We start from the raw sequence: 64,504 nt of genomic DNA, 5'->3' as shown, positions 1-64,504 counted from the left end.
TGGGCTCAATGCATTAAGAGGGGGAGGTGCAGCGATCACGCTCTTTATTGCGATTTCAGGCTGGCAACCATCACCCTAACCCCGACTCCCCACTAGCCTTCTGCCACTCCCACTCGCCTTCTCTGCAGGGCTTCCATCGGATCCCACTCTCTCTGCCCCCAGGGCTGCAACTGGCTCCACCTCTTTCACACAGCAAACAAGAGCCTCTAAAAACCCATTTCGATTTGCCGTGCGAAAAAGGCAAAGCTAGTTGCAGCCCCCCGGGGGCCCGTAGTATGAAATCCAACAGAAGCCCCGCGGAGAAGAGGAGCGTGAGAGCCGCAGAAGGCTAGTGGGGAATCGGTCTGAGACTGCTGTACTGCGCCAACAGTACACACCGAGGTTCCCGTGCTGGAATGTCATTGGGTCATTCGAGTCAGCAGGATCCCCTTCCCATTGTTCTCAGCCCCCAAGCTAAGTCCTACAGGCTCCAATGAGCCAAGCAGGAATTACCTGCCTGGCTTGAGAGTCAGTTTGGTGTAGTGGTTAAGTGTGCGGACTCTTATCTGGGAGAACCGGGTTTGATTCCCCACTCTTCCTCTTGCACCTGCTGGAGTGGCATTGGGTCAGCCGTAGCCCTCACGTTGTCCTTGAAAGGGCAGCTTCTGTGAGAGAAAGTTTGGTGTAGTGGTTAAGTGTGTGGACTCTTATCTGGGAGAAATTGGGTTTGATTCCCCACTCCTCCACTTGCAGCTGCTGGGAATGGCCTTGGGTCAGCCATCGCTCTCGCAGAGTTGTCCTTGAAAGGGCAGCTGCTGTAAGAGCTCTCTCAGCCCCACCCACTTCACAGGGTGTCTGTTGTGGCGGGGAGAAGGTATAGGAGATTGTGAGCCGCTCTGAGTCTCTGATTCAGAGAGAAGGGCGGGGTAGAAATCTGCAGTCTCCTTCTTTTATCTAAAACATGCAGGCACACACACAACAGAGAGGGAGAAAAAGTTCTCTTGGTCAGCTTTCTCCACCCTGTGCATCATTTTACAAACCTCTCTCATGTTTCCTTCCCACCCACCCCCATCCCCCACCAGTCATCTCTTTCCTAAACTGCAAAGTCCCCATCAGCCTTTTCAGACTTTCCTCTTCCTCTTGGTTGGCCTCCTCTGTACATTGTCGAACTCTGCAATAGCTTTTTTTAGGTGCCTTGACCAGATCTGGACACAGTAGATACCAAATGAGGCCGCACCATGGATCTATACGGGGGCACTGCAATGTTAGCCATTCTATTCTCAGCCCCAGCATAAAGTTTAACCTTTTCACCACTGAATTTGACATTTTCATTGAACTCTCCACTACGACCCCGAGATCTTTTTCCCTCTCAGCCTCAGCAAGTTCAGACCCCATCAGCCGATACTTGAAGTTGGGATTCCTTTGTCCCAGGGTGCATCTCCTTTCGCTTACCTGTGTGGAGCTTCCTCTGCCACACTCTCACCTGCTCATCCAATTTGGGGTGATCCCCCTGGGGTCAGCCTTGGGTTTTACTACACTGAATTATTTTGTGTCATCTGCAAACCTGTCTTCTCCCCTATTCCTCTCCCCCACCTTTGCTACTGCCCTTTGGAGAAGCCGGAACGACTCAATGAGGGCGCCTGCCAGGTTGTCAGTTCGGTCCCTAAAAATGAATGGCAGCACCTGAAAGTCCTGCACTCCCCCCTCAGAAGCAGAGCCAAAGCCCAGACACCAGCAACAAAGGCCTCCAGCAGACCCTCTGCCCACGTTTTTCCCACCCATCCTCTATGCCCATCTACCTCCCTTCCTCCCCATCTTCCTACCTCCCAACCTTCCTCCCTCCCTCTTTCCCTCCCTCTTCCCTTGCTCCCCATCTTCCTCCTTCCCTCCCCATCTTCCTACCTCCCAACCTCCTCCCTCCCCCCTTCCTTTTTCCCTCCCTCCCCATCCTCCTACCTTCCTTCCTCCTTCCCTCCCTCCCTCCCTTCCTTCCTTCCTCCTCTCCCTCCCTCCCTCCCTCCTCCCTCCCTCCTCCCTCCCTCCCTCTCTCCATCTCCCTCCCCATCTCCTCCTCCCTTCCCTCCCTCCCAGCTCCTACCTTCCTACCTCCCCATCTTCCTCCCTTCCACCCCATCTTCCTACCTCCTTCCCGCCCTCCCTCTCTTCCTCCTTTCCTCCCTCCCTCCTTCCTTTCTCCCTCTCCCTCCCTTCCTCCCCCCTCCCTCCCTATCTTCCTACCTCCAAACCTCCCTCCCTTCCTCCCTCCTTCCTTCCTCCCTCTCTCACTCCCTACCCATCTTCCTCCCTCCCTCCCTTCCACCCCATCTTCCTCCCTCCCTCCCCATCTTCCTCCCTCCCTCCCTTCCTTCCTCCTTCCCTCCCTCTCCCCTCCCTCCCTTCCTCCCCATCTTCCTCCCTCCCTCCCTTCCTCCCCATCTTCCTCCCTCCCTCCCTTCCCTCCCATCTTCCTCCCTTCCTACCTCCCAACCTCCCTCCCTTCCTTCCACCCCATCTTCCTACCTCCCTCCCTTCCTCCCAATCTTCCTCCCTTCCCTCCTCCCTCCCTTCCTCCCCATCTTCCTACCTCCCAACCTCCCTCCCTCCCTTCTTCCCTTCCTCCCTCCCAACCTCCCTCCCTCCCTCCCATCTTCCTCCCTTCCTACCTCCCAACCTCCCTCCCTTCCTTCCTCCCCATCTTCCTTCCTTCCTTTCCTCCCTCCCCATCTCCCTCCCTTCCTCCCCTCCTTCCTCCCTCCCTCCCCATCTTCCTTCCTCCCTCCCTCCCTCCCTCCTTCCCTCCTCCTGGTAGGATGGGCCTGTGGGGCAGATCTCAGTGGGGATGGAGGTATTAGGGGCTCAGACAGTTTGTAGCTTCAGTGGTCTTTACAACGCCCCTGTGTGATCCCACAGGTGGGGAGGGGACCTCAGGCGACCCTGCTGTAGTCTGTTGCAGAGGCAGGATTTGAACCAAGGGCTTGAGCGTTCCACAGCTTCCCTGTGAGACGCCTGCCTCTCACAGCCTCAACCAATCTGGTGCGTCTTCTCTCACTTGGCAAAGGCTGTGTCCCTCCTGCCAGGGACACCGAATTTGATGCCACCGAGATTCCATCTCTCCCAGTCTGCCCCTCCCCTCCCCACAAGCGCCGCCACCTCCTCTGCCCCCACGGTCGAGGTGTTTTGTCCCATTGATCGCGCTTCCCCCCTTTTTAATGCCTTAATATATATTCATGGTGTGCTTGAGTTACCGTTGCTGTGGGGGCCGTAATTCTGCTCCGTCTGACTTCAGTGCCTCATAAAAACTGCAGGGAGAGGGGGCCCCCCAGTCACGGGGGGGGGGCGGGTGGAGAGAATCCCTGCTCAGCCCCCCCCCCCCCCCCAGCAGCAGGATAAGGTGGAACAAAAGGTAGATCAACAGAAAAGGAGGCCGGGAGACTCAGCCGCAGAGATCTGGCGAGCAGGTGCGCGTGGGAGTAGTCCTGCCCCCCAGTTCTGCCATGGCGTTCTGAGCCTGGGTTTCCCATGTCTAAGAAGAGCCTTTTTAGATGAACTTTTGAGAGAGGCTTCCAGGCCTCGTCTTGCAGAGGCAGCGGCTTTTTTGGGGGGGGGGGGATGAGTCCCACAAATGCCAAGCCCGCCCCCTTGCCCACCCCCTTCCCCCATCAGCCTCCTTAGAGGCTGTGCCTCCAGTGGGGTTGTTGTCATGGGAGTGACAGACTTCAGCCTGCAGTGAACGGTCCGTGCTGACGCAGGAACTTCCTGCGCCGTGCCCAAGAGGCTGGTGCTCGGGGAAATGGAGCTGAGGTCCATCAGCGGCTATTAGCCACAGCTTATCGTTGGAACTCTCTGTCTAGGGCAGGGATGCTCTGTGTTCTGGTGCTTGGGGGGGGGAACAGTGGAAGGGCTCCTGGCCCCACTGGTGGACCTCCTGATGGCACCTGGTTTTTTAGCCACTGTGTGACACGGAGTATTGGACTGGAGGGGCCATTGGCCTGACCCAACAGGGCTTCTCTTATGTTCCTATGAAATCAGCTGCCCTTAGTTCCATTGAGTTACTAAGAACATAAGAGAAGCCATGTTGGATCAGGCCAATGGCCCATCCAGTCCAACACTCTGTGTCACACAATGGCCACACACACACACACTGTGGCTAATAGCCACTGATGGACCTCTGCTCCATATTTTTATCCAATCCCCTCTTGAAGGTGGCCATGCTTGTGGCTGCCACCACCTCCTGTGGCAGTGAATTCTGCATGTTAATCACCCTTTGGGTGAAGAAGGACTTCCTTTTACCCGTTTTAACCTGCTTGCTCAGCAATTTCATCAAATGCCCATGAGTTCTTGTATTGTGAGAAAGGGAGAAAAGTACTTCTTTCTCTACTTTCTCCATTCCATGCATTATCTTGTAAACCTCTATCATGTCACTCCACAGTCGACGTTTCTCCAAGCTTAAGAGCCCCAACCGTTTTAACCGTTCTTCATAGCGAAAGTGTTCCAACCCTTTAATCATTTTAGTTGCCCTTTTCTGAACTTTCTCCAATGCTATAATATCCTTTTTGAGTTGCAGCGACCAGAACTGCACACAGTACTCCAAATGAGACCACACCATCGATTTATACAGGGGCATTATGATACTGGCTGATTTGTTATCAATTCCCTTCCTAATAATTCCCAGCATGGCGTTGGACTTCTTCATTGCAATCGCACGCTGTCTTGACATTTTCAGTGAGTTACCTATCACGACCCCAAGATCTCTCTCTTGGTCAGTCTCTGCCAGTTCACACCCCATCAACTTGTATTTGTAGCTGGGATTCTTGGCCCCAATGTGCATTATTTTGCACTTGGCCACATTGAACCTCATCTGCCACGTTGACGCCCACTCACCCAGCCTCAACAGATCCCTTTGGAGTGCCTCACAATCCTGTCTGGTTCTCACCACCCTGAACAATTTAGTGTCATCTGCAAACTTGGCCACTTCACTGCTCACTCCCAACTCCAAATCATTTATGAATAAGTTAAAGAGCATGGGACCCAGTACCGAGCCCTGCGGCACCCCACTGCTTACTGTCCTCCATTGTGAAGACTGCCCGTTTATACTCACTCTCTGCTTCCTATTACTCAGCCAGTTTTTGATCCACAAGAGGACCTGTCCTTTTACTCCATGACTCTTGAGCTTTCTAAGGAGCCTTTGATGAGGAACTTTATCAAAAGCTTTCTGGAAGTCAAGGTAAACAACATCTATCGGGTCTCCTTTGTCCACCTGTTTGTTCACCCCCTCAAAGAACTGTAACAGGTTAGTGAGGCAAGATCTTCCCTTGCAGAACCCATGCTGAGTCTTCCTCAATACTCTTGAGGAGACTCCTTCCCAAGACACAACCTTTGCAGCTGCCCCTCCTCACCCACTCCCCTTCTGAGAGCCCCTCTGCCCAGGGCCAGCGCTAGGGTTTTGGCAAAGTAGGCCATCGTCTAGAGCGCCATCTGGTCCCAGGGGAGGCTCCTGCAGGCACACAGAAGTATTCCGTGCCACCGCTCCCCAGAAGCTTGCAGCTCTGCCACCTTGGGAGTAGAAGGGTTAAGAAGGCATGGAATGGGCGGAGGCGGGGCAAGGCGCCCTGGCAGCCTCCTGATAGGCCAGCTCCTCTTCCTGGGCTGCCGGGCCCTGCAGCCAATTGGGAGCGTGCTCCTGGCATGCCAGAGTGGCAGTGGCAGTGGCCAATGGCAGAAGCTGACCCACCCAGGTGAGGCTGCCTTTTCTTCCCCCTAGTTGGCAAAGGCGGGGCACGCCCAAATGGATGGGCCAGCAGGTGAGGCAGACAAGTAGGCAGGGGCATGGCAGGTGGGGAGGCAAAGGGGCCGGGCAGACACAGAAAGCCTCCCGATAGGCCAGCACTTCCTCCAGCCGCACTGGGCCCTGCCTGAGCCTGAGGACATGAGCTGGAGTGCAGAGTGGGGAGCAGGGGGGCAGCTGGGGTTTCTGGGTCAGTAGCAGGGGGCAGGCCAAGCCACTCCAAGAGCCACTTCCATGAGCAGGGAGGTGGGGGGGGAGCTGGCAGTTGCATCCAGCATCAGCGCCCCCCCCCCCTCCAAACTCCTTGGCAAAGGAAGGCCTGAGAGGTGGGAACAGTTTCCTCTCCGCATCCGGTGTCAGCCTCTTCCTCTAAGCAAAAGAGAGAGAAGTGTGGGGGGAGGGAGGGGTTCCGAGCGGGGTGTGTGTGTCGATAATACAGCCCCCCCCCTTCCTGGCGTGCCCATCTCTCTCTTTGCCACTGATCTGCAAACATGTTCAGTCCTCAAAAGGGTACCAGGAAAGAGCGTGCCCACCTCTTGTTCCCAGCTCAGGAACGGGCTACGGAGAAAGGCAGTGCCTTCTGCATTCTATCCCAACGTCCCACGGAGGTGAAGAGCATGAGCTGCGAGCTCCCCTCACTCCCCGTGCGCGAGACCCTTTCCTGCACCCCACAGTCTTCCCCGGGCTTGAGCCTCCATGCAGAGACGGGGCTCTTCTTTCCGATGAAAGGCTAATCAATCGCAAGTGGCCTCCCTGGGTGTCAGACAGAGGGGTCCCCGCCGCCACCTCCCTGAGGCCCGCTTTCATCTTCCCGTGTGACAATCGCTTGTCGTCCCGTCTGCCATTGTTATATTTTGACGCACGTGGGCCCTCCCCCCTCCCTTTCCTCCTTCCCTGCATTGAGGCTTCATCAATATTTCAGAATTCTGCTTCCTCCCCCTTTTCTCTTTTTGATGAGGTTTGAAGGGCGGGCGCTCGCTTACAGGGAACAAAAGTGTAAAAATCAGACTGCTGTAAAGAAGAACCCCCCCCCCCCAAAAAAAAACCCCTTCTCATCCTTCCAGAAGCTCCACAGGTGATGTCAGAGTTCCTCACTCTCTCACTTGAAAGCTTCCTCATCCAAAGAGAGGGAGGGGTGGAGATTTCCTCGCTGAGCAGCTCCGAGCCTGCAGCTGCCGATTCGACGGCCCCTCCCTCACAGCCGGTGCTGGAGAGACAGCAGCCCCCATGGGAGGCAAAAACTGAGTGGGCCCTGCCAGTTTGGAGCCCTTCGTTGTGGCAGCAAGATTAAGAATGGATTTCCTTGGCCTTATAGACCCCTGAAGCTGCCTTACTGAATCAAAGGTCCTGGGACAGTATTGTCTACTCAGACTGGCAGCTGCCCTCTCCAGGTGTTCAGGCTGAGGTCTCTCATATCACCTGGTCCTTTTGATGATGATGATGAACATCTGAAGCTGTCTCCCATTGAATCAGACCCTCTTGGGTTCATCAAAGTTAGTATTGTCTACTCAGACTGGCAGCAGCTCTCCAGGGTCTTAAGCTGAGGTTTTTCACGCCTACTTGCCTGGACCCTTTTGAGTTGGAGATGCCGGGGATTGAACCTGGGACCTTCTGCTCACCAAGCAGATGCTCTACCATTGAGTCACCATACCTTCCTTAACTGGCAGCAGCTCTCCAGGGTCTCAAGTGGAGGTTTTTCACGCCTATTTGCCTGGACCCTTTTTAGTTGGAGATGCCAGGGATTGAACCTGGGACCTCCTGCTTATCAAGCAGATGCTCTACCACTGAGCCACCATCCCTCCCTAACACTTATGAAGCTGCCTTCTACTGAATCAGACCTTCTATGGTCCAACAAAGTCAGTGTTGTCTCCTCAGACTGGCAGTGGCTCTCCAGGGTCTCAAGCTGAGGTTTTTCACGCCTATTTGCCTGGATCCTTTTTAGTTGGAGATGCTGGGGATTGAACCTGGGAACTTCTACTCACCAAGAAGATGCTCTGCCACTGAGCCACCATCCCTCCCCAATGAGTGGAGATTTATATCCTACCCATTATGATGATGAGGAGGATTTATATCCTACCCTCCACTCTGAGTCTCAGAGGGGTTCACAATCTCCTTTCCCTTCCTGCCCCACAACAGACACCCTGTGAGGTGGGTGGGAATGAGAGAGCTCTGACAGAAACTGCCTTTTCAAGGACAGCTCTGCAAGAGCCATGGCTGACCCAAAGCCATTCCAGCAGCTGCAAGTGAAAGAGTGGGGAATCAAACCCGGTTCTCCCAGAGAAGAGTCTGCACACTTAACCACTGCGCCAAACTGGCTGTCCAGTTATAACTGAAGCTGCTGCTGGGGACAGAACCAGGGGCCTTCTGTATGCCAAGCAGGTGCTCTGCCCCTGAGCCACGACCCTTCCCCTTTCATTTCTAGGGCTGTTAAGTTCTGGACGCCAGAGGGGGGACCAAGCTCTTCCACCAAGTGATAAACGTAGAAAGGTGTGTGGAGGAAGGGTCTGTAAGGGGCTAAACAAAACCCCTCTCTTCTGGGCATCTTCACACCAGCGTTCTTTCATGAGAGCCAGCTTGGTGTAATGGTTAAGTCATATCCAGGAGAGCCAGGTTTGATTCCCCACTCCTGCACATGCACCTGCCAATGTGACCTTGAGTCAGCCACAAGTTCTTACAAAGTTGTTCCTCTCCAGAGCAGTTCTCTCCGAGGTCTCTCAGCTCCAACTACATTACAGGGTGTCTGTTGTGGAATTCACTGCCACAGGAGGTGGCAGCGGCTACAAGCATAGCCAGCTTCAAGAGGCGATTGGCTAAGCATATGGAGCAGAGGTCCATCAGTGGCTCTTAGCCACAGCTTATGGTTGCAACTCTCTTTCTGGGGCAGTGATGCTCTGTATTCTTGGTGTTTGGGGGGGGGACAGTGGGAGGGCTTCTAGTGTCCTGCCCCAACTGGTGGACCTCCTGAGGGCACCTGGGTTTTTTGCCCCCTGTGTGACACAGAGTCTTGGACTGGATGGACCACTGGCCTGATCCAACATAGCTCCTCTTATGTGACACAGAGTGCTGGACTGAATGGGCAATTGGCCTGATCCAATAGGGCTTCTTTTATGTTCTTATGAGACACAGAGTGTTGGACTGGATGGTCCACTGGCCTGATCTAACATGGCTTCTCTTATGTTCTTATGTGACACAGAGTGTTGGACTGGAGGGGCCATTGGCCTGATCCAACATGGCTTCTCTTATGTTCTTATGTGACACAGAGTGTTGGACTGGAGGGGCCACTGGCCTGATCCAACAGGGCTTCTCCTATGTTCTTATGTGACACAGAGTGTTGGACTGGAGGGGCCACTGGCCTGATCTAACATGGCTTCTCTTATGTTCTTATGTGACACAGAGTGTTGGACTGGAGGGGCCACTGGCCTGATCCAACAGGGCTTCTCTTATGTGACACAGAGTGTTGGACTGGATGGGCCACTGGCCTGATCCAACAGGGCTTCTCTTATGCTCTTATGTGACACAGAGTGTTGGACTGGAGGGGCCATTGGCCTGATCCAACATGGCTTCTCTTATGTTCTTATGTGACACGGAGTGTTGGACATGAGGGGCCACTGGCCTGATCCAACAGGGCTTCTCTTATGTTCTTATGTGACACAGAGTGTTGGACTGGAGGGGCCATTGGCTTGATCCAACAGGGCTTCTCTTATGTTCTTATGTGACACAGAGTGCTGGACTGGAGGGGCCATTGGCCTGATCCAACAGGGCTTCTCTTATGTTCTTATGTGACACAGAGTGCTGGACTGGAGGGGCCACTGGCCTGATCCAACAGGGCTTCTCTTATGTTCTTATGTGACACAGAGTGTTGGACTGGAGGGGCCACTGGCCTGATCCAAAAGGGCTTCTCTTATGTTCTTATGTGACACAGAGTGTTGGACTGGAGGGGCCACTGGCCTGATCCAACAGGCCTTCTCTTCTGTTCTTATGTGACACAGAGTGTTGGACTGGAGGGGCCACTGGCCTGATCTAACATGGCTTCTCTTATGTTCTTATGTGACACAGAGTGTTGGACTGGAGGGGCCACTGGCCTGATCCAACAGGGCTTCTCTTATGTGACACAGAGTGTTGGACTGGATGGGCCACTGGCCTGATCCAACAGGGCTTCTCTTATGTTCTTATGTGACACAGAGTGTTGGACTGCAGGGGCCATTGGCCTGATCCAACATGGCTTCTCTTATGTTCTTATGAGACACAGAGTGTTGGACTGGAGGGGCCACTGGCCTGATCCAACAGGCCTTCTCTTCTGTTCTTATGTGACACAGAGTGTTGGACTGGAGGGGCCACTGGCCTGATCTAACATGGCTTCTCTTATGTTCTTATGTGACACAGAGTGTTGGACTGGAGGGGCCACTGGCCTGATCCAACAGGGCTTCTCTTATGTGACACAGAGTGTTGGACTGGATGGGCCACTGGCCTGATCCAACAGGGCTTCTCTTATGTTCTTATGTGACACAGAGTGTTGGACTGGAGGGGCCATTGGCCTGATCCAACATGGCTTCTCTTATGTTCTTATGTGACACAGAGTGTTGGACTGGAGGGGCCACTGGCCTGATCCAACAGGGCTTCTCTTATGTTCTTATGTGACACAGAGTGTTGGACTGGAGGCGCCACTGGCCTGATCTAACATGGCTTCTCTTATGTTCTTATGTGACACAGAGTGTTGGACTGGAGGGGCCACTGGCCTGATCCAACAGGGCTTCTCTTATGTTCTTATGTGACACAGAGTGTTGGACTGGAGGGGCCATTGGCCTGATCCAACATGGCTTCTCTTATGTTCTTATGTGACACGGAGTGTTGGACTGGAGGGGCCACTGGCCTGATCCAACAGGCCTTCTCTTCTGTTCTTATGTGACACAGAGTGTTGGACTGGAGGGGCCACTGGCCTGATCTAACATGGCTTCTCTTATGTTCTTATGTGACACAGAGTGTTGGACTGGAGGGGCCACTGGCCTGATCCAACAGGGCTTCTCTTATGTGACACAGAGTGTTGGACTGGATGGGCCACTGGCCTGATCCAACAGGGCTTCTCTTATGTTCTTATGTGACACAGAGTGTTGGACTGGAGGGGCCATTGGCCTGATCCAACATGGCTTCTCTTATGTTCTTATGAGACACAGAGTGTTGGACTGGAGGGGCCACTGGCCTGATCCAACAGGCCTTCTCTTCTGTTCTTATGTGACACAGAGTGTTGGACTGCAGGGGCCACTGGCCTGATCTAACATGGCTTCTCTTATGTTCTTATGTGACACAGAGTGTTGGACTGGAGGGGCCACTGGCCTGATCCAACAGGGCTTCTCTTATGTGACACAGAGTGTTGGACTGGATGGGCCACTGGCCTGATCCAACAGGGCTTCTCTTATGTTCTTATGTGACACAGAGTGTTGGACTGGAGGGGCCATTGGCCTGATCCAACATGGCTTCTCTTATGTTCTTATGTGACACAGAGTGTTGGACTGGAGGGGCCACTGGCCTGATCCAACAGGGCTTCTCTTATGTTCTTATGTGACACAGAGTGTTGGACTGGAGGCGCCACTGGCCTGATCTAACATGGCTTCTCTTATGTTCTTATGTGACACAGAGTGTTGGACTGGAGGGGCCACTGGCCTGATCCAACAGGGCTTCTCTTATGTTCTTATGTGACACAGAGTGTTGGACTGGAGGGGCCACTAGCCTGATCCAACAGGGCTTCTCTTATGTTCTTATGTGACACAGAGTGCTGGACTGGAGGGGCCATTGGCCTGATCCAACATGGCTTCTCTTATGTTCTTATGTGACACAGAGTGTTGGACTGGAGGGGCCACTGGCCTGATCCAACAGGGCTTCTCTTATGTTCTTATGTGACACAGGTGTTGGACTGGAGGCGCCACTGGCCTGATCTAACATGGCTTCTCTTATGTTCTTATGTGACACAGAGTGTTGGACTGGAGGGGCCACTGGCCTGATCCAACAGGGCTTCTCTTATTTTCTTATGTGACACAGAGTGTTGGACTGGAGGGGCCACTGGCCTGATCTAACAGGGCTTCTCTTATGTTCTTATGTGACACAGAGTGCTGGACTGGAGGGGCCATTGGCCTGATCCAACAGGGCTTCTCTTATGTTCTTATGTGACACAGAGTGCTGGAATGGAGGGGCCACTGGCCTGATCCAACAGGGCTTCTCTTATGTTCTTATGTGACATAGAGTGTTGGACTGGAGGGGCCACTGGCCTGATCCAACAGGGCTTCTCTTATGTTCTTATGTGACACAGAGTGTTGGACTGGAGGGGCCACTGGCCTGATCCAACAGGGCTTCTCTTATGTTCTTATGAGACACAGAGTGTTGGACTGGAGGGGCCACTGGCCTGATCCAACAGGGCTTCTCTTCTGTTCTTATGTGACACAGAGTGTTGGACCTGAGGGGCCACTGGCCTGATCCAACATGGCTCCTCTTATGTTCTTATGTGACACAGAGTGTTGGACTGGAGGGGCCATTGGCCTGATCCAACAGGGCTTCTCTGATGTTCTTACGTGACACAGAGTGTTGGACTGGAGGGGCCATTGGCCTGATCCAACATGGCTCCTCTTATGTTCTTACGGGAGGGAAAGGAGACTGCAAGCTTCTCTGAGACTCTTTTAGGTAGTGAAGGGCAGGATATGAATCCATTCTCCTCCTCCTCCTTCTTCCAAGCTACCTGGCATAGGGTTGCCATTTCCCAGGTGGGGGACTGGAGATCTCTCAGAATTACAGCAGATCTGCAGGAGACAGAGATCCAGTCCCCCTGGAGGAAACAACTGCTTTGGAGCGTGGACTCTGTGGCCCTTCCCTAAGCCTCTGGCCTTCCTCAGGCTGTGCCTCCCAAATCGCTGGAATTTCCCGAGCCAGAGATGGGAACTCTTGAGGTCCCTCCCCATTTTACCCTCCTTGCAGGACAGGTAAGGCGGAGCCAGAGGCCCTGGCCTAAGGACTCCCAGCAAGCGGGGCAGAAAAGGCATGATTTGAATCAGCATAGTTTCTCATCTGACTCTCTGACCACTGGGCTTTTATGGCTAGTTTGGTGTCATGGTTAAGTGCACACACTCTTATCTGGAAGAACGGGGTTTGATTTCCCACTCCTCCACTTGCAGCTGCTGGAATGGCCTTGGGTCAGCCGTAGCTCTCGCAGAGCTGTCCTTCTATCACAGCTCTCTCAGCCTCACCCACCTTGCAGGGTGTCTGTTGTGGGAGAAGAAGGGAAAGGAGACTGTAGGCTGCTCTGAGACTGTCTCCTTGAAAGGGCAGCTGCTGTCTGAGCTCTCTCAGCCCCACCTACCTCACAGGGTGTCTGTTGTGGGGGAAGAAGATAAAAGAGATTGGGAGCCACTCTGAGATTCAGAGTGGAGGGTGGGATATAAATCATAAGAACATAAGAGAAGCCATGTTAGATCAGGCCAATGGCCCATCCAGTCCAACACTCTGTCACACAGTGGCAAAAATTTTTTATATATATATATACACACACACACACACACACACACTGTGGCTAATAGCCACTGATGGACCTCTGCTCCATATTTTTATCTAAACCCCTCTTGAAGGTGGCTGTGCTTGTAGCCCCCACCACCTCCTGTGGCAGTGAATTCCACATGTTAATCACCCTTTGGGTGAAGAAGTACTTCCTTTTATCCGTTTTAACCTGTCTGCTCAGCAATTTCATCGAATGCCCACGAGTTCCTGTATTGTGAGAAAGGGAGAAAAGTACTTCTTTCTCTACTTTCTCCATCCCATGCATTATCTTGTAAACCTCTATCATGTCACCCCGCAGTCGACGTTTCTCCAAGCTAAAGAGTCCCAAGTGTTTCAACCTTTCTTCATAGGAAAAGTGTTCCAGCCCTTTAATCATTCTAGTTGCCCTTTTCTGGACTTTCTCCAATGCTATAATATTCTTTTTGAGGTGCGGCGACCAGAACTGCACACAGTACTCCAAATGAGACCGCACCATCGATTTATACAGGGGCTTTATGATACTGGCTGATTTGTTTTCAATTCCCTTCCTAATAATTCCCAGCATGGCGTTGGCCTTTTTTTTTGCAAACGCACACTGTCTTGACATTTTCAGTGAGTTATCTACCACGACCCCAAGATCTTTCTCTTGGTCAGTCTCTGCCAGTTCACACCCCATCAACTTGTATTTGTAGCTGGGATTCTTGGCCCCAATGTGCATTACTTTGCACTTGGCCACATTGAACCTCATCTGCCACGTTGACGCCCACTCACCCAGCCTCAACAGATCCCTTTGGAGTTCCTCACAATCCTCTCTGGTTCTCACCACCCTGAACAATTTAGTGTCTTCTGCAAACTTGGCCACTTCACTGCTCACTCCCAACTCTAAATCATTTATGAACAAGTTAAAGAGGTTGGGACCCAGTACCGAGCCCTGCGGCACCCCACTGCTTACCGTCCTCCACTGCGAAGACTGCCCATTTATACTCACTCTCTGCTTCCTATTACTCAGCCAGTTTTTGATCCACAAGAGGACCTGTCCTTTTACTCCATGACTCTCAAGCTTTCTAAGGAGCCTTTGATGAGGAACTTTATCAAAAGCTTTCTGGAAGTCAAGGTAAACAACATCTATCGGGTCTCCTTTGTCCACATGTTTGTTCACCCCCTCAAAGAAATGTAACAGGTTAGTGAGGCAAGATCTTCCCTTACAGAACCCATGCTGAGTCTTCCTCAATAACCCGTTTCCATCAATGTGCCTACTCATTCTATCCTTGATAATGCTTTCTACCAACTTTCCCGGTATTGAAGTCAGACTGACTGGCCTGTAATTTCCCGGATCTCCTCTGGAAACCTTTTTAAAGATGGGGGTGACATTTGCTACCTTCCAGTCTTCAGGAACGGAGGCAGATTTCAATGAAAGATTACAGATTTTTGTTAGAAGATCCACAAGTTCATCTTTGAGTTCTTTCAGAACTCTCAGATGTATGCCATCCGGCCCTGGTGACTTTTTAGTTTTTAATTTGTCTATCAGTTCTAGGACCTCCTCTTTTGTCACCTCAATCTGACTCAGGTCTTTCAACACCCCTTCCAAAATTAGTGGTTCTGGGGCAGGCAAAAAGTTTTCATCTTCCACAGTGAAGACGGAGGCAAAAAATTCATTCAGCTTCTCAGCCATTTCCCTACCCTCCTTCAGTAATCCTTTTACCCCATGGGCATCCAAGGGCCCCACTGCTTCCCTGGCTGGTTTCCTACTTCTAATATATTTGAAGAATTTTTTTATTGTTGGTCTTTATGTTTTTTGTAATATGCTCCTCATAGTCCCTTTTTGCCTGCCTGATCACAGTGTTGCATTTGATTTGCCACAGCCTGTGTTCCCTTTTACTAATCTCACTTGGACTGGTTTTCCACCGCTTAAAGGAGTCCTTCTTTCCTTTTACAGCTTCCATTACTTTGTTTGTTAACCATGCAGGCCTTTTCTTATGCCTGTTTGTGCCTTTCCTAACTTGTGGTATGTATTTTATCTGAGCTTCTAGGATTATAGTTTTAAATAGTCTCCAAGCTTCCCCAAGGGTTTTGACCGTATTTACCTTTCCTTTCAGTTTCCTCCTCACATGCCTCCTCATCTCATTGAATTTACCCCTTTTAAAGTTAAACGTGGTTGTGGCGGTCTTTTTGGGCAACTCCCTATTTATACAAACGGTGAAATCAATAACATTATGGTCACTGCTCCAGTTTCTTCTTGTTGTTCTTTTTCTGTTGCTACTGACAGAATCACACAGTGACCAGTGTTCCCGCTAAGCTGAGTTAGTTTAAAATTGGGACGGTGGCTCAGTGGTAGAGCATCTGCTTGGGAAGCAGAAGGTCCCAGGTTCAATCCCTGGCATCTCCAAAAAAGGGTCCAGGCAAATAGGTGTGAAAAACTTCAGCTTTAGACCCTGGAGAGCCACTGCCAGTCTGAGAAGACAACACTGACTTTGATGGACCAAGGGTCTGGTTCAGTATAAGGCAGCTTCATATGTCCATAGTGTGAGCTAGCTCAGTTTTTTATCCTCCAGCTCACACATTTTTGTCTTGGCTCAGGAAAAATGGCCCCAGAGCAAACTAATTGATGCAGGAGCTCACAGCTTTAATGCCAGGAGCTCATGAGGTAGAATCTTTGCTCACAGGGCTCCACAGCTTAGAGGGAACATTGATATCGGTGACCCATGTTTCAAAGAGATGCGGCCCCCGACTCTGGAGGGCTTAGCCCTATTAGACCGATCCATGAAGGAGTTGGACCAGCTTTGGGAGTCATCCGAGCAGCCGTCGCTGCCTCTCGGGGAGTGTCACACGCTTGAGCACGCACACACGCGCACACACAATGTCTGTGCAGATCCTCGGAGGGAAACCCCACGTTGTGTTGCAGCTCGTTTTTGCAAAAGAAAAAAACTTCTCTGGTCCTCTCGATGAATTAATTCATACCTTGTTCCTTTCCGCACCAAAATGAAACTTGTGCTTGTCAAAACGAAAGCCCACGGATGGCTTTTAAAATGAAATGGAACAGCAAAATGTTGTGTTGTTCCTCTCAGAGTTCCAAGTGGGGAGGTTCACCTGCCGGCTGATTGTAACAGAGAGTGGGCTGCAGCTCCTGGGAAACGGCCCTGTTTTTATAAAACTGGAGTGGAGAAAGACGCTCCTGTGTTTGAAATCTCTCTCGCTTTTTTCATCCTGAGCAAAACTGCCTGTAGCTACAACTCAAACTAGAATGAAAAGAGCAACATATTAAAACAATAAGACCTCAACACCAGCCTCCAAGAACTCAGATGTCCCCTGCAACTCCAATATGGGGTGACTCATTCCAGCCAGTTTGGTGTAGTGGTTAAGTGTGTGGATTCTTATCTGGGAGATTCCCCACTCATAAGAACATAAGAGAAGCCATGTTGGATCAGGCCAATGGCCCATCCAGTCCAACACTCTGTGTCACACGATGGCCAAAAAATTTTTTTATATATATATTTATACACACACACACATATATATTCACACTGTGGCTAACAGCCACTGATGGACCTCTGCTCCATATTTTTATCTAACCCCCTCTTGAAGCTGTCTATGCTTGTAGCCGCCACCACTTCCTGTGGCAGTGAATTCCACATGTTAATCACCCTTTGGGCGAAGAAGTACTTCCTTTTATCTGTTTTAACCTGACCGCTCAGCAATTTCATCAAATGCCCACAAGTTCTTGTATTGTGAGAAAGGGAGAAAAGTACTTCTTTCTCTACTTTCTCCATCCCATGCATTATCTTGTAAACCTCTATCATGTCACCCCGCACTCCTCCACTTGCACCTGCTGGAATGGCCTTGGGTCAGCCATAGCTCTCGCAGGAGTTGTTCTTGAAAGGGCAGCTTCTGGGAGAGCTCTCTCAGCCCCACCCAGCTCACAGGGTGTCTTTTGTGGGGGAGGAAGGAAAAGGAGATTGTGAGCCGCTCTGAGACTCTGTCTGTGAAAGGGCAGCTTCTGGGAGAGCTCTCTCACCCCCACCTGTTGTGGGGGGAGAAGATATAAGAACATAAGAGAAGCCATGTTGGATCAGGCCAATGGCCCATCCAGTCTGACACTCTGTGTCACACGGGCCAAAAAACTCAAGTGCCATCAGGAGGTCCCACCAGTGGGACCAGGCACTAGAAGCCCTCACGCTGTTGCCCCTCCCAAGCACCAAGAATATAGAGCATAAGAACATCAGAGAAGCCATGTTGGATCAGGCCAGTGGTCCATCCAGTCCAACACTCTGTGTCCCATAAGAACAGAAGAGAAGCCCTGTTGGATCAGGCCAGTGGCCCCTCCAGTCCAACACTCTGTGTCCCATAAGAACATAAGAGAAGCCCTGTTGGATCAGGCCAGTGGCCCCTCCAGTCCAACACTCTGTGTCCCATAAGAACAGAAGAGAAGCCCTGTTGGATCAGGCCAGTGGCCCCTCCAGTCCAACACTCTGTGTCACATAAGAACAGAAGAGAAGCCCTGTTGGATCAGGCCAGTGGCCCCTCCAGTCCAACACTCTGTGTCACACAGGAGCCAAATCCCAGGTGCCATCAGGAGGTCCCTCAGTGGGGCCATGAGGCTAGAAGTCCTCACATTGTTGCCCCCCCCCCAAGAATACAGAGCATCACTGCACCGGAGAGACAGCTCCAACAATACGCTGTGGCTAGGGCCGGCACAGAACCCCTCTTGGGGACAGATGGCTCTTGCTGCAGCCCCATCATTCCTGCAGGCTGGTACAGGGAGTTGCATTGCATTGCATCACATCGGGGGTCACACCCAAGAAGTCCTTGCTCCATTTGTGTCAGTTGGACCTCATTAAGAGGGATGCTGAGTACGGCTTCCCACTCTTTGGGGTGCTTCCTTGGAGAGAGGCAGGATCCAGAACGGCAGCCGCTGATCGTATTTTCTTCTTCCTTTCCAGTTCCCCCTGAGGACCCCGTCATCGATGGCGCCCCGGAGATTCTGTTGCGGGCAGGAACACCCTACAACCTCACTTGCTGGGCACGGAACGCCAAGCCAGCTGCCTCGATCGTCTGGTTCCGAGATGGGGTGCAGCAGCCAGAAGCCGCCATGTCCACGGTATGGTGGGGGGGGGGGAGGAAATGCCTTGGTCCCGAGAGCAGGCCCTGTTGCTAGAGCGAACTCCCACTTATTCCCAGATGACTAACTTCAGCCTGATGGGACCAACTTTGGCATCCTGCCCTGGAAATGTGCAGCCTTGATTCTCAAGCCATTTTGAATTCACAGGGAAGCTTCTGGAGATACAAACCTACCACAGACTTGGAAGGGACCTCCAGAGTCACCTAGAGGAGATTGGATAAGCATATGGAGCAGAGGTCCATCAGTGACTATTAGCCACAGAGTATTGTTGGAACTCTCTTTCTGGGGCACTGATGCTCTGTATCCTTGATGCTTGGAGGGGGGGAGAACAGTGGAAGGACTTCTAGTGTCTTGGCCCCATTGATGGACCTCCTGATGGCACCTGGGTTTCTTGGCCACTGTGTGACACAGAGTGTTGGACTGGATGGGCCATTGGGCTGATCCAACATGGCTTCTCTTATGCTCTTATGTCTGGGGCAGGGATGCTCTGTCTTCTTGGAGCTTGAAGGGCAACAGCAGGAGAGCTTCTAGTGTCTTGGCCCCACTGATGGACCTCCTGATGGTGCCTGGTTTTTTTGGCTACTGTGTGACACATTAGATGGGCCTAATCCAGCATGGCTTCTCTTATGTTCTTAGTTCAACATCCTGCAAAATGCAGGAAACACACACACATACACATTCAGTGACCCCTGTTCCATGCCCAGAAGATGACAAAAACCTCCAGGATATACGGCCAATCTGGCCTGAAGAAAAATTACTGACTGACCCCAAAGTGTTGATCAGCATTTCCCTGGGCATGTCAGAAAGGGCCAGGAGAACTAAGCCCTGATGCAGCCCTTCCTGCCCTCCTTCTCAGGATCTGCCTAATTCACAGGACCTTCATTGCTGTCAGGTGGCCATCCAGCCTCTGTTGAAAAACCCCCAAGGAAGGAGAGCCCACCAGCTCCCAAGGAGAAAGCCTGTTCCACTGAGGAATTGCTCTAACAGTCAGGAAGTTCTTCCTAATGTTTAGCTGGGAACTCTTTTGATTTAATTTCAAACCACCGGGCCTAGTCCAACCTTCTGGGGCCGCAGAAAACATTCCACACCATCCTCTAGATGACAGCCCTTCAAGTACTTGAAGATGGTGATCCCATCACCTCTCTGCTGCCTCCTCTCCAGGCTAAACATGCCCAGCTCCTTCCACCCTTCCTCGTAGGACTTGGGGGCAGCCACTGGTGCCCCCACTCTGCAGTGTGCTCAGGGCGATGGTTTACTCACTAGCCCCCCCCCGCCCCATCCTGACTCTCTCCCTGGGTGGACATACCTCCCTTCAGTTTGGTGTAGTGGTTGACTCTTATCTGGGAGAACCGGGTTTGATTCCCCACTCCTCCACTTGCAGCTGCTGGAATGGCCTTGGGTCAGCCATAGCTCTGGCAGAGGTTGTCCTTGAAAGGGCAGCTGCTGTGAGAGCCCTCTCAGCCCCACCCACCTCACAGGGTGTCTGTTGTGGGGGAGGAAGGTAAAGGAGATTGTAGGCCGCTCTGAGATTTGGAGTGGAGGGCGGGATATAAATCCAATATCTTCTTCTTCTTCTTCTTCTTCTTCTTCTTCTTCTTCTTCTTCTTCTTCTTCTTCTTCTTCTTCTTCTTCTTCTTCTTCTTCTTCTTCTTCTTCTTCTTCTTCTTCTTCTTCTTCTTCTTCTCTTCCTGTGTTGCTCTCCATCTGGTAGAGAATGCAACTCAGTCTTTTGAATGCATGAAAGGAAAACGGCTCCAAACATGAGCCCGCTTCCTCCCCGCCTGGCTTCTTTTCTGCCTTCCCTCTTATGCTCTCAGAAACTCTCCGCTCCTTTTTACATTATTAATTTGATTTCCCGTCCCCCCCACCCCCGCCCCGCAACCTTCCCACTGACAGCTGCGTCAGCCCATCCGGAGTTTGCTTCGGAGAGAGCCGTTCCCTGCTCATTAATCCCTTCGCACTTTATGGTGCGATAACGTTAATGCTGAGGACCTCGTTGGGCATTTAACAGGCCTGGCAGAAGCCAGGCGGGAGTTGGTTTGCATACAGGCTAATTCGGAAATAATTATCTGAACAGCTCGCGCTCCCCACCCGCCTGAACTTCTCCAGCACCCGACGGAGCCTGATCCCCAGCGAAGACTCTTGCCAGCAAGGCGGCCTCGCTCTGAATTGTTTCTGAACTTTGGTTGAGTGAGCAAAGTCAGAACCAGAGAGATATTGCTGCGTGCGGATTTTGGGGTCCCTTAACTGAGCCTTGATTATTTCCAGAGCGCTTTCGCCCTGCGCTGGTGAGAGAGTTCAGGATCATAGAATCAGACTTGGAAGAGATCTCCAAGGTCATCTAGTCCAACCCCTTGCACAATGCAGGGAATTCACAAATACCTCCCCACCCCCTCACACACACACAGTGATCCCTGCTCCATGCCCAGAAGATGCCCCCTCCCCCCAAAAAAGACTCTCCAGGATCCCTGGAAAAACTGGCCTGGAGAAAAATTGCTGACTGACCCCAAGTGACAATCAGCATTTCTCTGGGCTTGTAAGAAAGGGCCAGGAGAACAAAGCCCTGATGCATCCCCCCCTCCTGCCCTCCCTCTCTGCTTAATTCACAGGATCAGCCTGTCTGTCTAATGGCCATCTAGCCTCTGTTTAAAAGCCTCCATAAGAACAGAAGAGAAGCCATGTTGGGTCTGGCCAATGGCCCATCCAGTCCAACACTCTGTGTCACATAAGAACATAAGAGACATGATGTGACATGATAGAGGTTTACAAGATAATGCATGCGATGGAGAAAGTAGAGAAAGAAGTACTTTTCTCCCTTTCTCACAATACAAGAACTCGTGGGCATTCGATGAAATTGCTGAGCAGACAGGTTAAAACGGATAAAAGGAAGTACTTCTTCACCCAAAGGGTGATTAACATGTGGAATTCACTGCCACAGGAGGTGGTGGCGGCCACAAGTATAGCCACCTTCAAGAAGGGTTTAGATAAAAATATGGAGCACAGGTCCATCAGTGGCTATTAGCCACAGTGTATGTGTGTATATAAAAAAATTTTTCCACTGTGTGACACAGAGTGTTGGACTTGATGGGCCATTGGCCTGATCCAACATGGCTTCTCTTATGTTCTTAGAAGCCCTGTTGGATCAGGCCATTGGCCCCTCCAGTTCAACACTCTGAGTCACATAAGAACATAAGAGAAGCCCTGTTGGATCAGGCCAGTGGCCCCTCCAGTCCAACACTCTGTGTCACATAAGAACATAAGAGAAGCCCTGTTGGATCAGGCCAATGGCCCATCCAGTCCAATACTCTGTGTCTCATAAGAACATAAGAGAAGCCATGTTGGATCAGGCCAGTGGCCCATCCAGTCCAATACTCTGTGTCTCATAAGAACATAAGAGAAGCCATGTTGTATCAGGCCAGTGGCCCATCCAGTCCAACACTCTGTGTCTCATAAGAACATAAGAGAAGCCCTGTTGGATCAGGCCAATGGCCCATCCAGTCCAACACTCTGTGTCACATAAAACATGAGAGAAGCACTGTTGGATCAGACCAATGGCCCCTCTAGTCCAACACTCTGTGTCACACAGTAGCCAAAAACCCCCAGGTGCCATCAGGAGGTCCATCAGTGAGCCCAGGACACTAGAAGCCCTCTCTCTGTTGCCCCCCTCCCCAAAGCACCAAGAATACAGAGCATCACTGCCCCAGACATAAGAACATAAGAGAAGCCATGCTGGATCAGGCCAATGGTCCATCCAGTTCATCACTCTGTGTTACACAGTGGCCAAAAAGCCCAGGTGCCATCAGGAGGTCCACCTGTGGGACCAGGACACTAGAAGCCCTCCTACTGTGCCCCCTCAAGCACCAAGAATACAGAGCATCACTGCCCCAGACAGAGAGTTCCAACGATACGCTGTGGCTAAAAGCCACCGATGGACCTTTGCTCCAGATGTTTATCCAATCCCCTCTTGAAGGTGGCTATGCTTGTGGCCGCCATCACCTCCTGTGGCAGTGAATTCCACATGTTAATCACCTTTTGGGAGAAGAAGTACTTCCTTTTATTAGTTCTAACCCGACTGCTCAGCAATTTCATGGACTGCCCACGAGTTCTTGTATTGTGAGAAAGGGAGAAAAGTCCTTCTTTCTCTACTTTCTCTGTCCCATGCATAATCTTGTAAACCTCTCTCATGTCCAAGGAAGGAGAGCCCACCACCTCCCAAGGAGGAAGCCTGTTCCACTGGGGAACTGCTCTGTTCGTTCCTTCTAATTTTTTCCCCTTAGTAAGAGGAGCAGTTTCCATCTTGGGCAGAGCAGAAGCAGTCTTAAAGGGGGCAAAGGGCAGTCCAAGACCCTGCCCGGCTCCAGATGGCTGCTGAGCATAAGAGAAGCCATGCTGGTTCAGGCCAATGGTCCATCCAGTCCAGCACTCTGTGTCACACAGTGGCCAAAAAGCCCAGGTGCCATCAGGAGGTCCACCTGTGGGACCAGGACACTAGAAGCCCTCCCACTGTGCCCCCCCAAGCAGCAAGAATACAGAGCATCACTGCCCCAGATGGCTGCTGAGCGGGACTTCCTGTGTTGCTCATGAGTGGTTGTTCATGTACACGACTCCAAGGGAGCGCTGGTCAGGATCCATCCACCGAGCCATCCTGTCCCTTCCCAGGGGCCTGCAGAGGCCTGAAATTGTACACGCACACACACACATTGGTCCCCTCCCACTACCAGATCTTTTTCTGGTCCCCCCCCCCACCAGGAAGTGTTGTCAGATGGAAAGCGGGAGAGCACCATGAGCCAGCTGCTGATCACCCCACGGACCAGGACATCGGAAGGGTCTTTGTCTGCCGCTGCAGCAACGAAGCGATCCCAGCGGCAAGGAGACCGCCATCAAACTCAACGTTCACCGTGAGTGGAGAGCCAGTTTGGTACAGTGGTTAAGTCTTATCTGGGGCAACCGGGTTTGATTCTCCACTCCTCCCCTTGCAGCTGCTGGAATGGCCTTGGGTCAGCCAGAGCTCTCTTATGTGGGTGAACCGGGTTTGATTCCCCACTCCTCCCCTTGCAGCTGCTGGAATGGCCTTGGGTCAGCCAGAGCTCTCTTATGTGGGTGAACCGGGTTTGATTCCCCACTCCTCCCCTTGCAGCTGCTGGAATGGTCTTGGGTCAGCCAGAGCTCTCTTATCTGGGAGAACCGGGTTTGATTCCCCACTCCTCCACTTGCAGCTGCCGGAATGGCCTTGGGTCAGCCAGAGCTCTCTTATCTGGGAGAACCGGGTTGGATTCCCCACTCCTCCACTTGCACCTGCTGGAATGGCCTTGGGGTCAGCCAGAGCTCTCTTATTTGGGAGAACCTGGTTTGATTCCCCACTCCTCCACTTGCACCTGCTGGAATGGCCTTGGGTCAGCCAGAGCTCTCTTATCTGGGAGAACTGGGTTGGATTCCCCACTCCTCCACTTGCAGCTTCTGGAGTGGCCTTGGGTCAGCCAGAGCTCTCTTATCTGGGAGAACCGGGTTGGATTCCCCACTCCTGCACTTGCACCTGCTAGGATCGCCTCGAGTCAGCCCAGAGCTCTCTTATCTGGGAGAACCGGGTTTGATTCCCCACTCCTTCACTTGCACCTGCTGAGATGGCCTTGAGTCAGCCACAGCTCTCTTATCAGGGAGAACCGGGTTTGGTTCCCCACTCCTCCACTTGCAGCTGCTGGAATGGCCGTGGGTCAGCCATAGCTCTCGCAGGAGTTGTTCTTGAAAGGGCAGCTTTTGTCAGAGCTCTCTCAGCCCCACCCACTTCGCAGGGTGTCTGTTGTGGGGGAGGAAGGGGAAGGAGATTGTGAGCCTCTCTGAGACTCTTGAGATTCAGAGTGGAGGGCAGGATATAAATCCAATATCATCTTCTTCTTCAACCCTTTGTTGTGGGGATCGGGGCCCAGAGCCACCGGAGGGTAGCGGCCCCCTGAAGGAGCGGCCCAGCCAGGAAGTCGGTGTGATCTTGCTGTCTCTTCCCCAACTGCCACAATGGGTTTGGTATATTTATCTAGAGATTTCTGCACTGCTTCCCCCAAAATGCTGTACAGCATCCTTTTTCTCTCTTCCTTTGGGGCATCGAAACAACAACCCTGTGAGGCAGGTTAGGCTGAGAGAACATGGCTGGGCCCAAGGTGACCAGTGAGCTTCCACAGCAGAATGTGTCAGCCATATTGGCCTGCAGCAGAGGAGCTGGATTCGAGTCCAGCGGTGCCTTAGACACCAATGAGGTTTTCCTGGTACATGAGCATTTGACAATCAGATCTTTCTTCTTCAGATACATCAGATCCATTGAGTGCTGTAGATTGTTAGATTCCATTTCCATTTCCTTTATTAGCTTCTATGACCAAAGGTCTTAAGCTCAACCAGAATGAATCAATAATGAAACATACATATCAAAGACTAAAATCAGTCTATATAGATGGTTTCAAGCCTCCAAAGGAAAAAAAAGAGGGGGGGGGGGAGAAAGGGAGAGACACTCTGTCAGATATGTTGAGAACAGAACAGAACTAATATGAAGTATAGAATTGGTCACGATTTAATGATTAGATGTCTAAATAATGGAATGTGGACGTAGATTACTTTTAAACTGAGTATGTAAGGAGGAGGGAAGAAGGCGTTAAAAGAGAGGGCAAAACAAGAAGGGTAAAACATGAACGTGAGAAAGCTACTTATAGATAGTGGTTATAGAGAGTAACTGCTTATTTCATCTTAATGTATGTTGTTATTATTTTTATCTTTTTTAAGCCTCTGCTTTGGTTATATTATACATTATAAGGAATTTTGCGAATAAAAATCTTGAAAGTGAAAAAAATAATAATGAAACATACATTACTCATAAAACATTACTCATTACTCGTAAAATCACAAAATTCAAAATTTAGAGTCAAAAGATTCAAATCTAAAATGTAAATAAAATATTCAAACAGGGATTTCTGATAAAACCTGCGGTTCACTGAACTAAATCTAAAATCATCATATTAGCCGAACATATACCAGATTCTATTACAATCGGATCAACCCAGATTTTTGTCGTTTTACAGATAAAATTATCATTAAACGTATTGTAACGAAATAGGCGGTTTCAGGATTAATATCTGCCAACAAATAGGGGACCGCCCACAATTCAGTTGGTCGCTGATGTTTGGTAAGAACTGGAGTTATCCAAATTGACCGAGGAATCGACCACTGATGACAGAATAAGTTTCAAGTCCAGTAAGACCCCCCAAGTTTTTCAGTAGAAGCTTTCGAGAGTCAAACACCCTTCGTCAAATATTTCCAGCAAAGGGAGCTTTTGATTCTTGAAACCCCGGAGAGTTTGTCCTGGCATCTAGTTGTTCCTCAGCCGAAGGGGCATTCACAGCGGGGTCTTCCATCTCCACATCTAAGACATCACCAGACTGGGTCAAGGACAGCTGTGATGCCTTGGGCTTCCTCTGCACCGCCAGATGCTGGTCTCCAAGAGGAGGGAGTGGGAAGGGGAGATTTCTTCCTGGAGTACAGACATTCTCTCCTGTTCCAGACCCTCCGACAGTGACGCTGTCCATTCAGCCGCAGACGGTGCAGGAAGGGGAGAGGGTGACCTTTACCTGCCTGGCGACAGCCAACCCTGAGATCAAAGGCTACAGGTGAGGAGGGGGGGTGGGCGTGGGGGAGCGAGCCAGAGGGAGAAAGGGGGCCGACTGCTTGATGCCCTTCTGGGCCTCCTTTTGCTGCTCCCCACTCCAGAGTCTGAGGCCTTTCGTGTCCCCCCTCCCCACTTCCTCTCAGGTGGGCAAAAGGCGGCGTGATCCTGGAGGACGCCAAAGAGAGCAAATACGAGACTCAGGTGGACTACACCTTCTTCACGGAGCCTGTCTCCTGTGAGGTTCACAACGATGTGGGCAGCACCAACGTCAGCACCCTGGTGGACGTGCACTGTGAGTGGCCTGGTGGGAGGGTGGTCTGGCCCCCCGCCCCTGAGACCACCTTCCTCTTGAAGAGGCTGGAAGTTGCCCAAGTGGTTATGGTATGGAGGGGGGGGGTGGTCAGGGAGTTCCCAGGGGAGCTGCCGTCAGCTCTGTCACAGGCCTCGCCTCTCACCTGCTCTTTCTCTCCAGTCGCGCCCCGCATCGTGGTGGATCCAAAGCCCACCACCACCGACATCGGCTCAGACGTGACGCTGACCTGCGTGTGGGCCGGGAACCCCCCCCTCACCCTCACGTGGACCAAGAAGGAGTCCAACATGGTAACGCTCTGCCCTGCCGGGTTCTTTTGCCCCTCCCCGCTGGCACTCTGCCAAAGGGCACGGCCAACACCAGAATGAGGTCCATCTGAGGGGGGCGGGGGGTGAGGGATGTGATGAAAGGAAGGGGGAGCCGACGGAACAGGGGCATCTATCAGTGGGGAAGACAGCCATGGGGTGGAAGAGGGGACTGCACGGAGGGGAGTCTAAGGGGGTGGCTTTTGATGGGGGGCTACCAGGGTGAGGGAGTGGTGACCAGAGTTCCCTCTAAGCTGAATTAGTGTGAGCTGACTCACAGTTTTTTAGCCTCCAGCTCACACATTTGTGACTTAGCCCTGGAAAAACGGCCCCAGAGCAAACTAATTTTTGCAGGAGCTCACAATGTTCATGCCAGGAGCTCACGAAGTAGAATATGAACATATGAAGCTGCCTTCTACTGAATCAGATCCTCTTTGGTCCATCAAAGTCAGTATTGCCTACTCAGACTGGCAGCGGCTCTCCAGGGTCTCCAGCTGAGGTTTTTCACACCTCCTTGCCTGGACCCTTTTGAGTTGGAGATGCCGGGGATTGAACCTGGGACCTTCTGCTTACCAAGCAGATGCTCGACCACTGAGCCACCATCCCTCTCTTAACTGGCAGCAGCTCTCCAGGGTCTCAAGCGGAGGTTTTCTACGCCTACTTGCCTGGACCCTTTTGAGTTGGAGATGCCGGGGATGGAACCGGGGACCTTCTGCTCAACAAGCAGATGCTCGACCACTGAGCCACCATTCCTCGCCTACCACTGAGCCAATATCCTCTCACAAGACTCCACAGCTTAGCGGGAACATTGGTGGCGATCAGGGGCTGTTCCAATCCTTGCGTCGTCTCCCGTGCCCGACTTCTGCTCCTTCACGTGGTCACCTCCTGCTCTGGTTCCCAGGTGCTCAGCAACAGCAACCAGCTCTTCCTCAAGTCCGTCACCCAGGCGGAGGCGGGGCAGTACGTCTGCAAGGCCATCGTGCCGCGGATCGGGGTGGGCGAGCGCGAAGTCTCCCTCTTCGTCAACGGTAAGGGGGGCTGCCCTCCAAATGGGAAGGGGTTTCTCCCCCTCTTTGTCCAACACGAAGCTGGGCAGAGGGTGGCTGTCCAGCCACGGAGAGGCAGCAGCCTTTGTGCCCCCCCCCTCAGTCCTGCAGTCGGGGTCTCTCCGGGGATGAGGGGGGGGAGCTGACCAGGGGGGGCGGGACTGAAGATCAGCCTCCCACAGCCCGTGGGTCACTCCCCATAAGAACATAAGAGAAGCCATGTTAGATCAGGCCAATGGCCCATCCAGTCCAACACTCTGTGTCACATAAGAACATAAGAGAAGCCATGTTGGATCAGGCCAGTGGCCCCTCCAGTCCAACACTCTGTGTCTCATAAGAACATAAGAGAAGCCCTGTTGGATCAGGCCAGTGGCCCCTCCAGTCCAACACTCTGTGTCACATAAGAACATAAGAGAAGCCATGTTAGATCAGGCCAATGGCCCATCCAGTCCAACACTCTGTGTCACACAGTGGCAAAAATTTTTTATATATATATACACACACTGTGGCTAATAGCCACTGATGGACCTCTGCTCCATATTTTCATCTAAACCCCTCTTGAAGGTGGCTATACTTGTGGCCGCCACCACCTCCTGTGGCAGTGAATTCCACATGTTAATCACCCTTTGGGTGAAGAAGTACTTCCTTTTATCCGTTTTAACCTGTCTGCTCAGCAATTTCATTGAATGCCCACGAGTTCTTGTATTGTGAGAAAGGGAGAAAAGTACCTCTTTCTCTACTTTCTCCATCCCATGCATTATCTTGTAAACCTCTATCATGTCACCCCGCAGTTGACGTTTCTCCAAGCTAAAGAGTCCCAAGCGTTTCAACCTTTCTTCATAGGGAAAGTGTTCCAACCCTTGAATCATTCTAGTTGCCCTTTTCTGGACTTTCTCCAATGCTATAATATCCTTTTTGAGGTGCGGCGACCAGAACTGCACACAGTACTCCAAATGAGACCGCACCATCGATTTATACAGGGGCCTTATGATAGTGGCTGATTTGTTTTCAATTCCCTTCCTAATAATTCCCAGCATGGTGTTGACCTTTTTTATTGCAAACGCACACTGTGTTGACATTTTCAGTGAGTTATCTACCACGACCCCAAGATCTCTCTCTTGGTCAGTCTCTGCCAGTTCACACCCCATCAACTTGTATTTGTAGCTGGGATTCTTGGCCCCAATGTGCATTACTTTGCACTTGGCCACATTGAACCGCATCTGCCACGTTGACGCCCACTCACCCAGCCTCAACAGATCCCTTTGGAGTTCCTCACAATCCTCTCTGGTTCTCGCCACCCTGAACAATTTAGTGTCATCCGCAAACTTGGCAACTTCACTGCTCACTCCCAGCTCTAAATCATTTACTCCCCACGGGACCAGGGCCTAACACTCCCTGCCCCCAAAGAAATTGGGACACGAAACCATTTGAGGCTCATAAAAACAGAGAAGTGGGTCTGGGGCGGGGGAAGCCCCAGTTAAAAATATGAAAGTGACTAATAAAAACCGCCCACTTCCCTGCAGGGGTCCAGGCTGCTGCGTGGTACAATAAAGCTCCCTTGTATTCCTCTCCTCATTAGTAGAGCCCCTCTGAAGGCCCTCAGGGCTGGGCTGGGCGGGGCGGGGGGAAGAGTGTTTGGCCCCAGGGAGAAACTGAAGCCGTGACAGATCCTGCTGTATAAGATTATGTGTGGGATAGAGAGGGCCAAGAAAGAAGTGCTTTTCTTCCTTTCTCACAATGCAAGAACTCCTGACCACTCCATGGAAGTGATTAGCTGTGGGCTTAGAACAGGTAAAACGAAGGACTGGATGGGCCACTGGCCTGATCCAACATGGCTTCTCTTATGTTCTTATGAGAGTGGGAGGGCATCTGGAGTTCTGGTCCTGCCAGTAGACCTCCTGATGGCCCCTGAGTTTTGGGCACTGTGTGACACAGAGTGTTGGACTGGAGGGGCCTTTGGCCTGATGCAACGTGGCTTCTCTTCTGTTCTTATGAGGTTATGTCTTCTCGAAGCCAAGAGACTTGGCACTGGGATTCAGAGGTTTAGTACCTCTTAATGTGGGGTTCCCTTTAGTTGCCACTGAGAGACTTATCCTTCATTACTCTAACACACTTTTAAAGCCCTCTGTGCCTACGGTCATCGCTACATCCTCTGGCAGTGAATCCCACATTTTAGTCACTCTCTGCATGAAAAGCAGAACCACTCATACAAATACCATCCAACCTCCAGTGCGACAGAGAATCAGGGCAAAAGGTTTTGGTGGGGAGAATCCAGTGTTGAAATGTTCAGGAGTGGTGGGTATTCTTTTCTTTGAGAAACGGGGGCCACGTGCACACCCCCTGGGCTCAGAGCAACACCTTTTTCTGCCCACCAGAATGCAGAGATCCAGGGACGGTGTTTTGGCACCAGTTTCGTCTTCTGGTGGAAAACCACCTCAAGCTGCAAAGAAAGGCAGGATGTACATTTTGCGGAGCATAACATTTCCATGAGGACAGGGAATGGTGGCAAAGTTTCCCGTTCTCTGCTTCATAAACGTCACAGCTCATGAGAGGAGGACGGGCGGTCACTTGGCTTTTGCCAGGAGTGGCATAGCTGAGAGGGGGGTGGCATAGCTGAAAGCCAGTTTGGTGTAGTGGTGAAGTGCACGGACTCTTTATCTGGGAGAACCGGGTTTGATTCCCCACTCCTCCACTTGCACCTGCTGGAATGGCCTTGGGTCAGCCATAGCTCTGGCATAGGTTGTCCTTGAAAGGGCAGCTGCTGTCTGAGCTCTCTCAGCCCCACCCACCTCACAGGGTGTCTGTTGTGGGGGAGGAAGGGAAAGGAGCTTGTAGGCCGCTCTGAGACTCTGTTCTTGAAAGGGCAGCTTCTGTGAGAGCTCTCTCAGTCCCACCCACCTCACAGGGTGTCTGTTGTGGGGGAGGAAGGGAAAGGAGATTGTAGGCCACTCTGAGACTCTGTCCTTGAAAGGGCAGCTGCTGGGAGAGCCCTCTCCAGCCCCACCCACCTCACAGGGTGTCTTTTTCGGTAAACACAATTTTATTGATAACATATGGTAACCATATCCATTAATACCTTCTTTTTATCTATCCCATATGCTATTTCCAAGTCCCCCCTCCCCCCGTTACTTGACTCCCGCTGAAGTTATATACTTAAAATACTAACATTTAAAGGTACCCTTAAACCATAAGAACCTATATTCATATTCTACTTTTTTCTAGTATTGTCATTATCAAAAAATTGTCCAATATCCTTTTATATTCCATTCTTCTTCTACATAACATCTAAACTTTTTCCACTCCTTTTTATACACTTCCAAATCATAGTCTCTTAAGATTCTTGTTAGTTTGTCCATCTCACTCTATGTTATAACTTTTACAATCCAATCCCATTTTTCTGGTATTTTTTCTTGCTTCCATAACTGTGCATACAATGTCCTAGCCACTGAAAGCAAGTACCAGATCAGGGTGTCTTGTGGGGAAGGAAGGGAAAGGAGATTGTAGGCCGCTCTGAGACTCTGTCCTTGAAAGGGCAGCTGCTGTGAGAGCTCTCTCAGCCCCACCCACCTCACAGGGTGCCTGTTGTGGGGGAGGAAGACAAAGGAGATTGTGAGCCACTCTGAGATTCGGAGTGGAGGGCGGGATGTAAATCCAATAAATCTAATATCATCATAAGAGTTAGCCTCTGCCAGGACAAGGATCCTTTCCCTTCTCAGTGCAGCAGAATTGGTGTGTGTGTGTGTTCCTCCTCTATCTGGAAACCCCTCTCCCCAGAAACCCATCGCTTGCTTTCCACAACCACCCTTTCCTCCCCTTCCTCAGGTCCCCCGATCATCTCTAGCGATACCGTCCAGTACGCCGTGCGTGGAGACCGTGGGAAAGTAGAATGCTTCATTGGCAGCACCCCCCTGCCTGACCGCATAGTGAGCACTTCTGACATACGTGGTGTTTGGGGTTGGGAATGCCAGGGGCGGGGGGCCTGTGTCCTAAAAGTATGGCGGGATGGGGTTTTGTGGTTCCATCCTTTAGAGCAGGGGTGGCCAATGGTAGCTCTCCAGATGTTTTTTGCCTACAACTCCCAGCAGCCCCAGCTGGGGCTGCTGGGAGTTGTAGGCAAAAAACATCTGGAGAGCTACCGTTGGCCACCCTTGCTTTAGAGGGCTGTTGTCATCCTCCAAAGGATGTCTTCCTTCCCATTCTGTTTCACCCCACCCTGCCTATTAAGAGAGAGCCAGTTTGGTGTGGTGGTGAAGTGTGTGGCCTCTTATCTGGAAGAACCGGGTTTGATTCCCCACTCCTCCACTTGCACCTGCTGGAATGGCCTCGGGTCAGCCATAGCTATAACATGAGTTGTCTTTGAAAGGGCAGCTGCTGTGAGAGCCCTCTCAGTCCCACCCGCCTCACAGGGTGTCTGTTGTGGGGGGAGAAGATACAGGAGACTGTAAGCTGCTCTGATTCAGAGAGAAGGGCGGGGTATAAATCTGCAGTCGTCTTCTCCTTCTAAGGCCTGGGGCTGGAAGGAGAACGTCTTGGAAGCAGGGACTCTGGAGCGCTACACCGTGGAACGCAGCAACATCGGCCATGGGGTGCTCTCCACCTTGTCCATCAACAATGTGATGGAGGTGGATTTCCAGACCCGCTACAACTGCACCGCCTGGAACAGCTTCGGACCCCGGACGGTCATCATCCAGCTGGAGGAGAAAGGTGAGGCCAGGTAGGAGAGAACCATGTCTCCGAGGGGGGGGCAGCCGGATACTCCTCGAAGCCCTCCATAGAGCATGAAGGCCACGGCTGCCCTTTTCTTTCCAGTGCTTTTCCAGGATTCTTTTTCCTCCCTTGAAACTATTAACAGCAGTTGTTTTCAGCGGTGCTGAATCTCTCCTTTTAGCATCTGTCTCATCCCAAAGTTGCCCCCAGAGTACAGATCAAAAACGGGGACCAGGGTCAGAAAGGGGAACTGTTTCTGTAAGGTGAAATTCCATGTTTGCAGGAAAAGCCTTGGATTAACACACAGATGCACAAAAAAAAACAACAACATAGAAACATTGTGTGCACATGTTTGTGCATGTAGACACGCTCCCGTCACAGCTTAAATATAATGCTGACCAAGATCTCCCAAGATCACAGAGACCTTATGGAGCTGCAAACCACCTACTTATAGGAAGTGTTTCTTTTGAAAAATATGGGAGAGCTAGGAGAAAAACTGCAAGGAAAAAAGAGTGTTTGGAAAGCAAGTGGGGAAGTGAGGGTCAGTGAGGGGTGGGATTCCCTCTACCAACTTTTTTGCAGGTTGCTCTCTTTTAATACTTTGCAAAAGGCAGACAGCTTCTCTAGACCAGGTCTGTCCAGTTCCACACTGGCCCCACCGACTGGCAGTGGCTCTCCAGGGTCTTGGACAGAAAAGCATCTTTTTCATAAGAAGAGCCCTGCAAGATTAGACCAACGGTCCATCTAGTCCAGCATCCTGCTTCAGTCTAGCCTTCTGTCTCACACCGTGGCCAGCCAGTTCCTCTGGAGGGACAACAACGGGGCAGAGAGGCTGAGGCCTTCTCCTGAGAAGAACCTCAGAGGAGCCCTGCTGGGTCAGACCAGGGAGGGTCCATCTAGTCCAGCTCCTGTCTCTCACAGTGGCCAGCCAATTTCTCTGGAGGGCCAACAACAGGACAGAGAGGCCAAGGCCTTCCCCTGAGAAGAACATCAGAAGAGCCCTGCTGGGTCAGGCCAGGGAGGGTCCATCTAGTCCAGTCTCCTGTCTCACACAGAGGCTAAACAGTTCCTCTGGAGGCCAACAACAGGGCAGAGAGGCTGAGGCCTTCCCCTGAGAAGAACATCAGAAGAGCCCTGCTGGGTCAGGCCAGGGAGGGTCCATCTAGTCCAGTCTCCTGTCTCACACAGAGGCCAAATAGTTCCTCTGGAGGCCAGCAACAGGGCAGAGAGGCCGAGGCCTTCCCCTGAGAAGAACATCAGAAGAGCCCTGCTGGTTCAGACCAGGGAGGGTCCATCTAGTACAGCCTCCTGTCTCACACAGTAGCCAGCCAGTTCCTCTGGAGGGCCAACAACAGGGCAGAGAGGCCGAGGCCTTCCCCTGAGAAGAACATCAGAGGGCTCTGCTGGGTCAGACCAGGGAGGGTCCATCCAGTCCAGCCTCCTGTCTCAGACAGAGGCCAGCCAGTTCCTCTGGAGGGCCAACAACAGGGCAGAGAGGCCGAGGACTTCCCCTGATGCTGCCTCCTGGCTCGGATTCAGAGAACTGAGCCATTTGGGGTCTTATCAGCCACCTCCTTGAGATATTTTTATACTGGAGATGCTGCCTGGGATTGAACTTGGGACCTTTGGCATGCCAAGCTAATGCTTTTCTGCAGAGCCACAATACTGGCCAAGTACCTAGCAAGACCAAGAGTAGATAGGCTCCCAGTGTTTGAAGATGGACTCTGCTTTCTTCTGCTGCAGAGGTTGTGCCTGTGGGGATCATCGCTGGAGCTACCATTGGAGCTGGGATCCTCGTCATCTTCTGCTTCCTTGCTCTGGCCTGTTTCCTCTACCGACGTCGCAAAGGGAGTGAGTCCTGGGCAATGGGTTGGGGAGGGGGCGTGTATCACTTAACCATTCAGGTTGGGGAGGATGGGGGAGTGTCACTTAGCCATTCACATTCAGTAGTCTGATGGCATCTTGCAAGAACTACAAGGAAGCTTGTGGGGGGATGGCCACTCCTAGCATGCCCCACTATTTATCTGCGGAGGAGTAAGCCACAGTCCCTTCCTGAAGGCCCCAGCTGTATCAGCCAGCTGGCCATCTTTCTGCACCCCTAGAAGCTCATATGGGGCCTTCTAGAAGCCCCTCTTGCAGTTCCTGAGGATCTAGCCATGTGTTTGCCCTCTGCCTGGCAGGCCGTAAAGATGTGACCTTACGGAAGCTGGACATCAAGGTGGAGACGGTGAACCGGGAGCCCCTCACACTGCACACGGACCGCGAGGAGGACACAGCCAGCGTCTCCACGGCCACTCGCGTCATGAAAGCCATCTACTCGGTGAGAGGCAGATGTGTCCCTTCCATTGCCCATCAACATGCCTTCTGAAAACAGCCAGGGGAGAAGTGACTGGGTGGAGCATAGACATATCCTTCTTGAGCATGGGAGATGGAGGGTCAGGGCCAATGGAACCACACAGGACCACGCCCACATGGCCTGCTCCAGTGTGGGGATGATGTCGCTCAGCTCTGGAAGTGTGCAGACTGATGAGATCTTGTTGTGGGGAATGAGCATAAGGGTTGAAAGGAACTGGAAGCAGCACATTCTTGGAAGAGGGTTACGGGCCCAGGATGAGGCATGACACTGCCTTCTCTCGGTCCATCATGGCCAGTTCTTTGGAGGCAGCAGCTGTCTGGGTCTTGGATCAAAAAGATCTTTTATATCGTCAACTTCCTCATGGTGATTCACTAGAGGAGGGATGGGGGTAGTTGTGAATTTCCCGTGTTGTGCAGGGAGCTGGACTCAATGACCCTTGGGGTACCTTCTAGCTCTTATGTTTTTCTGTTAGGGACTGAGCCTGGGGCTTTTTGCCTCCCAGGCAGATGCTGCACTGCTGAGCCACAGCTCTTCCCCAGACAGCTTCTTCTAGTATCTCCCCTTACTGGGAAAAGTGGCCAAGTTAGAGATCTTCCATGGGTTCTTTGGGAGGGCTGTAAGAGAGGAGAATTCAGAAGCTCTCAGAATGCTGAGAAATGTGACCACTGCCTTTGCTGCTCTTTTCTCGCTGCCAGTCATTTAAGGATGACGTGGACTTGAAGCAGGACTTGCGCTGTGACACCATCGACACCCGGGAGGAGTATGAGCTGAAGGTAAGCAAAGTGGCATGAAGAGCTGGCACCATACATGGTTTGTGAGTCCCCTTTGCATATGTGCAGTCTGACAATAATTAACCTGCATCACAGGGTGGTTTCCATGGGGAATAAAATGGCAGTGGGGGAAACTGTGTGTTAAAACAACCACAGGTCCTGTTAAGGGGGAGATGTGGGATATAAATACATAGAAATAAGCATTTCTTCAGTCAGAGGTGTACCTGTGCCCATGAAAGGACCCTTGCCTGGGGCTTCCAAACCTCTTGGTTGGCATTTGCACACATGCTGGTACCATCTCCCAGTTTCTGCAGGGGAGGATTGTCTGCCCAACAGGTAGGTCTCATGATGGAGGGTAGTCAACCGAGTGCGGTTCCTTGCTGCGCCAAAATGACAAATTGAGCACCCTGCTGGTCACCAGTCTCTGGAAGATCCTTTAGAAGACCTGGCTTTTGCGGGTCAGGATTCAGCAGTATTACAATGCTGCCAGACTTAGATCCTTCTGAGCATGCTCAGACCCTTTGCTGAATTCAAAGGGGCGTCACCCCCTGCAGCTTGACCGAGAGTCAGTTCTCAAGGAGTTTGTCTCAGCCCAGGTGAGTGGCCCCCACCACAAATGCAACAGCAGCCCCCCAAATTGTCCACCTGAGGTGCCAAGGCCCCACACCTTCCCAGGGAGCCACGGAAGAGTTGAGACCCTCAGGCAACCCGATGACTTCCCTGCTCCCTTCTCTTTCAGGATCCCACCAACGGCTACTACAACGTCCGTGCCCACGAGGACCGCCCGTCTTCCCGCACCGTGCTCTACGCCGACTACCGCAACCCAGGCCCTACCCGCTTCGAAGGGCGCCCCTCCTCTCGCCTCTCCCACTCCAGCGGCTACGCCCAGCTCAGCACCTACGGCCGGGGTCCGGCCTCCGACTACAGCGGTGACCCCGTGCCGGGCCCAACAGGAGGCCCCACTGCGGCTGAGACCGCCAGCCAGTTGTCTTACGAGACTTACGGGGGGCACACGGCCTTCCCTCCCAACGCGGGCTATGCCACCTACCGCCTGGGCTACACCCAGCCCCCGCCGCCCACCCTGGACAGAGCCACCTACGACACCTACGACCCCTTGGGCAAATACACCACCGCGGCCACCCGTTTCTCGTACACCTCCTCGGACTACGGGCAGCGCTTCCAGCAGCGGATGCAGACGCACGTCTGACTCACGAGCCGGGTGTGGAGCAGGGGGGCAGGTACCTCATGATGGTCCCCTGATATTCAGGGGCTTTTCCCAACCCCCCCTGCCCTGCTGCAGGCCAGACCGACGGCGGGTGCCGTGCCACAGGGAACACCCTCGTGGGCTTCCTCTGAGGGACACTCATGCTCCTCTTCCTCGGATGGCACAAAAAGAAACAGAAAGGCAGTTGTGCTCCCTCTCGCTGGACACAGGAGCTGCGTGGGGCCATGCAGCCAGGTAGAAAGGGAGGGGCAAGTCATTGTGTCCGTCCCCCCCACCCCAACCAACTTAGATTCTGCCTTCTCTGCCACAATCTCGTCCAACGAAAACTCCTGTTCCGAGTGGACTGGGGAGGTGGGAACGGGCTGAGCAAGGGAAGACAAGAGGTTGAAGCAGACCAAAATCAAGGCGGGGAGGGGGCTACAAGTGCCAGCCGAGGGGGGAGGGGCTCTGTGCTGTAGTGGGGGGGGGGGCTTCTGAGCCACAGCTGCCTACTGCTTGCTCCGGAGTCTTCTCTGCTCTCTCTAAGCCACAAGCCAGAGCCTTTTGGAAAGCACCGCTAGTGTAGCCAGCCCATAGTGCGGGCTGCTTCCTGCTGCTCCTGCGGCCAGTGGAAAGCAAGCTCTCTGGGCAGATCCTGGGCACTGCGGGGCCTCCTTGGGGGATTGCTGCCACGCCCCTCTTGAGCCCGGCCCCTCCCACCAGTCCAGGAAGGTGTGCAGGGTGAGGCCCCTGCAGCCAAGGTACTGCCAAGCCCAGGGCCCTGGCAAATCAGGTACGGAGGAGGAGCCTTCTCCCAAGCTCCAGGGACCTCCCCTCCTCCCCCCAAAGTCAGAGAACTAGGATGGAGCGGGGGAGGTGCCATTGTGGTGCGCGGTTTCCTCTGTTTCCAGGCACTGCACTTTGAAAGGCAAGGGGGCTGGCGAGTTCGAAACACCTGGAAGAGCAGTGGGAGGGGGAAGGGTCCTGAGGGGAGGTCCTTCGCTGGCCCCTGAGAGCTGGACACTCAGGAAGATTTCCCCCCCAGTACTGGCAACGGAATCTCCTTCCTGCCCCTGCTCCAGGGTTGTGGATCCGGTCTCTGGAAGGAGGGAGGGAGGGGAAGTCGCCCCTTCCCGGGAGGGTCGCTTCCTGCCGTGGCATCCCCCCCCTCCCAGGGCCATGAGGTCTCTGACACCCCTACAAAGAGACATTTTAGACCATGATTAAATTCCATGGTTGGGGGGGGGGGCGCTGATTCCGGGATGCGACACCTTGAATGTTTTTGTGCTGTGAGGGCAGAATCTCCTTCCCTCCCTGCCCCTTCCCGACACATCCCCCCTCCCTCCCCGGGGCATTCCCCCCCCCCTTCCTGTCAGGCATTCCAGGGGGCACAACGGGGAAGGGGAGAGACTCAGACCTCCCCCCCCCCCCGCTTCCTTGCCACCCAAGGGATCTCTCTCTCTCCCCACGCCCAATCCTCACAACCCTTTGACTACCAATCCGTTGCGTTTGAATGCATATGGTTGGGATAAAGATTTTTCTTTTATTTCCTTTTGAGAGATGTGTATATATTATTTCCCATTCCCACCCCCCACAAAGGACCAATCAGCAGCCTCCCTCTTCATCCACTTCTTGTGCCTTAAAACTGTCTGGTTTGACCAGTGAGGGCGTCCCCTGGGGGCGGGGAGGGGGGGGCTTGCCAGGGCAGAGGGGAAGCCAAAGGTGCCAGTGCTGCTCCTCCCCCTATCCCACCGCTGGGGCATCGTGAGCACCCTCCAAGGGGCGCTCACGACTTTCTTTGCCTGCCACGTTTCTAGCATGGGGGCCAAACTAAGCACAGATGCTCCCTGGGAGCACAAACAGCACAAATCTTTCTGTGGGGGGGGTCATCTTCCTGCTCTTGAATTGACTATGGTGCCCCCCCGGCTGTGGCAAGGAGGCAGACGGCCACACCGAGCCAATTCCTGGATGGGGGGTTGAACTTGGGCCTCAGTTAGTCACGTTTTTTTGGCATGTTTCATACGCACATCACGTGCCGTGGCCGTTCTTTCCTAGTTCATTGTGATTTGGGGCCTCAGTAGCTGGGGAAGTCCCGAGTGGGGGGGGGAAAGGTTCTTTGGACCCCTGGGAGGGCTTGGCCAAAACTGCAGCCCAAGTCAGGTCTTCGTTTAGACACTATTGGGAGGGGAAAGGTGCTCTCTGTGGAGGCAGAAGCTGCTCTTGTGCATTCTTGCTCGCTGCCGGCAAATCCCAGTTTGGTGTAGTGGTTAAGTGTGCGGACTCTTGCCTGGGAGAACCGGGTTTCCCCACTCCTCCACTTGCACCTGCTGGAATGGCCTTGGGTCAGCCAGAGCTGTCCTTGAAAGGGCAGCTGCTGGGAGAGCCCTCTCAGCCCCACCCACCTCATAGGGTATCTCTTGTAGGGGGAGAAGATATAGGCGATTGTAAGCCGCTCTGAGTCTCTGATTCAGAGAGAAGGGCGGGGTATAAATTTGCAGTCGTCTTCTTCTTATAGATCTGGAGAGCCAGTTTGGTGTAGTGGTTAAGTGTGCGGACTCTTTCCTGGGAGAACCGGGTTTGATTCCCCACTCCTCCACTTGCAGCTGCTGGAATGGCCTTGGGGCAGCCATAGCTACCAAAGGAGTTGTCCTTGAAAGGGGAGCTGCTGTCAGAGCTCTCTCAGCCCCACCCACCTCACAGGGCATCTGTTGTGGGGAAAGAAGATGAAGGAGATTGTGAGCCGCTCTGAAACTCTGATTCGGATCGAAGGGTGGGGTATAAATCTGCAATTCTTCTTCTTTTTCAATATCAGGGGATGGAACCCCCTGTACCTGCCCCCTCGCTGTTGCTCTGGCTAATCATGGCGGGGAGGGGACTTTGGTGCCTAAGGAAGAGGGCAGGCTTGTTTGCAAAGAGGGAGCTATTTGGAGAAAGGGGTATTCCGTCCAAAGCATTCTTCTTCAGATTATTCTTGCAAGCTCACAGACTCCAGATTGTCCTCTGAGTGGCGGGGCGATGCCCTTCTGAGGCCTGTTAGTTTGAACAATCCAGAAAGGGCAGGTCAGAAGCAGAGGGGGGGGGGCAGGAGTTGTAAAGCAGCGTGGGACCCTGCCCCCCCCCTACACATTTTGCCATGAAGGACGGTAGGTCTCTACTCTGGGGGAAGAAAGGATTCTCTGGGGCCAGTCAAAGGGCTTCAAGCTGCCATCTGCCCAGAGGCTATGGGGCTGCCCGTGGGAGGAGACATGGTTGGAGGGCAGGTACACACAAGCTCGCTTGCAAGCGGTCCTCTGCAGCCGTCCAGAGCAGCCTGCCCCCCCCCCAGGGCTTGAGCAATAAATACACCGAGGTCTTTGCCCTTCTCGTGGGGGCAAGAGTCCTCCAGCCACCCCCCCAGACTTCCAGGTGCAGAGCCCCCCCCCCGAAGGTGAAGGTTGCTTCCTTCTGCCCAGCTCCACCCTGGTCTACTCGGGTGTTCTTACAAAAAGACAACAACAATAATAATCTTGAGACATAAACCTGTGAATTGTCCCTCACTCCGTACCTTCCTTTTCTTGTTTGTTTTCTTTCTCATTTTAAAAATATTATGTACTATATTTTTAGTCTTAAACACGATATATTATATATATTTAATTTTTATATATATAAAGCCTAAATGTAAAAAAAAAGAAGTGTATGCATTTGCTTTTCCATAGCTAAGGCTGCGGGGGGGTGGGGCGGCGGTGGAGGTTGAAGGAGGAGGGGGCCGGCAAGGTTGTTCCAAAAATGAACTTCAGCCCAGCTGGTGATGGATGTGGGTGAGATTTTGCCAGATGCCCCAGCTGTTCCCTTTTCATAAGAACGTAAGAGAAGCCATGTTGGATCAAGGGGAGGGACGGTGGCTCAGTGGTAGAGCATCTGCTTGGGAAGCAGAAGGTCCCAGGTTCAATCCCTGGCATCTCCCAAAAAGGGTCCAGGCAAATAGGTGTGAAAAACCTCAGCTTGAGACCCCGGAGAGCCGCTGCCAGTCTGAGAAGACAATACTGACTTTGATGGACCAAAGGTCTGATTCAGTATAAGGCAGCTTCATATGTTCATATAAGTCAGTGGCCCATCCAGTCCAACACTCTGTGTCTCATAAGAACATAAGAGAAGCCATGTTGGATCAGGTCAGTGGCCCATCCAGTCCAACACTCAGTGTCACATAAGAACATAAGAGAAGCCATGTTGGATCAGGTCAGTGGCCCATCCAGTCCAACACTCTGTGTCTCATAAGAACGTAAGAGAAGCCATGTTGGATCAAGTCAGTGGCCCCTCCAGTCCAACACTCAGTGTCACATAAGAACATAAGAGAAGCCATGTTGGATCAGGTCAGTGGCCCATCCAGTCCAACACTCTGTGTCTCATAAGAACATAAGAGAAGTCATGTTGGATCAGGCCAGTGGCCCATCCAGTCCAACACTATGTGTCTCATAAGAACATAAGAGAAGCCATGTTGGATCAGGCCAGTGGCCCATCCAATCCAACACTCAGTGTCACATAAGAACATAAGAGAAGCCATGTTGGATCAGGTCAGTGGCCCATCCAGTCAAACACTCTGTGTCACATAAGAACATAAAGAGAAGCCATGTTGGATCAGGCCAATGGCCCATCCAGTCCAATGCTCAGTTTCACATAACATAAGAGAAGCCATGTTGGATCAGGTCAGTGCGCCATCCAGTCCAACACTCAGTGTCACATAAGAACATAAGAGAAGCCATGTCGGATCAGGTCAGTGGCCCATCCAGTCCAACACTCTGTGTCACACAGTGGCCAATATGTGTGGACCTCTGCTCCATATTTTTATCCAATCCCCTCTTGAAGCTGGCTATGCTTGTAGCCGCTACCACCTCCTGTGGCAGTGAATTCCACATGTTAATCACCCTTTGGGTGAAGAAGGACTTCCTTTTATCCATTTTAACCTGACTGCTCAGCAATTTCACTGAATGCCCACGAGTTCTTGTATTGTGAGAAAGGGAGAAAAGTACTTCTTTCTCTACTTTCTCCATCCCATGCATAATCTTGTAAACCTCTATCATGTCACCCCGCAGTCGACGTTTCTCCAAACTAAAGAGTCCCAAGTGTTTCAACCTTTCTTCATAGGGAAAGTGTTCCAGCCCTTTAATCGTTCTAGTTGCCCTTTTCTGGACTTTCTCCAATGCTATAATATCCTTTTTGAGGTGCGGCGACCAGAACTGCACACAGTACTCCAAATGAGACCGCACCATCGATTTATACAGGGGCATTATGATACTGGCTGATTTGTTTTCAGTCCCCTTCCTAATAATTCCCAGTAATTCTCAGGAATAATTTCTTAGAAGTAAGGTAAAGGTAAAGGCAATCCCCTGTGCAAGCACCAGTCGTTTCTGGCTCTGGGGTGAGATTGCATCACAAAGTTTTCATGGCAGACTTTTTACAGGGTAGTTTGCTATTGCCTTCCCCAGTCATCTACACTTCCCCCCACAGCAAGCTGGGGACTCCTTTTCCCGACCTCGGAAGGATGGAAGGCTGAGTCAACCTGGAGCTGGCTACCTGAACCAGCTTCTGCCGGGATAGAACTTGGGTTGTGGGCAACATTCCCGCTAAGCTGCAGAGTCTTGTGAGCAAAAATTCTACTTTGTGAGCTGCTGGGATTAAAGTTGTGAGCCATTGCACAAATGATTGTGCTCTGGGGTCCTCCTTCCTGAGCTAAGGCAAAAATGTGTGAGCTGGAGGCTAAAATTCTGTGAGCCAACTCACACTAACTCAGCTTAGAGGGAACACTGGTTGTGAGCAGAGAGCTCAGACTGCAGTACTGCAGCTTTACCACTCTGTGCCACGGGGCTCTTTTTCTTAAGGGGCTCCACTCATCAGCAGCCCCTCCACCCCCGCAAAATGGTGTTTCACCCACAGAACTTGGAACCAGGTTCTGCCTGCCCCGTTTTCTCTCTGGCCTGCTGGAGAATTAACGGACTTGTATGTCGCACCCCAATGAAGCTACCTTCTTCTGAGCTCTTTCATATCACCTACTGCATCCTTTTTACTGCTGGGACCTGAACTCGAGACCCTCTGCATGCCAAGCAGAGGCTCTTCCAGTGAGACCCTGCCTCCTCTCCTTCCACATGCAGCTGCCGTCCGCTGAGTCATACCCCTGGGTTCCATCAAGGTCTGTATCGTCTACTCAGGCTGCCAGCTGCTCTCCAGGGTCTCAGGCAGGAAAGGGTCTTTCCGATCCCCTGCTTGGTCCTTTCAATGGGAGATGCTTCTGGAGGTCAGACCTGTTCATCTAAACCCTTGAAGCTGCCTTCTACTGAATCAGACCCTTGGTCTATCAAAGTCAGTGTTGCCTGCTCAGGCCGGCAGCTGCTCTCTCTCCAGGGTCTCAGGCAGAGAAAGGCCTTTCCCATCAACTGCTGCCTTTAACTGGAGATGCTGCTGGCGATCGAACTGGGACTTGCAGGAGCTTCCTGGGGCAGATCTACTATGAAACTAACATTATCTTGATTTCAGGAAAGCTTTTGAGAAGGTTCCACATATTATCTTTGCTGACAAGTTGGTAAAATGTGGTTTGGATCCTGTTACCGTTAGGTGGATCTGTAACTGGTTGACAGATTGCACCCAAAGAGTGCTTGTGAATGGGTCCTCATCCTCTTGGAGAGGAGTGACAAGTGGAGCGCCTCAAGGATCTGTCCTGGGACCTGTTTTGTTCAACATCTTTATCAATGATTTGGATGAAGGAATAGAGGGGATGCTTATTAAATTTGCAGAGGATACTAAATTGGGAGGGGTTGCAAATACAGAAGACGACAGAAAGAGGATACAGGATGACCTTGACAGGCTGGAAAACTGGGCTGAAACCAATAAAATGAATTTTAACAGGGATAAATGTAAAGTTCTGCATTTAGGTAGGAAAAATCCAATGCATGATTATAGGATGGGGGAGACTTGTCTTAGCAGCAGTATTTGCAAAAAGGATCTAGGGGTCTTAGTGGATCATTCGCTGAACAGTGTGATGCGGTGGCTAAAAAGGCAAATGCAATTTTGGGCTGTATCAACAAGTATAGTGTCCAGATCATGTGATGTGACGGTATCGCTTTACTCTGCTCCGGTAAGACCTCATCTGGAGTATTGTGTTCAGTTTTGGGCACCACAATTTAAAAAGGATATAGACAAGCTGGAAGGGGTCCAGAGGAGGGCGACGAAGATGGTGAGGGGTCTGGAGACCAAGTCCTATGAGGAAAGGTTGAAGGAGCTGGGGATGTTTAGCCTGGAGAGGAGGCGGCTGAGAGGTGATAGGATCACCATCTTCAAGTACTTGAAGGGCTGTCATAGAGAGGATGGTGTGGAATTGTTTTTTGTGGCCCCAGAAGGTAGGACCAGAACCAATGGGTTGAAATTAAATCAAAAGAGTTTCCGGCTCAACATTAGGAAGAATGTCCTGACAGAGCGATTCCTCAGTGGAACAGGCTTCCTCCTCGGGAGGTGGTGGGCTCTCCTTCCTTGGGGTTTTTTAAACAGGCTAGATGGCCATCTGACAGCAATGAAGATCCTATGAATTTAGGGGGAGATGTTGTGAGTTTCCTGCATTGTGCAGGGGGTTAGACTAGATGACCCTAGAGGTCCCTTCCGACTCTATGATTCTATGCTTAAACTTCAGGGCCCCTAATCCTGGAGCAACTATAAAAAAAATATGAGGGAATTTTTCAACAAAATTGATGGAGTTTTAAAAAGTGTTTGTTAAGATAATTAGGCTATTTTAGTGACAGTCTCATAAGCCAATAGACTGAAGTACTTAATATTTACTTTAGAACAAGGATGTTGAACTTATTTGCTATGAGGGCCGGATCTGACATAAATGAGACCTTGTCAGGCTGGGCCATTTGTGTACCTATTTAAGGTTAGGTAGCAGAGACACAGAGTTTAAAAAGAACACAGACAAACACACACACTAGATATAGATGCTTTGTATTTGGGCAAAGGAAGCTCTTTCCTTCCCCAGGGGGGAGCCTCAGCCAATAGATGGAAGAGAGGCTTGGCTCAGTAGCTCCACTGTGTAATTGAGAGAGCTTGGCAAAGCAAGCTATTCCTCCCCAAGGGAAGAGCCTCAGCCAATAGAGAAAACAGAGGCTTTGCTCCATAGCTCCTGTGTGATTGAGCAAGCCTTGTAAAGCAAGCTGTGATGCAGAAGAAGCAAGAGAGAGGGAGAAGGAAGCAGATGACAGTCAGTTGCTCGGGGGCCTGTTTGACACCCCTACAGTGCTCTGATGCCCATTTCATATTATTATTATTATTATTATTATTATTATTATTATTATTATTATTATTATTATTATTACCTTTAATTTATACCATGGCCTCAAAACCTCCCTGTACTTGGTCAGATTTCAGAATGTCCTGCAAAATATGGGCTTACTGAGCTCACCAGTATCTATCCACAGCCTCCATTTGGGCAGCTGGATCCTTTGGCCCTTGCTGGATGTTGCCGGGGCTTTTTTCCAAAAAGAAAAGAAGAGGCGCAGCTTGCATATTAGGCCACACTCTCTGATGTCACCATTGAAAAAGCCCAGGAGCTCATTTGCATATTGAGCCACACCCCTTGACACGAAACCAGCTGGAGCTGCGTTCCTTGCATTCCTGCTCCCAAAACCCCAGGATGTTGCCCTGTTGTTGCTGGTTGAGGAGGGGCCCCCACAACAGTGCAAGCTTCGGGGTCCCCAAAATGTAGCTCTGCCGTGGGCTCCTCCACTGAGCCACAGCCCCGCCCCTGTCCTGTGCATGCTGGAAGAAGCTGCCTTCTGTGGACTCCACGCCTGGCCCATGAAGGTCAGTCAGGTGGTCCGCTCAGGCTGGCAGCCGCTCTGCAGGCTCAGAGGCCGAAAAGGCTTCCCTGTTGCCTGGTCCTTTGAGCCAGAGATCCTGCCCAGGATCGAGCTCATATAAGCAGCTGAAGCCACCTTCTTCTACTGAATCAGAACCCCCTCAGTCCATCAGAGTTGGCCTTCTCTCCTCAGACTGGCAGGGGCTCCCCAGCGTCCCGAGCGGAGGTTTTTCACGTCTCCTTGCCTGGACCCTTTTGAGTTGGAGATGCCAGTGGGGATTGAACCTGGGACCTTCTGCTTTCCAAGCAGATGCTCTGCCACCGAGCCACAGCCCCATTCATGGCTCTCCAGGGTCTCCAGCTGAGGTTTTCCATGACTCCTTGCCTGGCCCCTTTTGAGTTGGAGATGCCGTGGATTGAACCTGGGACCTTCCGCTTACCAAGCAGATGCTCTACCACTGAGCCACAGCCCCATTCATGGTTCTTCAGGATCTCAAGCTGAGGTTTTTCATGCTTAATTGCCTGGACCCTTTTGAGTTGGAGATGCCGGGGATTGAACCTGGGATCTCCTGCTTACCAAGCAGATGCTCTGCCACCGAGCCACAGCCCCATTCATGGCTCTCCAGGGTCTCCAGCTGAGGTTTTCCATGACTCCTTTTGAGTTGGAGATGCCGTGGATTGAACCTGGGACCTTCCGCTTACCAAGCAGATGCTCTACCACTGAGCCACAGCCCCATTCATGGTTCTCCAGGGTCTCAAGCTGAGGTTTTTCATGCTTAATTGCCTGGACCCTTTTGAGTTGGAGATGCCGGGGATTGAACCTGGGATCTCCTGCTTACCAAGCAGATGCTCTACCACTGAGCCACAGCCCCATTCATGGCTCTCCAGGGTCTCCAGCTGAGGTTTTCCATGCCTCCTTGCCTGGACCCTTTTGAGTTGGAGATGCCAGGGATTGAACCTGGGACCTTCTGCTTCCCAAGCAGATGCTCTGCCACTGAGCCACAGCCCCATTCATGGTTCTTCAGGATCTCAAGCTGAGGTTTTTCATGCTTAATTGCCTGGACCCTTTTGAGTTGGAGATGCCGGGGATTGAACCTGGGATCTCCTGCTTACCAAGCAGATGCTCTGCCACCGAGCCACAGCCCCATTCATGGCTCTCCAGGGTCTCCAGCTGAGGTTTTCCATGACTCCTTTTGAGTTGGAGATGCCGTGGATTGAACCTGGGACCTTCCGCTTACCAAGCAGATGCTCTACCACTGAGCCACAGCCCCATTCATGGTTCTCCAGGGTCTCAAGCTGAGGTTTTTCATGCTTAATTGCCTGGACCCTTTTGAGTTGGAGATGCCGGGGATTGAACCTGGGATCTCCTGCTTACCAAGCAGATGCTCTACCACTGAGCCACAGCCCCATTCATGGCTCTCCAGGGTCTCCAGCTGAGGTTTTCCATGCCTCCTTGCCTGGACCCTTTTGAGTTGGAGATGCCAGGGATTGAACCTGGGACCTTCTGCTTCCCAAGCAGATGCTCTGCCACTGAGCCACAGCCCCATTCATGGCTCTCCAGGGTCTCCAGCTGAGGTTTTTCACGCCTATTTGCCTGGACCCTTTTCAGTTGGAGATGCCAAGGATTGAACCTGGGACCTCCTGCTTACCAAGCAGATGCTCTACCACTGAGCCACAGCCCCATTCATGGCTCTCCAGGGTCTCCAGCTGAGGTTTTCCATGCCTCCTTGCCTGGACCCTTTTGAGTTGGAGATGCCAGGGATTGAACCTGGGACCTTCTGCTTCCCAAGCAGATGCTCTGCCACTGAGCCACAGCCCCATTCATGGCTCTCCAGGGTCTCCAGCTGAGGTTTTTCACGCCTATTTGCCTGGACCCTTTTTAGCTGGAGATGCCGTGGATTGAACCTGGGACCTCCTGCTTCCCAAGCAGATGCTCTGCCACTGAGCCACCGTCCCTCCTTCCGAAAGGTCTCAGCAGGCCTTGGTGCTTCGAGGCAGTTGGTGCTGCCAACCTCCCGGTGGGGCCCGGAGGTCTCCCAGCATCCCAACTCAAACTCCAGACTAAGCCAGCTGGGTCCCCCTGGAGAGGAGGGAAGTTTTGGAGGGCGGAGCCTCTGGCCCCGGATCCCACGGGCGGGAGGTCCCTCCCCAGACCCCACCCGCCCCCCAAACCTCCAGGGGTGTCCCCAGGCCTGTCTGGGTGAGCCCCGTCCTGGGAAGCGCAGGCGGGCGGGGCGAGGAGGCTGTGCGCTCCAGCCGAGCCGCCCCGTGAATCCCCTGCCGCCCCGTCGGGCTGCCAGCGGCGCCGGGCCTCGCTCCACTGACCTAGTTCGCCGGAGCTTTCAGCAGTGGCGGGGCTGCCGGGAGAGGGAGGCGAGGGGCGCGCTGGGCCCGACGGAAGGGCTTGGCACACGGCGGCGGGGGACTCGCTGCTGCTGCTGCTGCGCGCGTAATGAGTGCGCGTCTCTCCCGCTCTCCTCCTCGCACGCCCGGCTTCTTCATGCATGAGCCCCGGCAATTTGTTCCCGGCTCTGGGGAGCAACTGCGGGGAAACAAGGGGGAGGCGGAGGAGGCTGCTTGTTGCCTTAATGGCTTTTGTCGGCGGGGAGGAGGGAGGGAGCGCCGGGGAGATGGGGAGGGGCAGGCGGGGGGCGAGGAGCGGGGGGGGGGGCACTGTCCCCTTGCTTACAGGCAGGGCCCCTGACTCCCGGGAGGCCCTCCAAGGATGCCGGCTGCTTTCCCCCCATTTCTTCTGGCCATGGCCTCAGTGGGTGCTGGGAGAGCTGAGCAGGGCACTGCAGCAGCAACAGCGGCAGGGAGAGAGGAGGGAGGCAGAGGAAGCCCCGTGGAATGGGCTCGGGAGGTGGCTGCAAAGCACCGGGGGGGGGGGGGAGAAGAAGGTGGAAGAAAGCCCCCCCCCCCCCGCTGGCACGCCAGGCGCAGCCCCTTCTCGAGGTCAACGTTTTTGGCTTGGCTGCCTCCTCTTGGCCACATCCAGAGCCTCCAGCTTCTGCCCCTACCCCAGAAAGTTTCTGAGAAGGGGCAGGCCCTGCAGTGGGTGGGAAAGGGGGCCCCCTGACTTTTTAAAAAGCCCCCCCCCACTTGTAAAATCCTGGCTACGGCCCTGGGGAGGAGAGGGGGAAGTGCAGGACTGGACAAGCTGGCAGAGGGGTGGGGGGGGGGGAGAGAAATGGGCAGGAAGGAAGGTTGCCATCCTCCAGGCGGGTGAAAGAACATCAAAAAAAGTGGAAAAATAACAGAAGAATCCCGAAAATACTTAACAATTCAACAATATATAGTCAATGGAAATTCAGCACCGTTACAATACAATGCATTACACTTCTACAAAAGTTCATCCTATTCTACAAAAATTCGTATGATGCTAATGCAACGTGCAAAGACAGAATTAAAGCCCGTCAAAGACTCTCCGCTTGCGTGGGTCCGTTCCTTGACTTTTAAAGCTCTCGTGGACATTCGCCCGACTCCGCGGGAAGAATAAAGCGCCAGCGCGGTCCGAATTTCGAATGCAGACGATTTAAGTCCTGGGAATTCTTTCTTCAATCTTGCAGATATTAAATTGAAACTTTAATCCATTGTGAAATTGTTGAAAATAGTGGGTCAAAATAAGCCTCAACAGTAAAGCTGCCTGTAACGCTGTTTCAGGTTCCTTCGTCTAAGAGACTCTTCCCACATTCCATCACCCAACGAAACGCTCCTTACAGCACTAGCTCTGGAGAAAACTCTAATGTGGGAAGATTAGAGGAAGATCTCTGGAATGAACCCACCCTCTGCTGAATGAACCCTGGAGAGGCCTGGAGTTTGGAGCGGGGAGGAGCCTCCACAGAGTGTCATGCCAGACAGCCCACCCTCCGCAGCAGCCCCTTGAGCTTCAGGAACCAAACTCTGCAGCTGGGAGATCAGCTGTGGTGGCGGGAGATCTCCAGGCCCCATCTGGAGGCTGGCAACCCGAGCAGAAGGGGAGGCAGCCTGAGCCAGCAGCAGCCCCCTCCTGTGCCCAGGGAGAGCCCCTCTTCTTCCCTGCTGCAAGAGATGCCTTCCCTCCCTCCATGCTGCCCCGTGCCCCTTTGCCAGGAATGCCCACCTTCACCTTAGCTTCCCAGGGCAGGGGGCAGCGTTTGGCTCCGAGTGCCCTGCCCTGTTGGCTCTCTCTCAGTGCCGGATTGAACCCTGTGGAGGCCCCCAGGCAGTTAAAGTATTGGGGGGGCCCTCGCAGATTATCTCAGAGTTGGAATGCCCCCCCACCGCCCCCACTGCAGCCTGCAGCAGGAAAGAGATGGTAGTTCTCTGATCCTCTGGAGCGGAGCTGCCCTGTGGGTGTCATGTTTGGTGGGGCTCCCATCAGGAGTTCTTGTTTGGACAGGGGGCACCTGCTTCGGTGGGCTCTGTAAGCTGCCTGGAGACCCACAAGCTGACCACCCTTTGCTCTGCAAGGTGCGATAGGGAAAGGGGGAGAAGAAAAGTGGAAAAACCAGCCACAAGGCTACTCCTTGTTCAGAGTGGCGGTGGGCAAAGGGGACAGATTGGAGGCCCTCCAACGGAGGGGCCATATGGTTGAAAGGCGGGCCTGGCCCCTCCAGGCCCCACTGTAACTACAGGTCTGGCCTGCAGACCCCTTCTCAAAAGCCTCTTTGACTAAGCTGCAGGGGAGAGGCAAACTGGGCAACAACGCCAGCAGCAGCTGCAGCAGGCAAGTGGGGCAAAGAGCAGCTCAGTGGCTGGCTGCACATGCAGGCTGGGAGGGCTGCAAGCAGGGAGGGGAACCGGGGAGAGTTGGCCCTGGGTCCCTAAAGGTTTGGGGGGGCACAGGCCAGTGCCTACTTGGCCTGATCATTGCCTACTTGGCCCTGGCCACCAGCTGGCCATTTCTTGCCCTGAGCCAGGCAGGACTTAGCAGAGGTGGGGTGTGGGGAAGCGGCACCCGCCAAGGGAAGCCGTGCCTGCAACCCCTGGCGGTGAATCGGAGGCTCCCACTGCCTCCATTACCCATCGCAGATCGGCTCTGCCGGTTAATCTCTCCGTTTTTGCGCTGGTGGTGGCGATAAAGTGTAATTTGATTTCCTTCCTAATAAATCCAGCTGAGAAATATACACACTGCTTGGAGCGGAGAAACGAAATTGTATTTCCCAGCAGCCTCTGCAGCAAGGCCTCGCTCTACGGATTTCTGCCTTTGCCTCAGACACAAACTGTTCCCCCCTCCAGCCTAGCCCATCTTTACCCAGCCCAGCCACCAATGAGCATCTCCTTGGCTTGCAGAAGGTCCCAGGTTCAATCCCCGGCATTGCCAGGTCAAAATGGATCAGGCAGGAGGTGATGGGAAAGACCTTTTTCTGCCTGGGACCCTGGAGAGCTGCTGCCAGTCTGAGTAGGCAATACTGACCTTGATGGACCATTGAGCATCTGCTTGGCGAGCTGAAGGCCCCAAGTTCAGTCCCCAGCATCTCCAGATCAGTTCATGGGTGATATTGAAGCCCTCTGTAGTGATTAAGTGCGCGGACTCTTATCTAGGAGAACCGGGTTCGATTCCCTACTCCTCCACTTGCAGCTGCTGGAATGGCCTTGGGTCAGCCATAGCTCTGGCAGGAGTTGTCCTTGAAAGGGCAGCTTCTAGGAGAGCTCTCTCAGCCCCACCCACCTCACAGGGTGTCTGTTGTGGGGGAGGAAGGGAAAGGAGATTGTAGGCCGCTCTGAGACTCTGTCCTTGAAAGGGCAGCTTCTATGAGAGCTCTCTCAGACCCACCCACCTCACAGGGTGTCTGTTGTGGGGGAGGAAGGGAAAGGAGATTGTGTGAGACTCCGATTCAGAGAGAAGGGTGGGGTATAAATCTGTGGTCTTCTTCTTCTTTTGTTGGTGGGTCCCTGAAGAAGACCTGAGCAAAGGTTCCTAAGGAAAGAGATGGTAGTTCTCTGATCCTCTGGAGTGGAGCTGCCCTGTGGCAACTTGTACCCACTAAAGATTTCCCTCCTCCACACATCGTCTCTGGCTTGTAGGTTGGCCCTGGGGGGAGGGGACTTAGTGGGTTTCCTGCTCTCAGGGTCATTCAGCAGAGACTCAAAACAGCCCCCCCTTTTATCAGCTGGATGCCAGTCCAGGAGCATTTGGGGGGTTTGAGCATCTGAGAGTCAAGCTCTCTTTGTCAGACACTCCACATCTGTTTCAGCCCTTGCGCTTGAGTCCAGTGGCAACTGAGAGAGCAACAAGATTTTTGGTTCAGGTGGCGTCACTGTGCTGATCTGAAGCAGCAGAGCAAAGTTTGGGTTCAGGGGCACCTTTAAGGCCAACAAAGTTTTATTCCGGGTAGAAGCCTTCGTGTGGAGAATAGAGCATCAGAGCAAAATCTGAGTCCAGTCAAGCACCTTTAACACCAGCAAAGTTTCATTCGGAGTGGAAACTTTCATGTGCAGAATAAAACTTCAGAACAAAGTTTGAATCCAGCGTCACCTTTAAGACCAACAAAGTTTAATTTTGGGTAGAAGCATTTGTATTCATGCACAGGCACACGCACACAGACACACACAGAGCTTCTACCCAGAATTAAACGCTGTTTGTCATAAAGGTGTCATCAGACACAAATGTATTTGGTATAAGTTTTCGGGAGCTGCCTTCATGTCAGATACAAGTCGAAATGGAGGTCACTGTCTGATGAAGAGAAGGCTCCTCTCAGGTCCCCAAGCAACTGGCTGTCATCTGCTTCCTTCTCCCCCTCTCTTGCTTCCTTCTGCATCACAGCTGGCTCTGCAAGGCTTGCTCAGTCACACAGGAGCTACAGAGCAAAGTCTCTGTTTTCTCCATTGGCTGAGGCTCCTCCCTTGGAGAGGAAGGGAGGAAGAGCTTGCTTTGCCAGGCTCTCTCAATCCCACAGCAATCAGAGCTACTGAGCCAAGCCTCTCTTCCTTCTATTGGCTGAGGTTCCTCCCCCTCCTGGTCCCCTGAGGAGGGAAGGAAAGAGTCAGAGAGCTTCCTTTGCCCAGTTCCCTGGATCCCATTGGAGAAATACAAAGAAAGCGCCTTTAAGGTCAATGTGTGCTAATGTTCTAAGTTTTTTTAAAATATATATATTCAATTGTGTTTGTGTCCTTTATAAAGTTTATATCTTTGCTACTTTGGTGTAGTGGTTAAGTGTGCGGAGAGCCAGTTTGGTGTAGTGGTTAAGCGTGCAGACTCTTATCTGGGAGAACCGGGTTTGATTCCCCACTGCTCCACTTGCACCTGCTGGAATGGCCTTGGGTCAGCCATAGCTCTCGCAGAGTTGTCCTTGAAAGGGCAGCTGCTGTGAGAGCCCTCTCAGCCCCACCCACCTCACAGGGTGTCTGTTGTGGGGGAGGAAGGTAAAGGAGATTGTGAGCTGCTCTGAGACACTTCGGAGTGGAGGGCGGGATATAAATCCAATATCTTCATCTACCTCACAGGGTGTCTGTTGTGGGGGAAGAAGGGAAAGGAGATTGTGAGCCGCTCTGAGACTCTTTGGAGTGGAGGGCGGGATATAAATCCAGTATCTTCATCTACCTCACAGGGTGTCTGTTGTGGGGGGGGGGAGGGAAAGGAGATTGTGAGCCGCTCTGAGACTCTTCGGAGTGGAGGGTGGGATATAAATCCAATATCTTCATCTACCTCACAGGGTGTCTGTTGTGGGGGAGGAAGGTAAAGGAGATTGTGAGCCACTCTGAGACTCTTCGGAGTGGAGGGCGGGATATAAATCCAATATCTTCTTCTTCTTCTTCTACTTAATCTTAAACAGGTACACACATGGCCCGGCACAACATGGCCCAGCCCAACGAAGTCTCATTTGTGTCAGATCCGGCCCTCATAACAGATAAGTTCGACACCCTGCCCTAGATGCCCATTGAGCTGTTCTACTGCAGACCTTGCCCGATTTTAACCAATGAAGCTGGGACTGGAGCAGCTGGCTTGAGAACAAGGGAACCAGGTCAGGCCAACCGGCAGCACTGACTAAGAGAGCCAGCTGGGCGTAGTGGTTAAGTGCACAGACTCTTATCTGGGTTCGATTCCCCACTCCTCCACTTGCAGCTGCTGGAATGGCCTTGGGTCAGCCGTGGCTATTGCAGGAGTTGTCCTTGAAAGGGCAGCTGCTGCAAGAGCTCTCTCAGCCCCACCCACCTCACAGGATGCCTTTTGTTGGAGGGGGGGAAGGTAAAGGAGATTGTGACCACTCTGAGATTCAGAGCGGAGGGAGGGATATAAATCCAATATCTTCTTCTTCGCAGGGAGTCCAGCCCAGGAGAGCAAACTGCCTTGTGCAACTCTCAGGGGAAGCCAAGCTGCTCTCCTTTGTCCTCCATGGGCTGCCACAAGTGAACCCCCAGCCCTAGGTTGGCTGGTCCCTGGATATTTGGGGAGAGCAGGGTTTAGGGAGGGAGCTCAGCAGAGATGTGATGCCCTAGAGAGCCCCCCCCCCCCGCTCCAAAGTGGCCATTTTCTCCGGGGGGACTGAGCTCAGTCATCTGGAGACCAGAGACCCTTCTGAGAGATCTCCAGCCGGGAGGTTGGCAACCCAGTGCTCAGGTGGATTGAACTGAGAGTAGGCCTTGTCCTCAGATTCTGGCCCAGAGAGGGCTTGTGCCTCTGAACACAGCAGTTTAGCAGTCATGGTTCACAGATGTCTTGAAAAGGCAAGAAGAAGAAGATGATGATGATGATATTGGATTTATATCCTGCCCTCCACTCCGAATCTCAGAGTGCCTTACAATCTCCTTTATCTTCTCCCCCCACAACAGACACCCTATGAGGGGGGTGGGGCTGAGAGGGCTCTCACAGCAGCTGCCTTTTCAAGGAGAACATCTGCCAGAGCTCTGGCTGACCCAAGACAATTCCAGCAGATGCAAGTGGAGGAGTGGGGAATCAAACCCGGTTCTCCCAGACAAGAGAGCTATGGCTGACCCAAGGCCATTCCAGCAGGTGCAAGTGGAGGAGTGGGGAATCCAGCCCAGTTCTCCCAGATAAGAGAGCTCTGGCTGACCCAAGGCCATTCCAGCAGATGCAGGTGGAGGAGTGGTGAATCCAGCCCGGTTCTCCCAGATAAGAGAGCTCTGGCTGACCCAAGGCCATTCCAGCAGCTGCAGGTGGAGGAGTGGGGAATCAAACCCCGTTCTCCCAGATAAGAGAGCTCTGGCTGACCCAAGACCATTCCAGCAGCTGCAGGTGGAGGAGTGGTGAATCCAGCCCGGTTCTCCCAGATAAGAGAGCTCTGGCTGACCCAAGGCCATTCCAGCAGCTGCAGGTGGAGGAGTGGGGAATCAAACCCCGTTCTCCCAGATAAGAGAGCTCTGGCTGACCCAAGGCCATTCCAGCAGGTGCAAGTGGAGGAGTGGGGAATCAAACCCCGTTCTCCCAGATAAGAGAGCTCTGGCTGACCCAAGGCCATTCCAGCAGGTTCTCCCAGATAAGAGTCCACACACTTAACCATGACACCAAACTGCGATATTGGAACCAGTCAGAATACCAGAGTTCGCATAGGAAGCCCACATGTCCTTCTAGATCTAGAGGGCGAGATTCCCCCCTCCCCAACCCATAAACCTTGTTCAAGCCCAGAGATATAGGATCCATCTCACCTCCAAATCTCATTTCCCTGCACTGTGTAAAAGGTTTGGTTTATTCAACGTATAAAATGGGAATTACTGCAATTTAACTCACACAGTTGTGGTGACCAAGCATGAGAGACCGCACTGGTGCTTTTCCGGGCACTATTAAAACAATTTATTGAGGAGGGGAGGAGGGCTGAATAATCTGAGAGTTAAGAGGGAAAAGGAGGAAAAATACTGTGAGAATCTTGTCTCTCTTACCAAATTCTGTATCTTCTCTGTCGAGCAAAAGGCTCTTGCAGAAGACAGATGCCTGTAATGTGTACACCTCTCTCTCTTTTGGAAGAATACCTGGAATATTACATTTTATGCCAGAGTGATACAGCCCATAAACATCGTTACGGCTGCACCACATCACTTTTATGTGGGGAGCAGAGGCAAACAATGCAGTAGAAACCTCTTCTCGCTGCATTCCCCCCCCCTGCCCCCGCATCCGCCTCGCAAAGTATTTTTATCCCGCTGTAATTATGCACGCAGGAGAGAGGAGACGTTCTGTATTTACCTGGAGAGGACAACTCATCCTGGATTTTAAAGAGAAATTAATTGGGGACGAGGAGGAGGGGGGGGAGAGCCTTTACAGCTGGGATCAGAAGCATTCCCCACACAGGCGGGCGTCTTCCAGTGACAATTCTACACTTTAAAAAGGAAATGAAGATAAGCGGTGGGATCAGCAGGAATCGGACCATTCTAAGGGGTGGAGGCAAACATGGCTCTGTCGTGGTTCTGAGGGAGAGAAGGAGAGAGAGAGAGAAGGCACATGGGAATTTTTCTCCACATAAAAATGCACCCCTCCCTGTGGGTAGAAAGTAGAATCCTAGAGTTGGAAGGGACCTCTAGGGTCATCTAGCCCAACCCCTACACAATGCAGGAAGTTCACAAAGACCTCCCCCTAAATTCACAGGATCCTCATTGCTGTCAGATGGCCATCTAGCCTCTGTTGAAAAACCTCCAAGGAAGGAGAGCCCACCACAGACTCCTAGAGTTGGAAGGGCCCTCCAGGGTCATCTAGCCCAACCCCTGCACAATGCGGGAAGTTCACAAAGACCTCCCCCCACACACATCCCAAGTGACCCCTGGTCCATACTCAGAAGATGGCAAAAAAACCCAAACTCCTCCAGGATCCCTGGCTAAACTGGCCTGGAGAAAAATTGCTGACTGACCCCAAAGTGGCAATCAGGCTCTTCCTGCATTGTGCAGGGGGCTGGACTAGATGACCCTGGAGGTCCCTTCTAACTCTAGGATTCAATGATTCTATCTCCCTAGGAAGAAAGGGCCATGAGCACTGATGCAGCCCTTCCTGCCCTCCTTCCCATGATCTGCCTAATTCACAGGATCCGCCTGGCTGTCAGATGGCCCTCTAGCCTCTGCTGAAAAACCTCCAAGGAAGGAGAGCCCACCACCTCCCAAGGAGGAAGCCTGTTCCACTGAGGAACCGCTCTAGCGGTCAGGAAGTTCTGCCTAATGTGGAGCCAGAAACTCTTTTGATTTAATTTCCACCCGTTGGTTCTGGTCCTACCTTCCGGGGCCACAGAAAACAATTCCGCACCATCCTCTATAGGACAGCCCTTCAAGTACTTGAAGAAGGTGATCCTATCACCTCTCAGCCGCCTCCTCTCCAGGCTAAACATCCCCAGCTCCTTCAGCCTTTCCTCATAGGACTTCATCTCCAGACCCTTCACCATCTTCATCACCCTCCTCTGGACTTGTTCCAGCTTGTCTAGATCCTTCTTAAAATGTGATGCCCAAAACTGAACACGATACTCCAGGTGAGGTCTTACCAGAGCAGAGTAAAGCGATACCATCACATCACATGATCTGCTCACTATACTTCTGTTGATACTGCCCAAAATTGCATTGGCCTTTTTAGCCACCGCATCACACTGTTGACTCACATTCTTCTCCAAGGGAAATGTCCAGCCTTCTATTTGCTGGACTGGTTTTCTGGGTACAAGGAAGGCTTTCTTGACAACCCTTAACCAAACCTTTCAAAGACCCTGACCTACAAAGGTTAACTAGCTACTATTCCGTTAACCCCTTCGATTTATGAAACAGGACTTCCATCTGCTGACTGTACTTTGAATCAGCTAGGGCAGAGGTGGCCAACAGTAGCTCTCCAGATGGTTTTGCTTACGACTCCCATCAGCCTCAGCCAGCATGAGCAATGGCTGGGGCTGATGGGAGTTGTAGGCAAAAAACATCTGGAGAGCTACCGTTGGCCACCCCTGAGCTAGGGGAAAGAACCACACAAAAGAAGTCATCTGTTTTTCTCCCATCATGCTCAAAGTGGCCTTTTTGGCACAAGGAGAGCTCAGCTGACATTTGTCTCTGGGTCACTTAGGTGCATTAATAGATCAAGACACGTAGTCATGTGAGTCTGTCTGTAGCAGTAAGAGCCCAGGAGCACCTTCACAACTAACAACATTTGTGGCAGGGGATGTGTTACTAGTAGATCTCATGTGGCATTCCCCAGCTTCCAACCGCCCACAGGTAGGATTAAGAGAAGCCCTGTTGGATCAGGCCAGTGGCCTCTCCAGTCCAACACTCTGTGTCACATAAGAACATAAGAGAAGGCATGTTGGATCAGGCCAGTGGCCCCTCCAGTCCAACACTCTGTGTCACATAAGAACAGAAGAGAAGCCATGTTGGATCAGGCCAGTGGCCCTTCCAGTCCAACACTCTGTGTCACATAAGAACATAAGAGAAGCCATGTTGGATCAGGCCAGTGGCCCCTCCAGTCCAACACTCTGTGTCACATAAGAACATAAGAGAAGCCATGTTGGATCAGGCCAGTGGCCCTTCCAGTCCAACACTCTGTGTAACATAAGAACATAAGAGAAGCCATGTTGGATCAGGCCAGTGGCCCCTCCAGTCCAACACTCTGTGTCACATAAGAACATAAGAGAAGCCATGTTGGATCAGGCCAGTGGCCCCTCCAGTCCAACACTCTGTGTCACATAAGAACATAAGAGAAGCCCTGTTGGATCAGGCCAGTGGTCCCTCCAGTCCAACGCTCTGTGTCACATAAGAACATAAGAGAAGCCCTGTTGGATCAGGCCAGTGGTCCCTCCAGTCCAACACTCTGTGTCACATAAGAACATAAGAGAAGCCATGTTGGATCAGGCCAGTGGCCCCTCCAGTCCAACACTCTGTGTCACATAAGAACAGAAGAGAAGCCATGTAGGATCAGGCCAGTGGCCCCTCCAGTCCAACACTCTGTGTCACATAAGAACATAAGAGAAGCCCTGTTGGATCAGGCCAGTGGCCCCTCCAGTCCAACACTCTGTGTCACAGAAGAACATAAGAGAAGCCCTGTTGGATCAGGCCAGTGGTCCCTCCAGTCCAACGCTCTGTGTCACATAAGAACATAAGAGAAGCCATGTTGGATCAGGCCAGTGGCCCCTCCAGTTCAACACTCTGAGTCACATAAGAACATAAGAGAAGCCCTGTTGGATCAGGCCAGTGGCCCCTCCAGTCCAACACTCTGTGTCACATAAGAACATAAGAGAAGCCATGTTGGATCAGGCCAATGGCCCCTCCAGTCCAACACTCTGTGTCACATAAGAACATAAGAGAAGCCATGTTGGATCAGGCCAATGGCCCATCCAGTCCAACACTCTGTGCCACACAGTGACCAAAAAACCCAAGTGCCATCAGGAGGTCCACCAGTGGGGCCAGAACACTAGAAGCCCCCCCACTGTTGCTCCCCGCCTCCCCCAAGCACCAAGAAAACAGAGCATCACTACCCCAGATATAAGAACATAAGAGAAGTCATGTTGGATCAGGCCAGTGGCCCCTCCAGTCCAACAGTCTGTGTCACACAGTGGCCAAAACCTAGGTGCCATCAGGAGGTTCATCTGTGGGGCCAGGACACTAGAATCCCTCCCATTGTGCCCCCCCCCAAGCACCAAGAAGGCAGAGCATCACTTGCCCCAGACAGAGAGTCCCAACAATAAGCTGTGGCTAATAGCCACTGATGGACCTCTGCTTCATATGCTTATCCAAGCCCCTCTTGATGCTGTCTATGCTTGTAGCCGCCACCACCTCCTGTGGCAGTGAATTCCATGTGTTAATCACCCTTTGGGTGAAGGAGGACTTCCTTTTATCAGTTCTAACCCGACTGCTCAGCAATTTCATTGACTGTCCATGAGTTCTCGTATTGTTTGGTGTAGTGGTTAAGTGTGCAGATTCTTATCTGGGAGAACTGGGTTTGATTCCCCATCCTCCACTTGCAGCTGCTGGAATGGTCTTGGGTCAGCAATAGCTATTGCAGGAGTTGTCCTTGAAAGGGCAGCTGCTGTGAGAGCCCTCTCAGCCCCACCCGCCTCACAGGTTGTCTGTTGTGGGGGAGGAAGATAAAGGAGATTGTGACGCACTCTGAGATTTAGGGTGGAGGATGGAATATACATCCAATGTCATCTTCTTCTATTGTGAGATAAGGAGAAAAGGACTTCTTTTTCTACCTTCTCTGTCCCATGCATAATCTTGTAAACCTCTATCATATCACCCCTCAGTTTAGGTTTCTCTAAGCTAAGGAGATCCAAGCGTTTTAATCTTTCTTCGTAGGGAAAGTGTTCCAGCCCTTGAATCATCCTAGTTGCCCTTTTCTGCAACTTTTCAACAGCTTAAAGACCCCGTCGATCTGATGCCTTTCTGGACTGCAGGTTGGCACAGATCATCCTGCCAGATTTCTGGCTGAGCACCACAGACCACTCTGAAGATCATGCAGACCTGCTCTCCAAACCTGATCTTGGAACCCCAAAGGTGTCTGGTCCTTTATTCTGTAGACCCCAGCTGTGATCAGGTCTGGCTGAGATGGACAACAAGAATCCTTGGTCACTTCCTGACAATCAAACCCGGTTCTTCCAGATAAGAGAGCTCTGGCTGACCCAAGGCCATGCCAGCAGGTGCAAGTGGAGGAGTGGGGAATCAAACCTGGTTCTCCCAGATAAGAGAGCTCTGGCTGACCCAAGGCCATTCCAGCAGCTTCAAGTGGAGGAGTGGAGAATCAAACCCGGTTCTCCCAGATAAGAGAGCTCTGGCTGACCCAAGGCCATTCCAGCAGCTGCAAGGGGAGGAGTGGGGAATCAAACCCGGTTCTCCCAGATAAGAGAGCTCTGGCTGACCCTAGGCCATTCCGGCAGTTGCAAGTGGAGGAGTGGGGAATCAAACCCGGTTCTCCCCGATAAGAGAGCTCTGGCTGACCCAAGGCCATTCCAGCAGGTGCAAGTGGAGGAGTAGGGAATCAAACCTGGTTCTCCCAGATAAGAGAGCTCTGGCTGACCCTAGGCCATTCCAGCAGCTGCAAGTGGAGGAGTGGAGAATCAAACCCGGTTCTCCCAGATAAGAGAGCTCTGGCTGACCCAAGGCCATTCCAGCAGCTGCAAGTGGAGGAGTAGGGAATCAAACCTGGTTCTCCCAGATAAGACAGCTCTGGCTGACCCAAGGCCATTCCAGCAGCTTCAAGTGGAGGAGTGGAGAATCAAACCCGGTTCTCCCAGATAAGAGAGCTCTGGCTGACCCAAGGCCATTCCAGCAGCTGCAAGGGGAGGAGTGGGGAATCAAACCCGGTTCTCCCAGATAAGAGAGCTCTGGCTGACCCTAGGCCATTCCAGCAGCTGCAAGTGGAGGAGTGGGGGATCAAGCCCGGTTCTCCCAGATAAGAGAGCTCTGGCTGACCCAAGGCCATTCCAGCAGCTGCAAGTGGAGGAGTGGGGGATCAAGCCCGGTTCTCCCAGATAAGAGAGCTCTGGCTGACCCAAGGCCATTCCAGCAGCTTCAAGTGGAGGAGTGGGGAATCAAACCCGGTTCTCCCAGATAAGAGAGCTCTGGCTGACCCAAGGCCATTCCAGCAGCTGCAAGGGGAGGAGTGGGGAATCAAACCCGGTTCTCCCAGATAAGAGAGCTCTGGCTGACCCAAGGCCATTCCAGCAGCTGCAAGTGGAGGAGTGGGGGATCAAGCCCGGTTCTCCCAGATAAGAGAGCTCTGGCTGACCCAAGGCCATTCCAGCAGCTGCAAGTGGAGGAGTGGGGAATCAAACCCGGTTCTCCCAGATAAGAGAGCTATAACTGAACCAAGGCCATTCCAACAGCTTCAAGTGGAGGAGTGGGGAATCAAGCCCGGTTCTCCCAGATAAGAGAGCTCTGGCTGACCCAAGGCCATTCCAGCAGCTGCAAGTGGAGGAGTGGGGAATCAAACCCAGTTCTCCCAGATAAGAGAGCTCTGGCTGACCCAAGGCCATTCCAGCAGCTGCAAGTGGAGGAGTGGGGGTTCAAGCCCGGTTCTCCCAGATAAGAGTCCGCACATTTCACCACTGCCCCAAACTGGCTCAGAGCAGTGAAATCTCCTGGAAAAGACCAGAGCTGACCACAGCAGAGCCAGGCTTTCCTCTCTTAAGATCTCAAAATTTATTCTGTCGGCATCCGGCTTCCCCTCCCCTCCTCCTTTCCTGCCGCTTGTGCTTGCATCGCTCTGTTGCTTTGCTTCTTTCCGATGTCACTGTCTTTTCAACTGTGGCAGCCTCTCTCCTCAGTTTTCCCTCTGGGGGATATTTACGGAGCCTCCACTGCTGAAGAATTCCTTCTTGGAGCCTCAGAGGAACAACAGGCAGGTTATGCAGTCTCCTTAAGAGTAAGGTCAGCTTAGAGCACCTCACTCTTCACTGGGTGGACTGGGGATTGTGTAGGGTTGCCAATCCCCAGGTGGGACCAGGGGATACCCCAGTTTGGAGGCCCTCCCCCCACTTCAGGGTCATCAGAAAGCAGGGGGGGAGGGAAATGTCTGCTGGGCACTCCATTATTCCCTATGGAGACCGATTCCCATAGGGGATAATGGAGAATTGATCTGCCAGTATCTGGCGCTCAGGGGGGTGCTGTTTTTTTTTAGTTAGAGGCACCAAATTTTCAGCATAGCATCTGGCGCTTCTTCCCAAAACACCCTCTAAGTTTCAAAAGGATGGGACCAGGGAGTCCAGTTCTATGAGCCCCCAAAGAAGGTGCCCCTATCCTTCATTATTTCCAATGGAGGGAAGGCATTTAAAAGGTGTGCGAATCCTTTAGATGTGATGGCCAGAACTCCCTTTGGAGTTCAATTGTGCTTGTCACAACCTTGCTCCTGGCCCCACCCCCAATGTCTCCTGGCTCCACCCCCAAAGTCCCCAGATATTTCTTGGATTGGACTTGGCAACCCTGGGATTGTGGAAAAGGGGAGGAGGTCACTGAATCCTCCATCGCTGCTCCACAGGGCTTCTTTCTACTGCTCATGTGAGTATTTGTGTATGTGTCACAGGTCACATTTTATTTAGACATTTTTTACTTCATTGGTTTATTTAACCGTGGTTTTCTAGCTCTGTAGGCTAAAAGGAGATAGAAGTTTTCTGTTATTCACTGCTTGCGCATTGCATGTTCCTTGTATCCTGCGCTATCTTGCTTGCCTGGGAGACCTTATTGATTTTGTGTTATTTTATTTAGTGGCTGGTGCTTTGTGCTTAATAAACCATTTCCATCTATTTTAATCCAACTATTGAGTCTTTGTGTGTAGCCCTCTGGCTAATAAGAAAATAAGAAGACAAGAAGAGCCCTACTGGGTCAGACCAGGGAGGGTCCATCTAGTCCATCCTCCTGTCTCACAAAGGGGCCAACCAGTTCCTCTGGAGGGCCAACAACAGGGCAGAGAGGCCGACACCTTCTCCTAAGAAGAGCATCAGAAGAGCCCTGCTGGGTCAGACCAGGGAGTGTCCATCTAGTCCAGCCTCCTGCCTCACACAGGGGCCAGCCAGTTCCTCTGGAGGGCCAACAACAGGGCAGAGAGGCCGAGGCCTTCCCCTGAGAAGAACATCAGAAGAGCCCTGCTGGATCAGATCAGTGAGGGTCCATCCAGTCCAGCCTCCTGTCTCCCATAGTGGTCAACCAGTTCCTCTGGAGGGACAACAAAAGGGCACAGAGGCCGAGGCCTTCCCCTGAGAAGAACACCAAAAGAGCCCTGCTGGGTCAGACCAGGGAGGGCCCATCTAGTCCAGCCTCCTGTCTCACACAGTGGCCAACCAGTTCCTCTGAAGGGCCAACAACAGGGCAGAAAGGCCAAGGCCTTCCCCTGAGAAGAACATCAGAAGATCCCTGCTGGATCTGACCAGGGAGGGTCCACCTAGTCCAGCCTCCTGCCTCATACAGTGGCCAACCCGTTCCTCTGGAGGGCCAACCTGGGCTGGCGTGTGGGAGTAGGTGGGGTAGGCGGCTGGTTGGAGAAAAGGAGGAAAGGTCCCCTGTGCAAGCACTTCTCGTTTCCGACTCTGGGGTGATGTTGCTTTCACATTTTCACAGCAGACCTTTTTACGGGGTGGTTTGCCATTGCCTTCCCCAGTCATCTACACTTCCCCCCCAGCAAGCTGGGTACTCATTTGACCGACCTCGGAAGGATGGAAGGCTGTGTCAACCTGGAGCTGGCTACCTAAACCAGCTTCTGCCGGGATCGAATTCAGATTGTGAGCAGAGCTTGGACTGCAGTGCTGCAGCTTTTAACACTCTGCGCCACGGTGCTCCTGTTCAATCTGTGCCCCCCCCCCTAATATTCTAGAATTTGGGAAGAGTAAGAAGAAGTTCTCTTTCTCAGTCCTCTCCACCCATGCATGATATTATAAACCTCTATCACGGTTCCTCTTAGTTGCCTCTTCTGTAAACTGAAAAGTTCCGGCCCCTTCAGCCTTTCCTCATGGGCGCTCCAAAACCCCTCATCGCCTGGACTATCCTCTTTCCAGCTCTGCAGGGTCCTCTCCAAGCTACAGTGACCAGGCCCAGCCTGTGTTTTCCAAACGAGGCCACACCATAGTAGATCTTTACATGGGCATTAAATGTTGGCCGTTTCATCTTCAATCCCTTTTCTAATCATCACCAGCGCAGAGATGGCCTTTTCCACCACTGCAGCACACTGAGTTGCCATTTTCATTGAGCTATTCACTGTGACCCCGAGGTCTCTCTTGCCATCTCGGTCTCAGCAAGTCCAGACCCCATTAGCATCGACTCAAAGCTATGATTTTATTTCTTTTCCCTTTTGCATCACCTGACACTTATGAACCCCAAACTTCCTTTGCCACACTGTTGTCGCCCACACACCCAGTTTGTGGAGATCCTCCCGGAGCTCTTCACAGTCGGCCTTGGTGTCCACCATCCTGAATGATTTTGTACAGGGCTTTTTCGTAGAAAAAGCTCAGCAGGAACTCATTTGCATATTAGGCCACACCCCCTGACTCCAAGTCAGCTGGAACTGAGTTTCTGTGCGTTCCTGCTCAAACAACAAGAAGAATTGCAGATTTATACCCCACCCTTCTCTCTGAATCAGAG

General features: G+C 52.3%; 1 protein-coding gene and 1 non-coding gene across 2 annotated transcripts; one reads left to right on the top strand and one right to left on the bottom strand.

Moving 5' to 3' along the window:
- Positions 1 to 5,563: 5,563 nt before the first annotated feature.
- KIRREL1 (kirre like nephrin family adhesion molecule 1) lies at positions 5,564 to 36,864 on the top strand. Its single transcript, XM_060260425.1, is given in 15 exon segments — positions 5,564 to 5,714; positions 18,217 to 18,374; positions 23,145 to 23,193; positions 23,196 to 23,249; positions 23,252 to 23,293; positions 25,936 to 26,041; positions 26,184 to 26,332; positions 26,513 to 26,640; positions 27,557 to 27,683; positions 31,524 to 31,624; positions 32,207 to 32,405; positions 34,152 to 34,259; positions 34,589 to 34,728; positions 35,460 to 35,537; positions 36,274 to 36,864. Coding segments are annotated over 15 exon segments (2,058 nt in total). The 3' UTR covers positions 36,742 to 36,864.
- On the bottom strand, positions 7,492 to 7,566 carry TRNAI-GAU (transfer RNA isoleucine (anticodon GAU)). The gene has a single exon. It is a non-coding gene; the product is annotated as a tRNA-Ile (tRNA).
- Positions 36,865 to 64,504: the final 27,640 nt, after the last annotated feature.

The sequence above is a fragment of the Heteronotia binoei genome, chromosome 1 (assembly GCF_032191835.1).
Source record: "Heteronotia binoei isolate CCM8104 ecotype False Entrance Well chromosome 1, APGP_CSIRO_Hbin_v1, whole genome shotgun sequence".
Taxonomy (NCBI): domain Eukaryota; kingdom Metazoa; phylum Chordata; class Lepidosauria; order Squamata; family Gekkonidae; genus Heteronotia; species Heteronotia binoei.
This window is presented reverse-complemented; position numbering and strand designations above follow the sequence as displayed.